The sequence below is a fragment of the Coptis chinensis genome, chromosome 7, assembly GCF_015680905.1.
Source record: "Coptis chinensis isolate HL-2020 chromosome 7, ASM1568090v1, whole genome shotgun sequence".
Lineage (NCBI taxonomy): Eukaryota > Viridiplantae > Streptophyta > Magnoliopsida > Ranunculales > Ranunculaceae > Coptis > Coptis chinensis.
In genome coordinates this window covers 76,878,855-76,940,944 of record NC_141462.1, presented here as the reverse complement: position 1 = coordinate 76,940,944, position 62,090 = coordinate 76,878,855, and the positions used below count along the sequence as shown (strand labels likewise).

Genomic DNA, 62,090 nt, shown 5'->3' with positions numbered 1-62,090 from the left:
TTAGAAAGGCCCGCGAGAAAATTTGGTTGAATTATAACATCCCTCCCTAATAAAAAGACCATCAGCGACGCCATTGTCGTAGCAACGAAGGTAAAGAGATAAAAACTTTATTTATTATTTTACCAAAATAATTAATCAGGCCTATTGGTCACACAAAAAGGCATGACAATAAATAAGTTTAACTAAGGCTGATGCAGACAGAACACAAAACTATTAGGGATGCCTACATGCGTCACAATAGATATCTTTTACCAACAAATTTTGAGCGCTGCAAAAGAGTGCGCTGCAACTGAACCTTTCTATTGTAGTGAATGTTGAATTTTTGTAATTGTTTTTTGCCAATATTAGAGATTTTCAAATGAATTGAAATTTTGTAGAGATGATCTTAATATTGAGTATATCATATCCACACAAAAATAGGTTTAAATTCATTTTGTAGGTAAAATTTTACTTATGTACTTATTTTAAAGTTAACTTAAATAGCTACTTTTAAGAAAAATACTATATATATATATATATATATATATTTCAAATGAGGTTTTTTATTGTCTTTTTTCTTCATTTATATCGGATTTTATCCTACCCGAAATCCGAGCCCGATTAGTGCCTGAAATATAGAATTATAATAGAATTTGGTCATACTTCTCAACGAAATACCCGACTCAAATCTGACCAGTTGAGAACCGATTTAGATCTGGATAACCCAATACTAGTTCAAAACCCGAAAAATCCGATTCGGACTGGGTCGTGTACCCGTTTGGACATCCTAATTGACACCATTCATTTTCACCTCAAATATTTCCATTTCCTCAATGTGATTACATTATATTAGCCACTTCTACCACCATTTCTCTTGGTTGCAGTGCATGTCTTAAGTTCTTAACACTGTCAAAAGTTTCATTTTCTGTCAATTCTAAGACACGGCGGATGTGTTCCTGTGAAAACTCGTTGATTGCTAACTAAATAGAGTTTTAATGTGTCTCCGTTTCTCAAACACGCCTAACGTATCATCTGACAGTGTTATCGTTAGGCCTCCAGCTACCCTGATATCCTCATAGGAATGAGGGTCCGCAGACCGTTGGATGTGTGATCATGAGAGAGAGATGAGAGGATGTTGCATTTTCAGACCGTTGGATGTACGTTGTGGACCTTATCCTTACGAGGACAACCTCGTTATTGTTAGATAGGAATGGACCACCTTATTTAATGGGAATGTTTACCACCCATTTGCAAATGGCCTGAATTGGACAGCTATATGGATTTGGGATTTAAAGAGACTTTGTACTCTAGATGTGTTATTTGTTCGTCATTTCTTATAAATATTAACAACAATATTATCATGCATATTGCTATTTTTAACCAGAATTTTGTATATACTCCCAGAGGGAAGCTCGACAATGAAAAACTGGTGTGCACCCAACCCTGTCGTCAATGAGGCAACACTCTACAACCCCTATAGGCCTGTGGATCACTCTTTATTATTACTTCACCCCAGGTCCCAGCACTCTAGCAGCATTCTATAAACACCAGATGATCTGGTTGCCATGCGCTGATCAAGTTGGCAAGTTGGCTTCCAAGGGAATTTTTGTCTGCCTGCCTACAGACCCTACATAGTAATGCAGTGGCAATCCTAGAAGAATGTTTGCGGGATTACGAACAAACCCAAAACATTACAGTGGTTGACAGGAGCTAAGTAAGAGGTCAATCATAAAGTAAAATCAAATCGAACATCTAGTAAATAACTTGACAGGGAACTACAAATATTAAACCTAAACAGGTTCTCGAGAGTTTAAAGATAGTAAATTCAGTACTAGTACTACATTGCTAGTTATGTCTGACGCACAGAACATCAGACATTACTAGTACTACATTGCTGATCAGCGGGGTGCTTCACCACACAGAACACTTGTTGGCGAAGAGCTTGAAGCAGATTGTTGAAAAGCCTCTGCAAGAGGGCCGCCCGTTGAACTCATTCGATGGTTTCCCCATCCAGCTCCTCCATTCAATCTGTTGTGTTCTCTGGCTATGTTTCCTCCCAGGGAACTTGGCCCATCCGTATATCCTGTCGACAGTTTCAGCGAGAAGTCTGATGGTGGATTCTCTTCCCCTGGAATGGAAATAGATAAGCATGTTGTGGAGCTTTCTGGATCAGCGTTAATGTTAATACCATTTGGCTCCTGTTCGTATCTTGGCCAGTCATTGAAGAAATGCTGGAGGGTCTGGGCACTTTCAGCTTCCTTTTCACTTGAAAGCTCGTTGCATTCGTTCTCCAAAAGTTCTTTTTCCTGTTTAACTTCTGAGTATGATCTACAGAAATAACAAGCACCAAAAGAGAAACACAACGTCAACAAAGGTTTGTCGTGTAACATAAAGCATTTTCATGGAACAAGTCAACAAACAGTAGCAAGAACAATTGCCTTAATAAATAAACTTCTGCTTACACATAAAAGAAGTTCATTTCAATTGCAAAGATTAGAGTGGCAACTGTGAGGTGGTGAAAAGACATTCTTTTAACAAATTTTGAAATAACATATGAAACACACATGTTCCGCTGTGTCGAATATTATTCCAAACGGGACCATATGAACTAACCGTACCTCTTCATTTCATTCTTTCAATTGCCGTAAGATCAACTAACTTGAGTTTCTTTGTATAAATAAATCAAAAGCAAATGCGAGACTAATTTTATGGATGGTGAGCACAACCGGAATATAAGTTCAAGAGCCAAGTCATGCTACAGAAGTATAGAGGTACTGTGAGCAGATCTAGGTTACATGGACACGCCATATTTTGAAAAAAATCTATGTCGGATACGTATTCACGTGTCCGTGTCTGTATCCGTGTCGGACACACACGGACACATATTGTATTTAATTTACCTCGAATTTCTGATTTACCATCTAATTTAATAAATTTATAATTATTAAAAAATTAATTAATTATTCCTATCCGTGTCCCCGTGTCGATCTTCAACTGCTCGCCGTATCCGACACCCCGTATCCGTGTCGGACACCGACACGCGTGCCCGTGTCAATGTAACCTAGGAGCAGATGCAAAAGAGACGGGTAGTATATACAACTTTGTTCATTTCCAGACTTATCAAAGAGTGGGTGTAGTGTGCTATTGTCACTGTATCTTTAACTGGTACAAAATACTTTTTATTACCTATTGTCTCACATTAGACAATTCCCTTCCGAGGGCAAAGAATACTTGAAACAGCTGCAATATTGCAATAACCTCTAATACATTTGCCCACCAGATTCTATTGGAATCCAGGTGGAGTAACTTCATCATTTAGGTCACAATATTTGGCAACTAAGTGCATTCTTCATAGAAGGAGATTGAAAGGCTACTATTCCACAAAGAAACCAGCCACTCCTTTTGTTTAGATTCAAGAAAATAACCCATTGTTGAAAAAGCGAAGTGGTGCATTGAACAAGTCATCCGGAAAGCCCTTAATATTTTTTCTTTACACAAGTTAGACAATATTACAACCAATAAAATGTTTTCTCCCAAACCACTTGTATACCACTAAACAAGTAACATTGTCAGTTTGTTGAGAACTTGAAGGATTTCTTTCAATGGTTCAAATCCCAGTTAATCAGGTATTTAAAACATGATAAAGTGATAAACCACTGAAACACAAAAAAAAATAAATAAATAAATAAAAAAAGCTACTAGGAGTAAGTAAGAGTACCTTATGTTAAGTGGAGAGGGTGTTGGCACAGAAGTTGCAATTCTTAGGGCACCATTGGCTATAGGCTGAGTGGAGGTTTCCACAGGCTTTCTTGAACGGTTGCGACCTCTATGCATGTGACGGTCGCAGTACTTTTGACAGGGCACCACATCCTTTGAACACCTCCATTTCTTACCATCCGTTCTTCGGCATCTACCTGGCTCTGGATCAATTGGATTTGTACCCCAGTACCCGCTTCGCAACACTACAGAATTTTGTTGAAATCAACATTTATAAGATGTCTAGATTATGAAACTCCATGACAATAAGGAATCTGTGGTAGACTGTGGAGAGGATAACTACTACATATTCATGATAATCACATTTCAGCAACATTTTAGTCATTGAGCAGACCACCTTAAAGAGTAGATAACAGAGAGAAAAGATTTAATTTAAAAAGTTAAAACAAGACATCTAAAGAAAGCAGAATCATAAGGAACCAGTAAAAGATCAAAGCATATCCCAAAGATAACATATTAATAAAAATGGAATATATCCTAAAGATTATGTATTAATCGAGTGAGCGGAGCGAACGATCTTGGTAGGGGGGGGGGACAAAAACCAAGTTGGTTGGTTTCTGTCTGTCTGTCTTCAACTTGTCTCTCATTTTTTTCTTCGCCCCCAATACCCTTTCTCCTTCACCCATCTCTCTCTCCCCCGCATCACCCAACTCTCTCACCCCACCCCCACCCCCCCCCCCCCCCCCCCCAGCTCCGCTCACTCCCCCACTGCCCCGCAGTATGCTAGTAGAAATACGGAATACCTCAAGTCTATATATGAAACAAAGGCATATATATCTCAAATTAATATATGAAATATCTCTTTTTACTGGTAGAAAAGTATGTATGCCTTCTGATATCTGGTCAAGGAAGTAAAACATGTCCCAAAAGCAAGATACAGAGAAATAAAGGAACAAGGAACAAGAAACAAGAAACACTTAGCAGTATACATATTGAGAAATTTGAAATTAGAGCTCTGTTAAACATCAACTAACTACAGCCCAATGATACAAGTAAGAATCCAAGAAACAAACAACACCCAAGAAGATCAAAGGATATATCACTTGAAATTGCTCTTATCAGACAGCTAAAATATATAAAAGGTAAAACTGTTGAAGAACCAAAAAATAAAGAAAGCATACCCCCCCTAGTTAATGATCATTTTCTTTTAATAAGAGCAAATGAAATGTGAAAAATCAAGGGAGGAACCGAAACTTACTAGTTGGTTGAAAATGCTGATGAAGAGGGTGATGGAGATAGCATGCAGGCTTGTTATAAGGAAGGCTTCTTTTAACTGATTCAATAAGTTGAGCAGGAACAGATGCCCCCGCCAACATATACTTAAAAATCAAAGCCTGAAGTTCAAGCTCATGCCACTGAGCTAAGCTGAAAAATACTCTCGACTCTAAATGGAAACAAAAAAACAGTGTTAAAGGATAAAGTGAAAACTGGAAAAAAAAGCAAAAAGATAAACTTGGGAAAACTAAAAAGGAAAAGTAAAGAAATCTTACTAAGATTACTTGTTGGAGTTGTAGTTGAATCTGAAAATGCTGACAAGCTGTTCACCCTGGCGTTGTTGTCAGGTAGAAACAAGGGAAGAGCAGATGGCTGTTGATGGGGAACTTCATAGACAAGTCTTGGTAAATTTGAAGGCCACAGATATTGCTCTGACTGATACTGGTCATGCTTCAGATTGTATTGGTAAGCCATAGCAAACACTGTTAGAGACAGAGTTACCAAAAAAAACAGTGTTAGCGAGAGAGAGAGAGTTTAACTTGGATTAAGAGAAGTTCTGACCTTCTGATGCAGTAAGTAAGAAAAGAGGGGTTTGTCAGAAGCTATAGTTTTATGACATCTATGTAGTATGCAGTAGTGCGACATCTATATAGTATGCAGTAGTCAGTAGTGCACTGGGTTTTGTCTGACATGGAAACCTGCAAAGTTTGTGGTATTTGGCCACTTACGTAAAAAACACTCTGACACTCTGACAAGACAGTTGTGACAGAAAAACTAATAAAAGAAGAGAGAAATGCAGTTTTCCTTTCTCTGGTCTTTTGCTGTGCTTTGGGAAATGAAACAAAGGCAACTCTACTATCAACCTACAAAGTTATTATCTTTCTTGTATTAGAGCATTCCCATCTCAACGGATTCGACTATAATTCACATCACGGCTCCACTGGGACAGTATTTTTTTTCTATTTTTCACCATTTTTATGAAAAACAAAGTGAGGCTATAAAATGCAAAGGTAAATATTAATTTCGGACGGAATGTTGGATTTTGTCTACACATAAAAATCAAAAAAACGTTCCGAACGGAATGAAATATTCTATCTGAAATTATAAAAAAACTAAAAAAAAAAACGCGAGGTCTAAAAAAAAAACCTATTTTTTTTTTAAAAAAACACACACATGAGACGAAATCCAACATTTCGTCCGAAATTTACAACTCAACCACTATCTCAGTTGAAGATTTCACTTTTGTTTTGACTTGGAAAAATAGTCACCACCATATTCACCTTTGCATTGGGCAAAAGTTTTAAACAAAAAAGAGATAAATAAAGTTACAAACCCACCGTATCCACCTGTATTGGGAATGCTCTTATAGAACAATAAGGTAGATTAACAGTATTTTGGTGTACGTTCCATAAATACTTTGATAATTTTACTATTTAATTTTTTTTTAAAAAAATTGTGTGGGTAAAATCGTTATTTTTCATTTTAAAAATATATTTTTATCAACATTATAGACTATATTTACTGTTCATTTTTCATAGTTTTTTTTAATAGGCCCTACAAGAAACTAATTAACCAATAAAAAATATAAGTTGGATCCAAGTCCCAATAACCAACCTTACTAACTCATCACTTATCAACTGATATATATATATATATATATCACTCACTGTAGTCATATTCTAGCCACATTGTAAACGAATCCAAGCAAAATCGTAGACTTATTAAAAGTTAAATTTTTGTAGATATAATCTCCCCATCCACCATAGAGAACATACTCACAATATATATATAGTCGATAAATTTATTCTATATATTACTTAATTAAAATTATAGAGTTTAATGCATCTCTTACAAGAATAAGAGCATCTTCAATGATGCTTTATAATATTAGGTGTTGAGTAGGAAACTCAAATGTTCCACACCAACCCATGCTTTCTATCAAATGGGCAACTCACCACATTTTATTTTGGGGGTCAAATATAATTTTTGATTTGTCTTATGAAGTGTTACTTTATACTAGTTGCCCATCCAGCCCATGTTTGGCACATGTACAAATAACAAATTTAATTACCTTTTTAAATAATTTTTAAAATTTAATGATGGTGTTTATTTGATAAATTTTAATATTAAACAATATTATAGAGTGTGATGCATTGGTGTAGATATACTTCAAATAACATCATCTTTTAAGTGAATGATGTCATTTTGTACTCTAAATGAACTTATTGCATTGAAGATGCTATAATAGATGATGATAATAGATGATGGAACATACTTTATATCTTTAATACGCAATGCCCAATTAGCTAGCTCATGAGCCTCATCATTTTGATTTCGAGGAACCCAGCTTAAAAATATAGGAAATACTACTATTTATGGTTTGCAAGGTGACTGCAATCACATTTTTCATCTTCCAGTTGGCTTCTCCTGGATTTATGAGTGTTGTGATAATTCCACGGTTGTCCCCTATCAGCTGCACAGCTATCCTCCTCTCCCTAGCTGCTAGTAGATCTCCAAGTTAAGTTCTGCTGCTATGTACTTTGCATCTTAAGGTGCTTGTGTTATGATCTCCTTATAAGCTGTTGCTACTATTCTTCCCTCTACATCCCTTAGCACTGCTTTAGCTGCTTCTTCATGAGAATTCATGTCTAAAGAGGCACCAAAGAACACTTTAGTCCATCTAAAGTTTTTTTGAGCATCTCTTAAGGTAATAGGGAAGCTCACAAGGCGTAAGTCAACATTAGGGAAATTGGAGAACAAATCAGAGAAGGGCCTGGTATTCGTGTGTGGGTACTGATGTGTGTTACTAGTGATCCTAGCAAATGAACTTGAGTTGGGGTTTAGATTACTCCCTGTTTCAAAAGATCTATCCCAGGTTGCCCATATTGGTGTTATCTTGTTTAGAAGTTTTGTTCTTGATGGCTATGCTACTTCAAAATTACATTCATTTCTCAACATCCAAATGCCATGTAATAGTATGCAAGCATATCTGCCCATCCTAATTGAGTGTTCATCTATGTTTTCACACCACATCATTATTTCATCCACCCACCTTCTAGTACTCCAATTGTATTGATCAACCCTGATGGCTATCATGGAGCTGAACCAGATTGTCCTTATCCACTCACACTCAGAGAACATATGTCTACTAGTTTATGCCCTAGCTGCACAAGAGGTGCATGTGAAATTACCCTCAATATGTCTACTGAAAAGGACATCCCCAGTTGGTAGCATTCCCATATATAGTTTCCGTATGAAGTTATGACAATACCCAACTAGCTTTGATTTCCATATTTATTAGTTTATTTATTTTTTGTAATATTTAGAGGGTTAATTAGTTAAAGCAAACCCACACCGGTTACATTGAAGGACCCTAGTCCGAAGGCTCATCAATCCCGAAAGGACACTAGCCCAAATGATCATCAACCCTGAAGGGAACCTAGCCCAAAGGCTCTTGTTGATGCGTCATTTTGAGTAGACCCAACCGCCTCCACCTTGTCTATGAAGACTTGTTTTCACTCTTTGGTCCACATATCGTAGTAGCATCATATCACTAGTTCAAAGGCTCACCTGGCCCAAAGGCCCATCACATAATTACACAAGAAAGAAATCTCAATTAACCAACATTTGGTGGGATTCGAACTTGCAACATCTCCCATAAAGAGAGGGGTACACAACCAATTGAGCTAGAAACTCTTATATTTGATTTCCATACTTTGTTCATTGTAACCTGTTAATAATCTAAACTTTGTGTTTGCCATTAAGAGTTAGGATCAATCATTTTAGAATCATTTCCAAGAAGCTGAAATTTCAAAATTTCACCAACTTTGTGATATATTGGATTTTCAAGCTTCCTGACGAATTCAAAGAATATTTTGCCCAATAGATTGAGTTGGTGACTCATCTATTAATTTTGTGACAGGAAAATCAAGTCATGCTTGATTTTTTGAGAATATGTACCTTGATTGTATACGACTGATCCCTCTTTTTTTGGGCGTGAAGTTTGTACATGTTGGTGGGCAAGCTAATTGGCTGCAGATGCTCTGTCTAAGTGAGCTCTCATATTTTGTGTAAATGAGGAAATCCACCGACTTGATGCTGAGTTAAATCAGATTTTGACCGCTGCTGACATAATGGGGAGGGCTTTCCCCATATCTGTACAACGCACTAGTGTTTTTCTTAATAGAAATTAGTGTTAAAAAAAACATTGTGTAATAAGTTGAATCCATTAAGAAAAATAATCCAAATGGGCCTTGTGAGGGAGTGATATTCTCATTCAGGAATATCAGACACGTGTCCAACATAACAGAAATACCATACCGACCTCATGCCCTCGTCCTCCGAACTGGCTTCAGAGCGACTCACACCATCAGCTTAAGCACACGATCTATGAGATCTCTCCAAAGTAGCTCAACTCACACATCCTCATGCAGAATGTTCCATCTGATGACATCATCCATCTTCTAGATGCAATCATTACCAAAGTCATACTTGCACAATCCATTACCGCAAAATACGAACCACTGTAACCACTCCCCATCATTACATTACATAATTCCTACCAACACCATTCATACACTCCTTTTTAATCTCAACCCTACATCTCTGTTTGTCAGCACACGTGTTGCATAGATCTTCATGATCAGCAACTATAAATACCCTCTACATGAACTACGCCAGACTTGATTCTACTCTCCCCCCAGAAGTGAGAGATAGATACGTAGGCAGTTCGCTCAAAACGAACTCGGTCTTTCCCATCAAATATCCCCATCTCCTCCACTTTATCACAAGTTGTAAAGCCTATACTAAATAACACATTTACATTAGCGCCGTTTGTAGTCTCGATTTCTTGAGAAACCACTTTACATAAACACAAACCCTCAAGCCCACAAAGCATGGCAAGCCTTGAAGCTTAAATCCAGAGCTTAATTAGCAAGTCAATTAGGTACAATGAACGAGCACATCACCCTACTTAGGCAGGAAAATGTTGCATTACGAGCACAAGTGGACACACAAAATCCACCTGGTGCCATAGCAGAGGACGGTATCAACAAAGTTAATCAGCAGATTAACGAACTGTCGCAGAGAATCAATCAGAGTGCAATCAAGAAAGATGTCACTCAGATCGTTCAGAAGATGCTAAAGATGTACCAGGTGTCCCCTTTCACTGCTGAGGTACTTGGTAAACCCTCTCCTTCAAATTTCATCCAGCCACATTTTGCAATGTATGGTGGCAGCACATTCCCCGATCAACACGTGGCTCACTACATTCAGAGCCTCGTACTTTATAATGCCCAGGAGTTCGACCATCTCCACTGCCGTTTGTTTCCTGCTAGCCTGAAAGATGGCGCTCTCGATTGGTTCTTTTAACTCGAGCCAGACTCGATAAAGAACTTTGAGAATTTTACTGATCTATTCGCTAGCTAGTACGTCCACAACATGCGTAAAAAAGCAGATCTAGATTCACTTTTCCAGCTCTCACTAGGCGAAGATGAAACCATCCGCGCCTTCTTAGGTCGGTTCAAAACCGAACTGCTATGCATGGAAAGTGGCCTCAAAGAGTCATTTATCACATTGGCATTCACCAACGCCTGCCATGTGCGCAACACAGCGCTCTCCAGATCGCTCTTGAAAGAACGTCCAGAAACTTTGTCTGAGTTGTATGCTCGAGTAGACAAATATATCAAGTTACAAGAAGGCCTGAAACATCAAGGCCTCACCGAAGACCAAGAAGTGGCAGCGATCTCTGATGATGCCCACCTACAAAAAAATGACCTAGACAACAAGGACAGAAGTATGGAAACAGAACACCCAACAGCCGCGAGTTCGTTGTACTCACCCGATCTCCCAGTTACATACTAGAGAAGATCAGGAAAGCTGCATATTACCGACCTGAGGTGCCGCAGCGAGAGGATCGACCAGGCAAGCCTTACTGTGCCTTCCATAGAGCAAAGTGTCATGACACCAACGAGTGCTGGGGGCTCAAGCACTACCTCCAAGACCTCGTCGAATCAGGACATATCATGCATTATACTAATATCGCTGATGGTGACCTGCGCCACAAACTCATGACTCGCAGAGAGCGTAGTAGATCTCCAGCTCGTCATAATGTTCAAACTTGCTCTCATAGCAGAGGACATCCCAGCAACCGCTCCCATCATGACCGCATTCAGCACTCATCAGACAGAGATAACGGCAGGACGATTAACATGATCACGTTCCAGGATGATTCTGTTACATCCAATAGAGAAAAAATGAGATGTGAAGGCGCTCTCCAAGAAGTCTACCAGTTCTCCTCTTAGGCAACACCTGTCCCACACAGTTCAGGTCGCAGTTCAGGCAACATAACTTTCATGGGGGCCGACCTCAACAAGGTTTGCCTCCCTCATAATGATGCCCTAGTTGTCCACATCAAAATTAGCGACTGGACAATTAAACGTGTCCTGGTAGACCTAAGTAGTTCATGTGACATTTTGTTCTATCAGACCATCAAAGAGATGAACCTGCCCAGATCGGTCTTCATAGATCCAATCGCCCCTCTCTATGGATTCAATGGGTCTCGAGCTGATCCAATGGGAGACATCATACTTCCTGTCTTCGTTGGATCCAAAGAAGACAAATTCAGCATCAATACGCGTTTCAGCATTTTCTGGATGTCAGCTCGTCCTATAATGTCATCCTAGGACATCGCTGGATCCATCAAGTGCAAGCAATACCATTAACACTCCATCAAGTACTTCGCTTTCCTGGCCCCAGAGGTATGATGGAGCTTCGCAGCAACCAGCTCAAGGCTTACCACTGCAATCAGATCCTCTCAGCGAACAAACCCGCTGGGGCTTCCATCCGAACCAAAAGCGCCCTCACCAACACCACGATGGCCAAGGACTTAATTGATGAGGTCAAACCTAAAGCGCCAACAGAGAGCACTGGGGGTTGTGTCAAAACAGTCACTCCACCAGTCTGGACCCCAGAGGTCACCCCAGCCCCTGTTACTCCATCAGTCAGGACCCCAGAGGTCGCATCAGCCCCTGTTGTCGTGACCACAGAGGTCGCATCAGCCCCTGTTGTCATAACCACAGAGGTTGCACCAACTCCAGTTGCCAAGACCTCCATTCCGGAGATCGACAAAGCATCACCCGCGACCAACTCCATAGAGGTCGCTTCAGATTCTAAAGCAGCAGTCCAAACAGAAGAAAAGGAGTGAGTGAACCTAGGGACAGAAGATGATCCCAAGTTTGTCTATGTGGGGGCTAACCTTGACCTCTCAAGGCACAGCTTGTAAACTTTTTATCATTGAATAAAAACGTTTTTGCTTGATCGTACATTGATGTACATGGTATAGATCCTAGTATCGCACGTCATAATTTAAATGTCAACCCCAATGCTAGGCCAGTCCGTCAACGACCTAGGAAGTTATCCCTGAGATTTCAAAAAGCAATTAATGATGAGGTCGATAAACTCAAAAAAGTAGGCTTCATCAGAAAGGTAGACTACCCAAAGTGGATCGCTAACATAGTAGCAGTCCCTAAAAAGAATGGTACAGTTCGCCTTTGCATAGACTTCACCAATCTCAACCAAGAAACACCTAAGGATAGTTTTCCCTTGCCAAGAATCGACCGACTCGTGGACTAGACCTATGGCCACGAACTCCTGTCATTTATGGATGCATACAATGACTACAACCAGATCCCACTTGCAGAAGAAGACCAAGAGAAAACCTCATTCATCACAGAACAAGGGATCTACTGCTACAACGTCCTCCCGTTCGGCCTCAAGAACACTGGACGAACTCCTGTCATTTATGGATGCATACAATGACTACAACTAGATCCCACTTGCAGAAAAAGACCAAGAGAAAACCTCATTCATCACAGAACAAGGGATCTACTGCTACAACGTCCTCCCGTTCGGCCTCAAGAACGGAGCGACCTACCAACAGCTCGTTATTAACATATTCTAGGACATGTTAGGGGACACCATAGAAGTCTATATAGACGACATGGTGGTCAAGAGCAAGAAAGCAGTTGATCACCTCACTCACCTCAAGCAAGCATTTTCCAGATTACACCGAACTCAGATGAAGCTGAATCCCGAAAAATGCCTTTTTGGAGCATCCTCAAGGAAATTTCTTGGGTATCAAGTATCACAACGAGGAATTGAGGCCAATCCAGACCAGATTCGAGCGTTCTTGGAAATGCCCGATCCAAAGACAAAGAAGTAAATACATAAACTATCAGGAATGGTGGCAGCTCTCAACCGATTCCGGTAGCTTCTCAAAAAAGGGGAACAATTCTCATGGAGCGACCAATGCCAGCAAGCGTTCTCTACTCTAAAAGAGTACCTGACAACACCACATATCCTGGCAAAACCAACAGATGGTGAAACATTGGGGATCTACCTCGCGGTCTCCGACTTTGCTATCAATTCAGTTCTCTTCAAAGAAGACCAAGGATCAGAAAAGCCGATCTACTTCACAAGCAAGACGCTAACTCCAGCTGAAAAGAACTACTCTTACATTGAAAAGCAGTACTCGCATTGCTGTACTCTGCAAGAAAGTTCAGGTCTTATTTTCAAGCACATCCACTCAAAGTACTCACCGACCTCCCACTGAAGAAGATCCTTCTTAAAGACAACAAGACAACTCGTATGGCTGTATGGGCAGAAGAACTCGATGAACATCACATCGAGTTCGTCCCGCGCACTTCTCAGAAAGGACAGGTCGTTGCTGACTTTCTAGCAGACTTTCCTGTCGACGACCTGAATTGGGAGCCAGAAACAAATATCACATCCACCAAACAGCCAGACAAGTCAGCCTAGTCACTTTTTGTGGATGGTTCTAGCAATCCTGGAGGAAGCGGAATCGGAGCCGTCCTAGTGTCACCAGATGGCACTATGGTTGAGAAATCAGTTCACATCAATTTTGTGACCTCTAGCAATGATACGGAGTACGAAACTCTAATTATGGGACTTAGAACGGTACTACAGCTCGGTGTCCAAGTGCTAAAAGTCTTTAGTAACTCACAATTGATTGTTCACCAGATTGCTAAAGAGTATACTACCCATGAAGGTAACCTTTCTAAATACCTTCAAGTTATTTATCAATTACTTCCTTCTTTTAATACAGTCTCCATACACCACTTCTTGCTTGACGAGAATCGCCACGCAAACAGTTTAGCCTATTTGGCTACTCAGACATCGAACTGCACCCCTAGACAATTACTCATTAAAGTAATTGACCGACCTGCTTATCAAGCTGATCACATCCTGGAAATCAGTGACCTGTGCCCACTCCCTGACATTCAGATGAGTCAAACATGGATGCAACCCATCATAGAGTACATCTAACATGGTACAACCCTAGAAGACCGTACCAAAGCCAGACAAGTTCAATATCAGGCACGTCGCTACTGCCTAGTCAACAACAAACTATTTAGAAAGTCTATTGGTGGACCTCACTTGAGGCGCATAAGCCCAGAACAAGGTTAGTTGATTTTTGTAGAAATCTATGAGGGCAAATGCGGGAACCATGCTGGAGGTCGCTCCTTGGCTCACAAAGTGATCTCCCAAGGGTACTTCGATCTAGCCACGAATGCAAGTCGATGCCAAAAAGTACGTACTTAAATGCATCAAATGCCAGAATTTTGGCCACAACATCATCTAGCCAGCTCGCGAGTTAATCAACATCGGCATCCTTTGGCCATTTAACATGTGGGGCTTGGATATCATGGGACCATTCATCCCGCAAAAAAGCACTGGCTTTAGGTTCGTTTTGGCCGCAACTGATTACTTCACTAAGTGGGTCGAAGCGATCCCTTTAGCTCATGTCAAAGAATCACACAACAAAAACTTCATCTGGACACACATCATTACTAGATTTGGTTTACCTCACACACTGGTGATCGACAATGGCTCCCAGTTCAAGGGAAAAACAGTCAAGGAGTTTTTGGCAAAGTGGAAGATCGTTCATGCATTTTCCATTCCCCAGTACGCCCAAAGCAATGGCCAAGTAGAGGCCAGCAACAAAGTAATTCTGAAAAATTTGAAGAAGAAGATTGAAAATAACAAAAGCCAATGGCCGAATCATTTGGAGAACATCTTATGGGCTCACCGAACTACAGCTCGCTCTAGCACAGGCGAGTCACCATTTTCACCATGCTATGGCACGGAGGCCGTTATTCCTACTGAACTGACAGTCACAACGACTCGGTCCGAGATCGTCGAATCAGGACAGAACGACTCCATTCTTGCTAGAGAGGTCGACTTACTTAAAGAACACCGCGACCTCACAGCCATCAGAGTAGCAGCTTATCATCATACTCTAAATAAGTCATACAATAAGTGAGTTAATCCTTGATCTTTTCAACCTGGTGACCTAGTTCTGAAAAAGACTCAAGAGGACTCCAAACTGGCACCAACATGGGAAGGCCTTTACATAGTGGAACGAGTCGTCAGCAATAGAGCATACTAGATCAAGACCCAAGAGGGGAAAGCATTACCACGTCCTTGGAATACTTATTTGTTAAAGAAATTTTATCAATAAAAGTGTAATGTGTTGGAACCCATACTCTTATGTACTGCAAATCTATGTATACTTTACTTATGGATATTATTACAACATGCTTCGTTCAAGGTCACCAACAGACGCGGAGCTCACTATGAATGAGCCACCAGCGTATGCAAACCAAAAACATTCTCATGAGTTCAAACGTTCCCAAACACGCTTTCTTAAGCTAACACGCTCACTTGAGCCAACAGGCTCCATAGCCTCTCCAGTTCTTACTAGTTGATGACCTACAACTCTAGGATCAACTCAGCAAGAACGCTCTCTACGAGCAACACGCTTTCGTAAGCTAACACACTCACTTGAGCTAACAGGCTCCAAAGCCTCTCCAGTTCTTACTAGTTGATGACCTACAACTCTAGGATCAACTCAGCGAGAATGCTCTCTACGAGCAACACACTTTCTTAAGCTACCACGCTCACTTGAGTTTATAGGCTTCTTAGCCTCTATAGTTCTTACTAGTTGATGACCTATAACTCTAGGATCAACTCAGCGAGAACGCTTTCTACGAGCAACACACTTTCTTAAGCTACCACGCTCACTCGAGCTCATAGGCTCCTTAGCTTCTATAGTTCTTACTAGTTGATGACCTACAACTCTAGGCTCAACTCAGAGAGAACGCTCTCCGCAAGCAACATGCTTTCGTAAGCTAACACACTCACTTGACCTCCCAGGCTTCTTATCCCCTACATTTCGTATCTATTGTAGACCTACAACTTTAGGCTGCAACGACGAAATGACAAAATATACATACATGCACTTGGACATAAGCAAAATAGATGCATTCCATAACATCCACAATTCGAATTGCCTGAACAAATTCAGGAAACCAGTTCATAAATCCACCGATCTGCTGGGTCTACCCAGAAATTTAGATCGGTCTGATTACAAAATTTTGAAACTATCGAACTGCCACTCACATGGAAACCAGTTAGTTCTGTATCTTTGTAACAATAAAGAAAGGCGGACTGCCCAGGCAAGCCTAGGACACCAGTTCTATTGTTATGCAATCTCTTACAAAACAAAAAACAGACAGAGCAGTCAAAATACTTCATAACTTACACCTAAGACGAAGATATACAGTAGCCATAGTCAAGCATCAGCAATAATGTGTTTATCATCAACAGGAGCGGCATTGGTTGAAGGAGCGTTACTCGCATCTCTTGGTACGATAGGTGCAACTGTACCCAGCCCCACAATCCCGCTCCTCTTTTAGCTGAAAGTACGTCTCCTCCAGCATGACATATTCTCCACAAACTCAGTCATATACGCCCTGCGCCTTTCGAGCAATGACCTGACAATGCTTAGCGTATTCAGTCACGACAGCCAGCTTCTCTCGCAAGTCAATTATCGAGCTGACTAGCACCGACCTCTCATCTAAAGCGTCCTAATGTTTTTTCATCATAGCCTTCAGTTTCTTCTTATCATTCCCCCATGTAGCACGCATGCTCACCAGCTCCTCCTTGGCCTTGCTCATATCACTTTTGCCATTGTGGCATACTTCAACTTATCATACCTAGCAAGAAACTACAAATAGAACATCAAAGTTATATTCGCCAACAAAACAACAAGAAACCAGATCAGATGAAAAGCAACAATGGTACAAGCACTAACCTGAGAAACCCTAGCTTGCGTTTTTGCTGGAGGAGAAACAAAAAATGACTTTTCGGATTTCCAGATTTGGTTTTATACAGCCGACCCGTCAGTTCCCGATGCATATCATGATTACACCCTATACCCTATACGACACGCCCCTACAGAGCTATCTTTTCAAAATCCCAGAAAATGAGGCAGTGATTTCACTATTCGCAATTGCTCAGATTTTCCCACGTGCCAACTGCCATCTCATATCAGTTCGTCATACAACACGAACTAACCTCAGTAGCATGGTTGATATTTCCGTTCACATCGGTTCGCTTCCTCACTCATGCTCAACACGAGCCACCGTTTTCTCTCAGCAGATCGCTCCGATGTATAACACGACCTACTAAGAGGGGGCTATGTGAAGGAGTGGTATTCTCATTCAGGAATATCAGGCATGTGTCCAGCATAACAAAAATACCATACCGACCTCATGCCCTCATCCTCCGAACTGGCTTCAGAGCAACTCACACCATCAGCTCAAGCACACAATCTACGAGATCGCTCCAAAGTAGCTCAACTCGCACATCCTCACGCAGAACGTTCCATATGATGACATTATCCTTCTTCTAGATGCAATCATTACCAAAGTCATACTTACACAATCCATTACCGCAAAATACGAACCAATGTAACCACTCTCCATCATTACATAATTCCTACCAACACCATTCATTCACTCCTTCTCAATCTCAACCCTACATCTGTGTTTGTCAGCACACGTGTTGCATGGATCCTCATAATCAGGAACTATAAATACCTCCTACATGAACTACGCCAGACCTGATTCTACTTTCCCCCCAGAAGTGAGAGATAGATACGTAGGCAGTTCACTAAAAACGAACTCAGTCTTTCCCATCAAATATCCCCATCTCCTCCACTTAATCACAAGTTGTAAAACCTATACTACATAACACCTTTACAGGCCTTAGAGCATGTTAAATGAACCCATGCTAGCCTAATGTTCGTTATTTACACTTTTACCTGCATTTCTATCATCACCATTGTTAAGAGACAACCAACAACCTAGCAAGCTCTTCCTTTGGTAAATAAATATCAGAGTTAGATCTAGATAATTCACAATATTCAGATTTCTCCATATCTACAATGACTTGGAGGGTTGGAAAAAGAGGAGCGGCCAGCTTATGCTATACCCTCTATTTATTGCTAATTTTTTTCCAGATACCACTTAGTCTTATTGTCATTATTATAAGTAGCTAGATTGTAGGCCCGTGCATACGCACCGGCTGTTTTGAAAACATTTAGATTTTTTTTAGAAAATTAGGACTACCGTTTTAGTCGCTAACCCATTTTAATTTTCTAACAAATTGTTTTAGATAAAGTTTTAATTAAATTTTAAAAATCCGTTTTTCAATTGGGAGAGAGATCATGTTTTAATAGGAAAATAATTTCCGTTTTAATTAGATATGCTAAATTTTCTCTTTTCAATACGGAAGGAATTCTCATTTTAATAGGAGAATGAGTCCGGCTTTAATTAGAAGTGTTAGAATTTGTTTTAATAGGAGATGAATTCCTGTTGTAAAAAAAAAAAATTCTCGTTTTTCAAATAAGAGAGAAATTCTCGTTTTAATAAAAGATGATGTGGAATTTTAATAGAGCTCGAAAAATACCCCTAGTAGGAGCTTTAATATTAAGACTAGAAAGTAGACCCGTGCATACGCACCGGCTCTTTTAAAAATTTGCTCAACAATCATAACAAATCGTGATTTCTATTTTCATCGCTAACCTGTTTTAATTTCCTAATAAATTGTTTTAATCAAATCTTAAAAATCCATTTTAATTTCTTAACAAATTGTTTTAATTAAGTTTTAAAAACCCGTGTTTTTTAATTGGGGGAGGAATCCCATTTTAATTTGGAAATAAATAGTTTTTATGCTACTATTTGAGTTTTGGTTTTAAAAGAAAAGGAGATTCCCGTTTGAAGTTGGATTCTAAAAATAAAAGAGTTTCCCATTTTAAGTTAACTATTAAGTTGATGATGTGGAATTTTAATAGAGTTCGAAAAATATCCTTTGTGGAGCTTTAATATTAAGATACTAGCATGTAGGCCCGTGCATACGCACCAGCTCTTTTGAAAATATTTAGATTTTTTTTAGAAAATTGGGACTACCATTTTAGTCACTAACCCGTTTTAATTTTCTAACAAATTCTTTTTAATGAAGTTTTAAAAACTCGTTTTTTCAATTGGGAGAGACATTATGTTTTAATATGAGAAAGATTCCCGCTTTAATTAAAAGTGCTAGAATTTGTTTTAATAGGAGAATAATTTCCGTTATAATAGGAGAGGAATTCCCATTGTAAAAAAGAATTTCCGTTTTCAAATAGAAGAGAAATTTATGTTTTAATAGGAGATGACGTGGAATTTTAATAGAACTCGAAAAATACCCCTTGTGGGAGCTTTAATATTAAGACTAGCTTGTAGGCCCGTGCATACGCACTGGCTCTTTTGAAAACATTTAGATTTTTTTTAGAAAATTGGGACTACCGTTTTAGTCACTAACCAGTTTTAATTTTCTAATAAATTCTTTTAAATGGAGTTTTAATTAAATTTTGAAAACCCATTTTCAATTGGGAGAGAGATTCTGTTTGAATAGGAGAATAATTCCCGTTTTAATTAGATATGCTAGATTTTCTCTTTTCAATAGGGGAGGAATTCCCATTTTAATAGGAGAATAATTCCCGCTTTAATTAGAAGTGTTATAATTTGTTTTAATAAGATAGGAATTTATGTTATAATATGAGATGAATTCCCGTTTTAATAAAAGATGACGTGGAATTTTAATAGAGCTCGAAAAATACCCATTGTGGAAGCTTTAATATTAAGACTAGAAAGTAGACCCGTGCATACGCACCGGCTCTTTTAAAAATTTGCTCAACAATCATAACAAATCGTGATTCCTGTTTTTGTCGCTAATCTATTTTAATTTCCTAACAAATTGTTTTAATCAAGTCTTAAAAACCTGTTTTAATTTCTTAACAAATTGTTTTAATTATGTTTTAAAAACCCGTGTTTTTTAATTGGGGGAGGGATACCATTTTAATTTGGAAATAAAGAGTTTTTATACTACTATTTGAGTTTTGGTTTTAAAAGGAAAGGAGATTCCTGTTTAAAGTTGGATTCTAAAAGGAAAAAAAGTTTTCCATTTTAAGTTAACTATTAAGTTGATGATGTGGAATTTTAATAGAGCTCGAAAAATATCTCTTGTCGGAGCTTTAATATTAAGACTAGCTTGTAGACCTGTGCATACACACCGGCTCTTTTGAAAACATTTATATTTTTTTTTTCTAACCCGTTGACTATCGTTTTAGTTGCTAACCCGTTTTAAGTTTTTAACAAATTGTTTTAAATTAAGTTTTAATTAAGTTTTAAAACCCATTTTTTCAATTGGAAAAGAGATTTTGTTTTAATAGGAGAAGGACTCCCGCTTTAATTAGAAGTGTTTGAATTTGTTTTAATAGGGTAAGAATTCTCGTTATAATAGAAGAAAAATTCCCGTTTTAATAGGAGATGACGTGAAATTTTGTGGGAGCTCAAAAAATATCCCTTGTAAGAGCTTTAATATTAAGATATAGATATAGATATGACCAACTCGAACAATAGAATATTATGATGGTCTTTGATCTCACTCTTTTCTCGTGAGGTCAATAAATTCTTAGTTATTAAGCTGTGTATAACCGGAAATTATTCTTCTTAGAAGTTTTTCACTTACAAGACTAGGACCATGCCAATGACCAAATACAACTCATAAATCCATAAATTAATTAGCTTTTTTTTTTTTTTTTCGATAATCCATAAATTAATTAGCTAGTTTACGAATGAGATCTCTCCCTTATATACAAAAATACAATCATGAGAGGCAAAAAATATATCTTGCACCCATACAAATATCTAAGGTTTCTAGATCACTTCACAGCTTTCTCAGAATTTTGAATATACTTTTACATCCTTCTAGCCTACTCAACTAATCAAGGATGTTCCATCGCCTGATGGCAGGCTATTGAGCCAGTCCTCTATCAGTTGTTAACTTGTTACTACTTGACATTCCTAACAGAAAAGATGAGTGCATTAGTTCTGAAGTTTCATTGCAATTTAGTTTTGATTAGAGATTCTGTAAGCTGTAGCCACATACCGAACAAAATGATCTAATTGCAATTTAGTTTCAAATGATCCAACCACTTTGTATTTGTGGAAATTCAATTCAACCTCAAAATTATAATTGTGAAGAAAAAAATATGGAAAGGGTTGCTAGCACAGTTCCAATATTTTGAATGGAAGCTTCCACTAAATGTTGGCTTCCTAGCGGTTTGAGGTTGCAAAGCGTATTGACTTATTGTACTTGGATTCGAACTAAAGACTGTGCTGTAAGTTGTTTTGTGTGAAGCACACAACCTGATCCTTATCTAGAAACCCTTCGTTCTGGCTTCATACGCCGCTGATACCATCAGTTTCATTCTGGGCTTCCAGTTCTGGCTCTTTCTGAATTGTTTTGGATCTTTTTGTCTCTCTTCTTCTCTGGTCCTGTGGAAACTGTTAGCATCCGTCTTTTTCTGCATGTATTCTTGTACTTTTTGCCCGGATGCGTTCTTTGCCTTCTTGTGGTAGTTTCAAGTCCAGTACAATGAGTTCATTGTGGGTCAAAAGGAAGTTGGGAAGTCTAGTTTGTTATGCAGCGAGAGCTCTTTCACCATTTTTACCTATTGGATTCTTCGGTTTATAGAATGCGTGTTTTTCCATGTTCACGAACATTGGAACAAAATCTAGGGGCAACACTAAAGGTATTCTAATAGAGTTTCTCTGACAAATGGCACAAACAAACAACAATGCAAGAACAATTACCTCTAGCAAAACGTAGCACTGGAACAATTCTTGCATCAAATCAGTACTATATATAATTATATCCGGTATACGAACTAGTCTAATCCTGTTTCTTCCCTGATATAATTCACGTTTCTTATGCTGCCTAACAGAAACATTCGTTGTCAGACAGCCATATTAGAATGGTAAAATTTGGAATTTTTTTTATTATATTTATAAAGGGTGATTTTGGACATATCCATAAAAATACTCCCGTACCCCATAACTAACTTAGTTTTTGCTATATCCCAATAACCGTTTCAATCCAATAATATCTTCCAAATTAATTTGAGATATTTCCAATAGGGATAAAGAAAAAAACAAAAAACAAAAGAGACTCATTCCAAAAAAAGAAACAATAAAAAAAAAAAATGAAAATAATATTATGGACCTTGAAGAATCTTTGTGTTACTACTTCTGACACACTACACAATAAGAGAACTTCTAATAAAAGGTAAAAAGAATGCCCAAAAACAAATTGTTTTTTTCCTCTTCAGAAGTTCTTCAAATTTGATTTTTTTTTTTTTTTTCTATTGCAATTACTTCTTCTTCATCATTGTAGAAGGGTTAAAGGAGTTTAGTAGAAATATATCAAATTGAAAATTTCTCAAGCGGAAAATGAGAAAGACAGCAAGGAGCTGCAATGAGGATAAAATACATTAATGGCTGATGAGTGAGAGAAGGAGGAAGACTAAATTCTACAATTTTATCTCTTTCTAATTCTTTCGTAAAGGAAAAAAAAAATGACAGAAAAAAAGGAAAATAAGTGCGAAGGAAGGGTTTGTGTTTGCTGAAATGATAAACACTTGTTTTGTTTTGTATATACTTAATAAAAGAAATGATAATTTAGGAACCTAAATGTGTCTTAAACAATTTTATTTATTTATTTCAAAATTGGGTACGGGAGTGTTTTTATGGATATGTCCAAGATCACCCTTTATAAAATTTTAGTATATTTTGAACATAGCCATATTAGTTTGCGGCTTACAACTTTGTAGGAACCAAGCATTGCCTCTCATGTACTCTTTCCCCCACCTGCCAGTCCAGTTTCGACTGGGACCCCATCACATTCTTACGAAAATGGAATTGATTTGGTCAGTTCGTTGACACGGGGAGAAGCTGGTCTCGATAATTCCCGACGTGTGAATCTGTTCCTGGAGTTGTGTGTGTGTGTGCCAACCAAGCAAGTGCCTGTATAGGCAATGTCAATCATGAAAAGAAAACCATAGTTCAAAGTTCAAACTCGTTACAATATCGGAAGAAATCAGGGCACCATATCCAGAGTTAAGATATATAACACTAGCTTAATGCCTTAATGAGCACTACATTAACCTTTACTATTGCTATTGGTTTTTCCCTTTTTCTCTCTTAAGTACTTGTAAGAGGAGCATCTACAATAGCCTGAATACCCTTCTTACTCTTCACCACACACTTTTTCTTGGTATCAAAATCAAGCTTATCTATGTCCTCTGCAATCGCCACGTACCCATACAGAACATGCTCCATCTTTTTGTCTGGCAACCCTTCTGCTACGTCGCTAAGTCTGTCGCAGTCATTAGAACCGAGCTTCTGAAATTCCTCTCGTCCACGCTTTTTCTCAAGATAATATTTATGAAGCTTCTCTGCTTCCTGCAACCCAGGAAAGGTGGGCAGGAACTTCACCACCAAAATGCTCTGATTTGCAGACCTCCCAAGGCTCCCATGGCGCACCTTAGTCTTTCCCCCACTAAAGCCCATACCTGCAATGAAGAAAAACAAAAACACAGAACTTGCACGATCAGAAGGTAATACTCACCAGCATACTTCCGCCTTCCATGCAAATTGCATATAACTTAAACAAATACATCAAACCAGCCATCACTAACACGATAACTCCTATAATAAATGAACTTAAGGACATCATTATCCAATCTGTAGTCACACCTCTGAGAATAGACTCCATATCTTCAATGGTTATAACCTCACGTCCTTCTGAATTGTTGTCTAGAATGGCGCTATTATGAATTATCACAAGTGGAGGCCACAGAATGAGGTCCTCCTTCAAAGTCAAAGCTTCAGTTTCAGGTAACACGTCGTATACACATGCACCAGTAAGGGTGACCACACTCTTCCATCCCATCAGAACACAAATTGCTCTATGAAGAGCCAAGTGATGTGCTCTTTTGCCAACCTTGCGAGACATGAAGGTATGGGTCACTAAGCAGCGCGTATCCATAAATTCTTTTGAGAGTCTGAAACAATGAGATAAGGTGATAAATATAATAAGCCAGGTTTCACAAGGGTCAAAAGCAGAAAAACGTCCCCCCCCCCAACACACACACACAGGAAAAAAAAACTGGTTTTAAAAAAAGTTTAATCACATTAGACAATTATCCTAAAGAGTAAACAAACTAATTGCTACTTGAATAATTAATGGGGGTAGGCAATGGTGTGAGGTCGGATGCCTATTGCTACTAGCCATTAGGATATGCTTGGCAAATAGACTATCAGATGGCATTTGCACTACACAGAAATTTAATTGCTGCACTACCCACAATGCATGCCAAACTATCCCTGCAGTGTTCGAGTTTGGACAAGTACACACTAAGATACTATCATTGACCATCAAATTTACATATGAAGAGCAGGAAAAAGAATCATGTGTTTATTTACATACACGTACTAACCATTTTATACATGACAAATGGTATTACGTAGTTGTACCACAAGCCTAATACATTAGCAGGCAGTAACAAATTGAACAAAATCCACCAGAAAAGTACGTAACATGATAATTTTGTCAAGTGGAAAATTTTATTAAAATACCATTACTCCAAACCTATGTGGGAAACTTCATTAAAATACCAGTACTCCTAACCTATGTGAAAAATCTAATATCAACCTCAGGTCAGTCCTAGGCAATTATATCTCAGTTATAAAATTGGGTCATGATTCCAAAAAGGAAACTTCATTATGACCTCAAGTTAAATGATATATGGCAACCAGCATTCAAGTAATGGAAGTTCTGGATACCCACAAAACCCGCTGAGCATAAACTTAAGGAAACCCGTTCATTGCAAATGTATTTCCAAAAAAGACACAAAAAAGCACATCCCCTGTTCCGTCTAAACTTCAACAAATACATTGCCAAATTAGATGATCCAATCCAAGTAAAATAAATTCCACAAGAAGACCAACTAGCGAGGGAATACCAGAGGTAAACGGAAAAAATAGAAAACTGAGTATAATCAACACCTACAGAACATGCCTTCGAAGAGTTAATGCAATAACACGTGTCCAGTACGTTTATCTAATTATTTATGGGTCCTCAATCTCAGATAGATATTTCCAAGTACTGAACTCGTAATTCAGATGGTTGCAAGCTCTAGAGTGGTGTGATACTATTCTTATTATAGATCCAATAAGCAACCCATACAATCAGCAGCTGAGAGTCGTCACTCTCTGCATCCTAAACAGAAATTACTCTTCCATTGACATCAGGATATACTCGTCCAAGTTGAACTTGAAAGCTAGTTGTCACAAATGGAACACAATCATTCCCAGTAGTTCTCCTCTGCCTTCTCACTGTTCTCCAAGAACGGTATGGGCGAGAAGAAAAATTATCATAATATTGGTATGCAAAATCGTTAATCCAAGAAACTTCATTGAGTTGCATCCAAAAGGAATGATAGTTGACATGAATTTTCAAAAGCCTTCATTTGTCCCAACCCATTCCAAATTTTTGCCTTTCATAATCAACCACAGTCAACTACGAACAGTACGACTGGTAAACGAAAAGTGGTTAGGATTTATAATGATAATTCAACTCAACTTGCCGAAAAGCTGCTGTTATCTAGCTTAAAAGGCACCATCCATAAGATGTGACAAGTCACAGAAAAACTTCCAAACAACCCTCTACACTGAATGGAACTTATGTAACAAGGGTAATCCATTGTCTTAAACCTTGATGTCTGGACACTGGGTTCTGTCCCATGTGTCGAGGCATAAGCTAAGATCTTCTTATAGGGCTCGTGATTGTGCTTTAAGGGGATCAACATGTCTGACCCTTTGAATCCACCTAAGACAATCATGTCCATGCCTTTGGTAAATAGTATGTAATACCATTTGTTAGCCCCTTATGACTGAAGAGATCCTATATAACAAGGGCAATCCATTGTCTTATAATTTGTAGTGTGCACACTGGGTTCTGATGCACGTGTCAAAGCACATGCTGAAATACTTTCATAGCACTTATAATTTTCGTATATTGGTCTACAAATAACTCAATACTTAAATCCTTGGTGATTAAAGATCATAGAAACAGAGTTTCATGATTACTTACTTGATTGGAAGTAACAAGAGCAAATTAACTAAGTTTATAATCAGTATAGTGCTCCTTAATCAGAAACCTTTAGAATAGAAGACAGACCTGCCACAGACGATGCAGAGCAGAATACCAGCATTTCCTTGCTCCGTGTATCTTCTTCGCGTGGATGGCTTCGTATTCACCCATTTACAATATTGAAGGAATAAACTATCTACAAGCTTCTTAAACTCATCCGAATCTTCAGGCAGGTCAGGCTTTACAGGGGTATCCCAATCTTCTAAAGGGTTACCATCATCTGAGGGCTCAACATCATATTTGCCATCTCGATCTCTTTTCCAACTTCTATCCGATCTGTAGAAATCATGTCTTTTCTCCATAGGATACAGATCACGATGATTTGAGGTACAGGGTCTCAGACGGCCTTTGATGTCCATATTTCTATCACCAGTAGGAAAATTATCGATTGAACGTCTGTGCAAACGTCCTGGTAGATCATGAGATGGAATAAAATCATTAGAGGCAGAAACTCGACTGGAAATTCTTTCCTCATATGGTCTTCCAGATTTTCGATGATGGAGGTGGTCAAACCTCAGTCTTTTAGAAGATGATAAACCGCGTAGATGTTCATCTGTACAGTGGTCATCACTATAACTCAACTCCTGCACCTGCCTAGAGATAACCCTATCACTTATTGGCATTATTCTATCATTATGCCTACTGATTTCCTCATCAATGGGATACCTTCTTTTGTGCAGTCTTTCAGTTGGTTCATAAATGATTACCTCCTCTGCCTTTACTTTCCGTAGAGGGCTTACATCATTTCTATGCCTATTGGGATCACTTTCAGGCACTTTTGGCATCTTGCTTCTTTCTTTATAGGGCAAAGGACCGGCTTCTCGTCCGAAACCATAATCTCCTCCAGCATGAGTCCTTCCAAAGGTGCTGATTGGTTTCATTCCGAATATATTACTTCCAGAACCAATATACTCTCTATCACCGTCTGTTGCTCTTGTATTACTCTTTATATCCCCGTAATTTGATGGGGGTTCTCCTTGTAGGGAATAGTAACCTCGTGAACTGCTTTCTCTCAGATTTCTACGTGAATTTTCAATATATTGAACCTCATCAACAACAGAGCGTGACAAACTTGGCCTGAACATATCCCTTTTAGCATAAGCTCCTTGTTCAATAGGACGTTCTTTTTGGTATATCTCAGACCAATATCGTGGATTGCCCTCCTCCCTTCTCCCATGTTCATGGTAATCAAACTCCTGATGCTCACCCTTAGCATAACTGCGGGGATCTCGATTGTAGAATGCAAGTTCATTGGAAAATACTCTAGGATCTCTTTCAAACTCAAAGGAGGGTGCATGACTGTACCCATCTGAGCCTATTGCTTCTCTCTTTCCATATCCATGTAATTGCAAACTGTCTTGACTATTTGAAACACCTGATGTTAAGCTGTCAAAATCCTTAGGATGAGATGAAACCAACATAGGATCGTAAACATTTCTCGAATGCAACAATATTTGGTCTTCTTCTCTCACGATTATTTTATTTGAGCGAAGATTGTTTCTAAACTGAAGCTCTTCATCGTCACGTAGTCTATTACTCAAATTTCCTGTTGAAGATGATGGAAAATTCCCTCCACTAGGACCAGCATTGAAAGTCGGGCCAATAACTTGATGTGGCAAATAAGCGCATCCGCGCAAATCCTTATCATGAATAAATCGAGAACCACTGGGTCCAGAACCGCCAAAATGCATCAATCTAGGGCTCCCCTCCCCGTTCAAGGTCCTGTATTCTGGCATTAAAAGCCTACTATTGTTCTGGCCATCGATAAGTACATCTCTGGGCAGATGTCTTTCTCTAAACAAAATTTCTTCTTCATCCATATGTGACCATTTCAACGACTTGACAAAAGTGGGCGACCTCGAATCATCTCTCCCATCAATAAAAATCCCTCTTTCCATAGATGTCCCGCGCCGATGCCCATGATCTAAGAAAAGCCCTCTTTCTATGGACCCACCACGCCGATGCCCATTAATAATCCTTCCTGACATCTCTGGTTCCACAGGAGGGCTTAAACTACTACGACGAATTGGCCGCTTCTCCTGAGCGTAATTTCCAGCAGGTAAAAAAGGTTCATGATGCATCTCGGTGGTTCTACGTATCCTTATTTCATCCACCCGGGGTGATCGAATTCTAGAATGATCCACAATTCTAGTATCTTTCATTTTCCTTTTTCCTTTTTCTTTTTCCAATTTTTCGTACAATTTAAACTGAATTCGTTTCTCAATTCAGTGAAAAGTAAAACCCGGAATGAACAAAACAAGTAAAAGTTTAAAACTTTCTAGTGTCAATTAGGAAATTTAAGAGAAACCCTAATTTCAATAGATTTAGAGTCGTAAATAAAACACAAGTATTATAAATAATAAAAAACCTGACTTGAAAGAAAGATTGACTTTAATGAGTAACCTTTTTTCTGTGGTGGTAAAATTGAGAATCCATTGGATTGATTTTGGTTATTAGTCTCTCTATGTGTTTTCTGTTCAAAGATTTTGTGTGTTTTCAAGTTTTGAGGTTTCAACTGGAATTGGCTTATGTTTGATGAACAAGTTTTACGGAACTACTTCTGTTTTATATATATCGAAAATATCAACAAAGTTCAATATGTCGGCTCCGATATTTACCTACTTCATTTTCCGATTATACCCCTATATAGTTTTAATTATTACAATTACAGTTAAAAAGAGTATTCTATCTAATAAAAAGCAATAGTGTGGAGCCCACAGAGACTCCATCCAATGGTTGCCATTGTCTTTTCTAAGTTGTGACATGGCAGATCCAAGTGTTTGGAGAGTTTGTGTAATTTTGTTAAGTGTAATCAATACTTATGGGATCTATCCAAAAATCAACCAAAAGTCAACAATTGCATTTGGACTTATAAATTGTTGGGCAATTTTATAAACCTGTTAAGCCTTTCCAATTGATTTGGGCTTATAGATAATGGGTAATTGGGATGGCCTTGCGGTACATGTATTTATAAATTGAGTTGTTTTACTTGGTCTTGTCTTAGAATATTTTACGCTAAGATGTGTATATGCGCTTTATGCGGCAAAGGCGCGATGAGTTGTTGGGGTAATGTCGTAGGCGCGTCGAGGTCTCGCGTGCCGTAGGCACGGGCATACCCTAGTATGTAATAACATAGTTGATGGAGCGATAAAACCGTCCATTTGTATGGTGAAATTCAGAGCCAGTTAACTAGTATATATAAAAAAACATATCCAAATTGTACGGTGTACTGATTTTCGGATCGATACATATTGGCAATATTTTCGGTCTTGCCATACGACCCCTGAGTTTTCACAATACCAGTGCTTAAATTCGACTAATACTCCCAGCTAACTCCAACTCCATTGCTTCTCAAATTCTACATTAGCTCCTTACAATCTCTAAGGATTAAAACATTTGCCAGCTTGAGTTTACTCATAAATATGGGTGCAAGTGGATATTTGAAATTTGTTGTCGCGAGTACAACTAAATGCTAGCTGCTAGATTAGGCTTCAAATTTAGTTGGATTTATCACACCAACCAAATTTAGACCTCATCTAGCAGCCCTATTGGAAACAAGTCTATGTGTTTGGTGTGTTATACGATTTTTAATTTAGAATCCCATCTATATCTTAATATTAAAGCTCCCACAGGGGTATTTTTTGAGCTATATTAAAATTTCACGTCATATCCTATTAAAATAGGAATTCCTCTCCTATTATAACGGGAATTTCTTTCCTATTAAAACAAATTCTAGCACTTCTAATTAAAGCGGAAATTATTATCCTATTAAAATGGAAATTTCTCTTTTATTGAAAAGGAAAAATCCAACATATGTAATTAAAACGAAAATTATTTTTCTATTAAAATATTATATCTCTCATAATTGAAAAAAATGGGTTTTTAAAACTTAATTAAAATAATTTATTAGAGAATTAAAACGGGTTAGCGACTAAAACGGTGGTCCCAATTTTCTAAAAAAAATCAAAATATTTTTAAAAGAGCCGGTGCGTATGTACGGGCCTACAAGTTAGCCTTAATATTAAAGCTCCCACAAGGGGTATTTTTCGAACTCTATTAAAATTCCACATCATCTTCTATTAAAACGGGAATTCCTCTCCTATTATAACGGAAATTCATTTCTTATTAAAACAAATTCTAGCACTTCTAATTAAAGCTGGAATCATTTTCCTATTAAAGTGGGAATTCCTCCCCTTTTAAAAAGGAAAAATCTAGCATATCTAATTAAAACGGAAATTATTCTCCTATTAAAACATTGCCTCTATCCCAATTGAAAAAAACGGGTTTTTATAACTTAATTAAAATTTTATTTAAAACAATTTGTTAGAAAATTAAAACGGGTTAGCGACTACAACGGTAGTCCCAATTTTCTAAAAAAATTTAAATATTTTCAAAAGAACCGGTGCGTATGCACAGGCCTACAAGCTAGTATAACTATATAGCACTCTCATTGGACTTGCTCTAATTCTTTGGAGTCACCTGATGGATTTTGGATTTAGACCCATTGTTTACTTCAAGCAAGAACGGGGGCCTGGAAAAGCTTACTAAATGGACTGGGCCCTGATACATCCACAATTCCACACTAGTCTTATGGTACTGATATATCAAGATGGTAGCAGTTTTTTTTTTTTTTTTTTTGGTCGAACTTCTTTCCGCAGTTGATTGCGAGTTTGCGACTCCATCTAAATTAAGCACCAAACTGGATGCAAATACATATACTAACCACTTTTTACTCATTCACTGAGCTGCCTGCCCATCGGCAACAGTTAGATGCATTGGAAATTTGGATTTCAGCTAAAATATACGCACGTTCCATTATTGACAGTTCACCCTAATACACTGTAAAAGGGCAAACTGGCATGTTCATCACTTCATCCATAGAACATGTAACAAACAAGTGAACAACGAATCTAGACATGCACTGGTATATACACACCACCATCTCCAGTTCTCGACTCAAGATAAATTTTATTTATTTACAATAAACATTTTTTAAGGGATGTCCAACAAGGAGAGGTGTACCTTGGACCCTATTACACTAAGAGTTCTGGGTAGCCCAGAATAAATTATAATATGTAGATTACAATGGCCTTAAAAGTACTGACTAAAGTCCCCTGCAGTTTACTCTTCTCCGCAAGGTATGTAGTCACATATGCATTGCAATGAAGCGAGCAACTTTGTTCACCTTGTAAAAGGAGTGCGTATGATCACCTAGCCATAGCAGAGAATCAAAGCAATTCACATGCAGCATCATATCTCTTATGTTTAGTGCACTTCACAGGCCTCGGGATTGGATTCCACAAGCTTTCTAGTGTGGGGGGGGGGATGGGGATGGGGATATTTGAAGATAGTTGGATGAAAACCGGGTCATTTTACATTCTGGGCCACACGGAAAGAGGTGAGCGAGGATCGTTCGCTCCGCTCACTCAAGTAAACTACTTTCTGTTTACCAGGGTGTTCATTTCAATGGCATTTCTTATTAATTTTCGACAAGACTATCAAGTTCTTCGTTCATGGACTAATTAAGAGTACTTCAATCACGGCTTAACTCACTCTGAATGAAAAGTCCTTTGAGAAATCTTTGTTACATGTTTGCTATTTAATTTGTTACAAAGTTACAATTCAGTTGTGGATTCAAGATTTAAAATGCTCTAAAGGACTGTATATAGAATTTTCAATAAATGGAATTCAAATTTGTGTCAAGTACTCCTCTGAAACGAATCAACGAACGAGGATGGAGTGATTGACAACACAGCACCAGGGGATGTGTAATTACGAACCAACCACCCTGTTTTTGCCATTTCGACTTTGGGACCTCTGGGGGTAGTTGCAGCCTTTAGGGGTAGTTGCAAATGTAAGCTGCAGAGTGGTGAGCCCTCACAGTTGGCATTCCAGCTACATTTTGATGTTTCAAAGCGACCCAACACACATTTGAATGTGCTGAAGTTTGTTCAGAGCAGCAATCATGATGACAAAACATTGTGCACTCATAATGCCCCACACTAAGATATTATGATCTTGGGTTTCAAATCACAAAATAAAGATCGAGTGGGCCTAAAAGCATTAGGAAAAAGTGTCATCCTCATTATCTCATTAGGAATAATTCAGAGAGGAAAACCACAGGTGCTCAACCTGTGCTGCATGCGCGATGACGTAAAATGCGTAGGGACCAACATACAGTATTTTTCTGTCGAGCATAATATATAGCACTAAGCTGCATATGGAATTATCCCTCACATGTCACATGAGAATGAGGAAGAGGAGAGAAATCAGTTCTGTTCGCGTGAAGAACTCTGAACGCGCGTGCATTCAGATTGGTCTAAGCCCAAGTCGCGCCCGTCCTTGTTAATGGAAAAGAAAATAATTTTTTTCAGCATCTCACGAAACAGGCACTTGAGGGCGCGCGCGTTTGAAATTGGCCTTGCCAAGAGCGCGCCCGCTCCTATGCCTATATTTCCAATTTCTATTTTGCTACAGTAACCACAAAATTTATTTTTGGTATAAAAATAGAAGTAAGATTTTGGAAAACCTAAGTCACGAAATTGAAACCCAATTTTGAGAGCAATCAAGATTAAGAGAAAACATTTGCAGAGAAAAAAACCTGTAAAGAGATATGAGTGATTGTAATCTTCTTTCTCACGTTATAAAATGATTAGCTTTTATGGAAGTAGGCATCATTGACCGAATCACGGTACATCTTTGTGTTGTGGTATGCTTTATATTTTTTTTGCATTATTATTTGTTGTTAATAGTTGTTTAGAGAGTTGGACATGCTAGATTGATTGTAGTAGATATTTAGAATTTGTTTAGAGTAGAAATATATTCATATTACAAATTATATGTATAGTGGGGATCGATTGGAATCGTTATTCCCCAACAACATATAAATCTGATCAGATGATCTCAACCATCCATTTAAATATAATGTTCCAAATTTTAAACATCTCAAGACAATTCAAGTGCTTAAAGGACCCACCCTACATCCACAATTCCACATCATGCAATGAGCATAAAGAAAACCACTAACCAAGTCATTAAAATATAACAAGTGGATTATGAAAAAAAATTATTATATAACAAGTGAGTAAACGGGAGGATAGAGCAAGATTCGTTCTTCAAATTTCAAGTTGGAAAGGTAAAGATGTCAAAGGGTCCTACTGCCTTTTTTTCATACAATGTCTTGGCTCTCACGGCATTGAAATTCTGTGTAGGTAAGCCGTTAATATCTACTCTCAACAAACGTCTCAACAAACGTATGCTCTAAACAATAACTCGGGAACATAAAATATCTCAGTGGTCACATATGATCGACCAGATAATGTCTTACATACAAGTTACAAGTTGCACCCATTATCCTTCAAAATATTGTAATATCCAAGTATTATACATTTATCATTGTCTGATCAACCCGAATACTATATATGCATCACTGATTCACTTATTATTTTGCAAACCAATATTTCAAAATGTCAAAATGTCGCCAAAAGCTTTACAAGAACCTAGTATCTGGACAACCTTTGATATTTCAATCCTTGGTCCTCACTAAGTCACTCATGATAAGAAGTACTGAAACGCAGTAAGGAGCTTGAAATTCTGGCACCAAGGATATCTTTATAGTCTTCCAAAGTCGTGGGAATCTAATCTAATAAAAAGGGACAGTGTGGGGCCGTAGGGCTCCATCCAACGGCTCATGTAGTGTTTCACAAATTGTGATACGGTGAATCCAAATGATTTATGAGTTTGTGCAATTTAGTTAAAATAAATCAGTATCCGTGGAATCTATTCAAAAATCACTTAAAACTTCAAAAGTCGACGAGTGAGGCTGAACTTATAATAAGCACTGGGTTAGCCTACGAACTATTCAAACTATTGGGCTTATAAACCCTGTTGGGTTTTCAAATTTGGCTTGTATTGCATATAGGGCTTGCTGGCTTATTGGGCTAGCCCAATCGATATTATTGAACTTATGGATAATGGACTGGCCATAATTGGGTTTTTGCGACAAGTTGTTCAGTGCGGGCAAACCCTAGTTTTATATGAAGAGTCACATTCCATAATCAGTGTACTTGTTTTACATAGCACACTGGACCTTTTAGGAATTTAAATTCAAAATTGGCTGTTAGTGGTTTGTTGAACTTACATACCAGCAACGTAAAAAAGGAGAAGCACTTAGGTCATTGAATAGAATACTGGGGCAGTTTATAAAATGCTACTTTACACTTGATTGTGGAAGCTGCAAGGGTGTTTATCAAGTGGGTGTGTGGTCAATAGTGGAAAGAAGCATTGGAATTTTTTTAAGACCAATTCTACATTCAGCAAAGTAGGAACTTGCTCCAATCTTTATGTTTTAATAAAGCTGATAAGCATTTTAGTCATTTCACCTTTACTTTTGTATTTCTAGTCATAAAGAAAGCTAGTTGGCTTGAAAAATTCAAAGCCAGCCTTGCTTGTATTGAACCTGCAACAGAAAAAAGCAGGAGGGAGATAAAGAGAGATCTAAAGAAGGCAAGAAGAAAGTTTGTTCAGGCAGATATGCAAACACAGAAGATGTTGGAGCAGCAACAGTCACAGATAGAGGGAGTGAACACAGGCGGAAATAACAGCAGCAGAGAGAGCCAAATGTCTGAAGACAAGGATGAGGAAATGACAAAATCAGCTCTCACTACCTTCAGGGCAAAAGAAGAAGAGATCGAAAAGAAGAAGTTGGAAGTGAGGGAGAAGGTTCGTGCACAACTGGGTCGGGTGGAAGAAGAAACCAAACGCTTGGCAGTGATTCGAGAAGTAAGTCATACCCAAGTTTGTTTGTAAAAGATATTTTCATTTATTAGAGGGAACCACACCAAAACAGTCTGAGTTGCTGAAATTATTGTAATTATTTTCACTTCATTTTTCCTTTTTAATAGGAGCTTGAAGCACTTACAGATCCAATGAGGAAGGATGTTTCAGTAGTAAGAAAGAAGATTGACGCTATTAACCGTGAGCTAAAGCCACTTGGACAGAGCTGTCAGAAGAAGGTGAATTTTTAGTACTGTATTTACTTCAGAAGAAAAGATTTTGTTAACAGCAAATATACAAAAGATCACCAGCAAATTTGTTAACACTATTAGAGTGAGTTTTTATCACAGGAGAAGGAATACAAAGAAGTTCTTGAAGCTTTCAACGAAAAGAACAAAGAGAAAGCTCAATTAATAACCAGGCTAATGGAGGTAAATTTCCATCTTATCTAGAGACTGAAAGCACCAAAATTCTTCCACTTTATTAATTTTCTTGTGTAATTCATTTGAGCAGCTGGTAGGTGAAAGTGAAAGAATGAGGATGAAGAAGCTAGAGGAGCTGAGCAAAAATATTGATTCCCTACACTAGATTCAAGGACCAGGGTTGTGTGTTGTATTTAAGATGACTTTGTTTTATCAGTTTATGGATTGGGTGTAATTCTATGTTTTTTTTTTTTTTTTTTTGTATCTCATTTTCTTCTGCTAGAGGGTATTGTGGATTTAGGAAGAAAAATCCCTCCAAACACTAGATTAACTGTTCACATGTTTTGACTTTTGATTTTCCCCTTATTGTTGTACTGAAATTTGGGATCAGCTCCTACTGAATATTATATTTTTTTATTTTTTAGAAACTGTGTTGAATATTATGCCATACATATAGATGAATAGTACCACGGTTTCTTAATGGCCACCAATCTGATTCTTACAAATATCCAAGTAGCTTTCCGTGTGAATCAGTTGACTTCATTTAGAGTCAATGGTGCAATACTGCTATGAGAATAAGTTCAGTCAGTTTTATCCCTTGAAATTTCCTTGTTGTCTCTAAACCAAAGGGTGCTTTTTACACTGCGTAACACGATAACTGGTTAGGTTATCTCATTCCAGAGCGTCAGGTAGTAACAAATTTGCAATTATTGGGCTAAAAGTTGATTATATCTCCTGAAGGATATAGCTGCGATTGCCAGTCTCAGGATCTTTTGAAATATTAGCTCATTATTAGTATTTCTTTAAATCATTTTGGGCAAATATCTATAAATAGATCCTGTCTATAAAGATATTTCCATTTTTTATCAAGCCATTAGAATGAAAAGCACACAAGTGATCACATGAATTTCAATATAGGACACTAGTTATCCAATAAAACCGAATAACTAAAATGCCAGAACCGTGGACAGTTTCTAGTTAACCTCTTTATGTTACAGACATGCAGTTCATTCCTCAATTTGATATAAGCTGCTTGTACTCGGTTAGCAGACACGGAACATCGGCCATACACAACTGAAAAACACAAACAACAAGGTGAGGGGGTAATGATAAACGGAAAACTGATTTTTGGGAACTGAAGTGTTCCCGAAAATAGGATTAACAATTAGAAAATAGATCAAACAAGAGAAAGGAGCTGCGATTTGTAAATTCATTGGGACATAGGCACACCCTTTGGTTGTTAGGTCTTCAGAGTTCTTAAGGAGCGTTTAAGTTATTGGCATGATGAAGTCTACACCTTGTGACCCTCGTTATGAATGATGATATACATAATCGGATTGGCAAGAAAACAAGGATAGCCTTGCATCCCTATGCATGTTCAGAAATAAAGACATTAAATAATCACAACTTTTGCAGGTTTACTAGATATGGAAGAACATAACTGAGCTACAACTAGAACGTCAGTCTCCAAATTTCCTTTCCCTTTTACCAAATACATACCTGAGAAGCAGTTCTCATATGATAAAACCGATAAGTCTGCTGTCCAGCAGGCCCAGAAACACCATTTCCGCCTCTGCAAAGTTATATTCACAGACACAACCAGTGAGAAGACTTGAAGAAAGATCAAAGAACCAAGTAATAGATGATGGGAATGATGTGTAAGTCAGTAGGAAATTTTATGAAAAACAACAACCATTCTGTGATCATGAGAACCAAGGTAATATGAAATGAAGATTTAAAATGAAGTAATTGGCTGCTATCTTTCAATGGATTGGGGGAAATTTTAGATGATTCGCACATAACTTCATTTCAGTTGGTAGTTCTTGAGTTATGCTGCCTGTATTGGATTTATTGGAGTCACTTGATAATGTTACCTAGGCAATCAAGACCCGCTAATCTTGATCAGACCCATTTATGTTGTTCTATGTATCCCCAAAAGTTAATAGTCTTGAACAGTCCAAGTCTTTGGATTTCTGACAATTTTCCAGTGCATGCGCTAGCTAATGGCAGAGTCTGCCACCACTTGCTTTTTTCAAAGATGGATCGACCAAGACAACGCCCCACATCAGTGCAGTCAATTTATTTAAACATTTTTCGTGTATTAACAATATTCAAGATATGATAGAGATAGCAAGTATTCCTGTAAACAATATGCTGATTCCTGCACACTTGTTTTCTACTGGTTTTCAGACAACAACAATTTCTTATCCAAAGGGCCGTTTCGTAAACCATACTAATGTTTCAGAGCATCCAACTATACTTGGGGTGCTTCTGATTTAATTCATAGAAACTTAGGGGCAGACTTGTCATTTCCTTGTGACTTAAAATTCACTCTCTACAAACTCTCCTGCATTAAAATTCTCTCTTTTTTTTCCTCACACTTAGGATACCCCAAAATATTCTACACGTTTCCCACCCATAAGATAGGAAGACAAAATATCTACTTTCAAGTGAGCTCGTGCTTTCTAGAAGTTCAAAACTTCACCTCCCTCCCTCATCCTCCTGCCAAAAAAACGCCTAAAAAGTCCGGCTTTCAGGGATACCAGTATATATGCAAGAAATCAAACACACCTTAATAAACGAGATCAAGCTAACGAGAAATAATCACAAATTGTCTCTGCATTTACTTAAAGTTCAACACTTTCAATTGTGCCTCTTCATTTATGAACTGTAATTTACTAAACACTTGCTGACATAACAATCAACCTCCGCTACTCAATGCACAAAAAGAAAATGCATGAACAAAAGAAACATTGAATTTAGTGCTTACAACTCGTTATGGATAATCAGACGTTTGTAGTCTCGAAACAAAGGACCAAGCTCTCTAAGTGGTAAGGACACGGGTGTAGACTTCATCCAGTGATCACGAACTACCTGCACCACATCCCTTGCTCCATAATGGGAACTGGTAGAGTATAAACCCTGAAGAATACTAGCTAGAATACGCAAATCAATTACCTGAATGCCTGTATCCTGTTCAATATGGTTTACTCTTTCATTTGTCAACCTTGATGACAACTCCAACAATTCTTTATCAACCAATTCATCGTCAACATGAATATCTGATGTAGGCGAAACAGAAACGTCTAATCTTTTCTGTAATTCAGAAATTGGAGATTCTTCCTTATGTGTTTCCTGCGGACACCATTAAAGTTATTAGATAGGTTTTGGACAGTTTTCAAATATTGGCATGGGCGCATTCTTAAAACGACTCCGGAGCAGTGGAGGAGGGGTGCATTTATACAGCATAGATACCCCTAGCCTACTGGAGTCACACTACGAGATCCCAGTGACAATCATTAACCTATCAGCTCACACTGTAACAATGTCATTTACAAAATTCTTCCCAAATGCCATTTTTATGGTCTTCATATAGAGTGCAAAACTTCACAGTCAGATTTCAAAGTTAATTGCAAGAAGTAATAGCTGTAGATGGATCTCTGAATCACTTTTCACAACCAAATACACAGGCATCAGATGGATGTCTCATTCAATGTATTTACCATGATTTAAAATTTTGCTTCTTAGTTAAGTATTGCTCTTATTTGAGTTCATACACACTGATATGAATTATAGATCGATAACTGTAAGTAGCAATGATATGATTAAAACAATATGATATGTGTTCTCACCCCTACTTCAGATTGGAGCAAATCAGTTGGCCCTGTTACAATGTTCCTTTCTGATAGATTGTTCGAAGCAGGTGCAGATGAACGCTTTGCAATAGGATCATCTACAAACCAAACAAGAAAGCGACGAATAATTAAGAGACAACAGTTAGTATAAGCTGATGATACAACTTTTCACAAACAGAGAGAGATACCTGCAGAGACCAACCACCACAGCTCGCCGAAAGTGGATTTCCCATCAAAGCCACCAAATAAAAGATATCTGGAACCAATACAAGTCATTGAATGGTATGCTCGAGCAGAAGGGGAATCATTACTGGTAGGTAAACGCTTCCACTGAACAGAGACTGAATTCAAAGTTGAAAGGAGAAAAAGGGGGAAACAGTTATAAGAAAGAGTGTCGTGAGATATAGAAGATCTAACAATTGCAGAAAGGAAATAACACTATTAGATACATATATTTAGACCAAAATGACTGGTCTCTCCAGACTTTGAGTTGCTTTAAATTGCACACCTGAGATTGTCTAACTTCGTCTACATTTGTCTTTATAATTTTTGCACAGACCAAGGAACCTTAAGGTGAACATTTCAAGTAACTGTTGCAGTCATTAATCAGTTCGTATATGCAATTATTAGCTCACGAACAACTGAGTTGAAATGAACAAACAATAAAAAGGACTCCATCCGACTGATCCTTTTTTTCCCCCTTTTGTGTCTGTTAATTATAATAATGCACCATCTGACTGATCCACAGCTCAAAAGTCAAATTTGAATATGTTTAGCAATTTCACAATGGACGAATATTAATTGTTGACCACTAAGACACTAAAGCAGCACTATACCAATACATCATTGAATAACCAATGTTGGTATAAGTCCATACTCCAGGGTGAATAGTCATTCCAACTGAATTTCATTATCTTCTAAATTTTTGAATAGGAAATATACTATCTTTCAATTGTAAGCAACAAGAGAAACTGCACATCACCAATCATCTAACACTTGCACACTGAAGCGTAGTATACACTACATAAATACGACTCCCAGAACAGTTGTTGCATCAAAAAATTGTATTTCCACCCATCCAAGTGCTAACAATTTTAATTACTAGACTATACCTCAAGCACATCTTATATGTGTTGCACTGTTATTAGAATTCATAAAATCTATCTCAAATGTAGTATCTTCTGTTTCACTACTAGTGCAGGAGACATCGCGTTTAAAGTAAAGCACTAAATACACGGAAGATTCACTGGCATCCATAATGAACACATGAAGCCTGAAGAAAATATTTTCTCCTTTTTGACACTGACAATAGTGTTCATAATCTTAACAAAATTACCTCTATCCAAAACGATGCAGTCATTGTGATAGACATCATATCGACTCAGCCAACCACCAGTTCCATGCCCTCCAAATAATAAGAGCTGTACACACATCAAGTAAAAAATTCTGCCTAGTCAAAATCATATTCAAACATGAATATTACATAAAAATACAGCAAGAGAATGATTTTATGGTTTTGAATATCAACTACAAAAGAGTTCCAGCACAATCAAAACTCATTTATCTTTGGAATTTCTTTCATGATTGAATCCATTATGTAGCTAATGAGCTCCAAACCAATACGCAGGAAAAAATGTTGCCAATAAAGGAGTACTTGTCACCATCCCGTATAGAAATATTCTCTCAAAACAATAAGATAGGCAACTAGGTAGCTTCTTGGTACGAAGGCCTAGAAAATTGTATTTGGCGTGTAAACTTAGATTAATATGTTGCAATGGGAATTAAATTTTATAATTAAATTTTATCGACAAAAATTAAAATAAAATAAATATTCTCATGGTCATCATCTTCAATAGGGGCTTCTCTATCATCTTCAAACTCCCCCACTTCAATTATGTGTTCATCAACCAACATAGGGAGTGTAGCTTGATAGTCTTCCATTACATACCATTGACATGAAGACAAAAGGCATGCACCAAACAAATAAGGCAAGTATGGTGTGTCCTGGAGAACCTTAGTCTTTCCGTAAGAAATAAGTAGAGGACGATAATTTTCTATTGCATAGCTATAATTTGTGCCATGGTGAACCGGGAAAATCATCATCATGTTTAGAGTGGCAGTCTAGCCTAGGAGGTGAATGTCAGGACCTCTATCTCAGAGAAGGTGAATTGTCACTGTCCAAGTCAACCTAGCTAGGAGCAGGCTACCAGGACCTGTGTTCTGCAAGCGATGAACGTTCATGGTCATCTCAGACTGAGACTTGGTCCTTGACCAGCTTCATCGACCAAGGCGGACCTCCCAGAGCGGGAGAATGGTTCCAGCTCTCAGTCTTGACCATGACACTTGAATGACAAATCCTGAGGTTCAGCTCCGGACAGATTATATGTGTGCTCCAGATTCAAGACTGAGTCCTTGATCTGATACTCCACATTGTGACTAATCTCAGAATTCATGAGACTGCCAGACAAGGGTGTGGCTAGATTAAGAAACATGCCAAATTACGCACCCATAGCCATCTTGAATAGTATGTCCCAACACAGACCCTATCCATCTTCAGGCACTCATCGTTTGAGCCCCTAATTTCGAGGAATGCTAAAAACTTCAATTTGAAAAGCAACATGAAGTACATATCTTCCACTTGATACCAATTATATTTCACTATGAAAAAGATATAAAAAAGGTAACTCCTGGAAATCACATAGTTGACAAAGTTTTCACGGTTTCGTTACATAATGTCCTCCAGAAGTTATTGAATGGCCACAACGGGGAGAAGGCTGCTGACCAGGAAGCTTCAGTTGGGTCCACCCAGGTGTTTCATTCTCTTCCTTCCACAAAAAAGACAAAGTGTAACTTCAAGTAAAATTTTAAAACAACGAAATTTTATCTAATATATTAAAAGCATTTCTATACTCAGGCTAGATTAAACTAATAGAAAATACAAGTGTCTGTAATTATTTTTAGGGTCCGGTTCTAGGGACAGATTTTTTTAACTCAATTTGCTAGCCCTACGATCTTTTTAATCTAACGGATCCAATTAAAGCTGTCCACCAGTTGATGACATGCTCAATAACTGCTGATAGAAGCATGCTTGTTAGATAACCCCCCAAGGCAGTTGATGACATGCTCAAACCAACTCCCAAGCTTTTTAATGCATCTGGTATTTGTGCAGCAAAGAATTATAATTGTGCAACATACATAGTGCTTCTGATACTCCAAAAATTATATATTGAGGAACTTGCCAAAAGATACTGAGGGAACTAAGTTCTTCGCCACCTTCAATAGCATATTTCTGCCTTTGTTGCCCTACTACAGCTGCTGCTATCATAGCCACAATTGCAAACACAAGTCCAAGCCCCATTCTCTGCAGCTTATTATCCGAATTTACTACAGTACTACACTTCAAATTCCACTCCTCCAAAACAAATCTACATGATAGTTTTGCGATTCCATGCATATACTTCTATATTTCCACCAAAAATAAGTTCTTAATTTGCAGCTTCATATATTAATGGTTTCTATATGAAGTTTGGGGTGATGGAGAAGAGACAGAATGAGTGCTAAGAGAAGAGACCCCGAAAATTAAATAAGGGGAAAAAACACGGAAGTAAATTACTGTTGGTCCTACATGGCGTCATTAAAAAGAGTAAGTAGATAGACAGCTTTAATTAGATCTGTTAGATTAAAAAGATCGTAGGGCTAGCAAATTGAATTAAAAAAATCTGAACCACTAGAACCGGACCCTTATTTTTAATGTTAGTGAAGCACTATAATATTAAATAAAAAAATAGGAAGTCGGCAGATAGATGGAACTATATGAGAACAACATCACCAGTGATTAAACTAGTTGTGAAGAACAAAAGAAATTGAATGAGTGTGTATCAATTTATGTAGATTTAAAAGGTGGGCAGGATATTGATTGATGAGTAATGACAGGACTTTGTCAACAGAGCTACTTTGATGGGTGGGAAAAAAAGAGAAATTACTCATTTTAGTTGCTTAATCAAGTAACAAAAACATTGATTTCTCATTTCTTTTCAATATTGTTTTACAACCTACACCGGAGCGCCTCTGATATGATTATCGTTTTGTGGTCAGCGTTTTGTCTTCTTCCTTAAACAAAAATGAGTTTGAATATAGCTGTCTAGCTGAAGATATAGTTGATAATCATATGAACCAGAAATGTGGTTGTGTGCTTCAATAATGATGGAAAACAGTAACAACATACCAGAATATACATGGAAACAAAGTTTATAAGAGTATCATAGTTTAATATAAGTTGTAAAGTCTAACTCGTTAATTATAGTAAACACGTTCAGAAAAAAAAAAAAAAAAAAAGTCAAAATTTGGTTCTTCCTTTCTTTTCTTCTTATCCTTCCAATTTACCTAGGATCATATTTCGTAGAAAATTTAATCATGTGATCTTGTCCTCTTCTTTCTTTCTTACTCGTTCTTCACTATGCATTGTCCCATGTGTTACTATTCACTGCGCTATCTGTATGATCTATCTTCAGGGGGAAATATCATAGTTCGGTATCATGATTAGTAGAAAATTAGAAATTTAATGTTAAGAGTAACATAGTTTGAATGTTTGATGTCAATCTTAGTAGAAAATTTGTCTCGCTAAGGTAGCTAACTTAGACTGTTTCTCCCCTACAACGCTAACAATATTCAATCAAATTAGGGTACAGAACTTATAGAGGTAAAAATTACCTTCTTCAATAAGACCTTTCAACGCCCATAAATCACCCATAATCGGTCCTCCACCGCCTATCAAAGTTAACCCAATTATGTGAAAACGAGAAAATGTGAAAAACCGATGAATCATATTATATTTCTGGGAAAAAAAAATAGAGATGGACATGGGAGCGAGTGTTAATTATCTTCATGATAACATAAATGTTCAATATATTAATCAAATCGGAAGCGTAAGACAGTTAATGATCTATATCTATAGGGTGTGTCGTATGTACGCATATGACTTCTTTGCACTAAATCTGCCATTCAAGTGCAACTAAATTATGGAGTACATGTATCTATGGCTACATTTAAACAATAGATCCCAGTCCAGGAGAGATTAATCTTTTTTCTTGTTGTCTACAGTCCTCCTGGTTACCCTAATGAATTTCTGAGCAGTGATCATTTCAACTATCTCACGATTCAAATTCAAACTTTCTTAAAAAGTAAAATTTCAAATCAATAAGCACTGCTTTCCTACCAAATAATTTCATTTTGAGAACTTTTTGCTTCTACGATCATGAAAGTCAAGATTTCTTATTTTTTATTCTCAAAACTATGAATTATAGAATTATTTCTTTCCAGTTGAAGATTAGGTACCACACCGTAGGTTTAATTTCGCAAATGACTAAGTTTCTCTTATTGGGGAAAAAAAGATAATTCTCGGTGTGTCTTCAACTTGCAACATATTTTCAATCAGATCATTTGAGCCTTCTCGAATTGGGAAAGTAGCAACCCACAGGATCAACATTATAGAGAATAAGAAAGATCTCATATTTTACGATGTTTTGGGCTTAATGTGGTAATGTAATAGCTGAGACCGAAGAACATATACACTGTTTAAAAATAATGAAACCTTTTTAAAACCATATCACTGGTATCCTGTTTGTCAATTATAAGCCTCGGTGGGGATTCTGACATGATAACTCTCTAACTATATATCAAACCAAACTTAATAAGACTATAAAACAAAACAGCAGGTGTTTAAGAAGCTTACGACATGCTTTATGTGCTTGATGCACAAGGCCTGACGACATTCTCTGGACATGCTTACCTATTTTAATTCTTTAGACTTCAATTTAGTTGTTTCTTCTAAGTTTAGTTCCTAACTCTTAATTTTTAGTGGATTCTAATTAGGACAGAATTAGGGTGCTCTTAGATTTTATTGATGGTCCACATATACCATTTTAAATAAGAGTATTTAGTTTGGGTGTTTAATTTTGAATAAATAGAGAAACTTGTTTTTCCTTTTGTGTGCTATTGAACCCCTAGAATTGTGTGTCTACATTAATTTTATTACTGGTATCTATTCTTCTTGCTTCCGCTACCAAGATATATCATGACGTCTCGTGCATGATGGTGCTCAAGATCATGTGTTTTTAGTACATCAACTTCATGTGTCATAGTAACAATTTCTATATATAATATATAAACCATAAAAAGTTATTCCTATAATAAAACCTACTTAACTGTAATAAAGCAACATACACATGCAAGCACATGGAAGCTACCTCTACCACCAAAGACAAGCAAACGTTTCTCGACCATAGTTGCTGTATGACCACACCTAGGCGGTGGCAGAGATCCAAAAACTGACAACTCTGTCCACTCGAGTGACACTGTTAAAGAAACACATCAGAAAAAGAATTAATTGAACACAGTTCCTATAGTTTTAAGACAGTAGAAAATCCAGAAATATAGCAAAGGAAGTTACTTGTGTCCAGGACGTACACATCTGACAACCACTTTTTACCATCCCAACCACCATACCTGCACTCATTTAGTTCCATAAGCTATTATTTCAAAGATAATTTGAACATTATCAAGTAAGTGATGCAAAATATCCAGTGAACAATACCCACATGACAATTTTACGGTTCCCAATGGCTGAGGCAGCAGCAAAATCTCGTGATGATGGTAAATCGCCAAAACTCGTTAATTCCGACCATTGCCAAATATCTGAAAAAAAAAAATACAACTATGACTGCACAATCCCCTCTGTATCTGTGCAGAGGAAAAAGTTATGGTACTCATAACAGATACCAATACCACACTAGCACGCAAAGCGGAGGACTCTTCATTTGTGTATATATAAGATACGGTTAGGACAGATGCATCTTTTGCATCATATCGGTACCATGCTTTAAATATTTTGATTTTAAGCTAAATTCCTTCGTCTTGAACATCCTCTTGATTCTACGCAAGTTAAAGTCAATATAACCTCTTTATCACTAAATTTTCTTGGCCTCTCTTTACTAATCTAGTATACTGCAATGCAGCAGGCTCGAAAACATAAACAGCTCTTACCAGTATCAAGCATCCAAAAATCTCCCAACCTGTAAACAAAATTTGATCAAGTTGATGTCCTATTAAACATAGAAAAAACGTAAAATGAATCTTTATACAAACCTCTTGCCAGCAGAACGGCCACCAAAGATAAACATATGACAGTCAATTGAAACGGCGACATGAAAGGCTCGTGGGCTGGGACCCACAACCTCATCAGTACATTCTGGATGGTACCATACATTGTTTTCTATACAATAAAAAAATAAAATAAAAAATTAGTCCTAGTCATTTAAACTGTGAAATAAATTTTTACACTTACCGGAATCAAAGACGGTAATATCATTGAGAAATCTTTTATCAACAAGACCACCGAAAATGACGAGTTTGGAATTCCCAACATTGACTGCTGTGTGACCGCTGTCAAAATTATAAAGAAAAGGATTGATTAGTTTCGAGGATATTTTGGGAAATTCAGATCTTCATTTATTTTACCTTCGAGGTTGTGGAAGAGTTCCAGTGAAGTCACTGGAATCGGCCCGAATCCAATGATGCATTTTTTTTCTTCTCTTTCTTGCTTTCGTATCTTGTTTAACAAGTGTTGTTTCCAGGCACCAGTATGGGATTTCGAAATTTCGACCCTATATTCATTTTTTCAAAAACTGTAATATTCCGATATTCCGTTCGATATCATGAACATCCACATGTTTTTTTTTTTTGGCTAATCACCCATCACATTAAAATTTAAACTTGAGTGAGATCACAATCTAAAGTTGCAATACACTTTGGAAGAGACTCCATGTCATGTCTTGATTCCTAATAGCCCACCTAGCAAGTTCACGGGCCTTCCCGCTAAATAACCTACTAATTCAATGCATATATGAACTATACTACGAGACATAACCTTATTAAGGGAAAACTTTGAAGATGTTACAATGGACTCTAATTGCCACTCTAGGTTCTCAAAAGTAGTAAAAGGTGCCGGATTTGCTAGAGTTTGAATCACTCTTTGATTGTCTCCTTCAATGAGAAAACAACTTGCAGATAGCAGTTTTAGTTGCCACAAACTCCGCTTCTTCAGTGCTTCAAACTTTGAAAGTTCTGAAGACTGCAGCAACTGGCTTTCCTTCCATATTCCAAGCTATCACTCCTGCTGCACCTGCTCCTCTCCCCCCTTCCCTGTCAAAAGAGGCATCAAACCATATATTAATGCAATATTCATTAACGAAGTGATTCAACCATATTCAAAGGATTAGAGTTAAGGTTAGAGATATGAAGGGAATCCTCTTCTTCTTTGTCTGTTTTATATGCTTCCAAGCATTTATGCCATATAGCCACTGCTCCTCTTATGACGCCCTCTTTGTTGAAGTTTGTATGTTCGAACTTATACAAGTTCCTTGCTTCCCAAATGTGATGCATGACTATACAAACTAGAAGCCCTTGGGCTGCGATATCCTCATTCTTGTTGTGACACCAATTGACAACCTCGTCAAGCCATTGTCTTATGCTCTAATCTGAATACACTTCAACTCTCAAGTTGATAAGGTTAGTGAACTACAAACTCTTTGTCCAATCACAAGTCAAAAAGATATGTACTGGTGTCTCAATACAAGATTCATAGAAGGGGCAACTCATATCTCCTTCTATCTTTCTTTCTAGCAGTCGATCTCCTGTAGGTAGTGCTTGCATATACATCTTCCAAATAAAGTGTTGCCATTTACCAGCCAATTTCAACTTCCAAATCTTAGCTACAGTTTTCTTCTTATAAGAAGATGAATGCAAACTCCAATCTTCGCCGGAGGAAAAGCTGAATTCAAATCTCACATAAAAAAGGCCGTTTTAAGAATAATTCCATACGAGCTTATCCCTCTCTACATCAGGCCTAATTGTCAAGGTTTGAATGAAGTGAGTTATTTGGGGTGGGAAAAGTATCATTCAGCTTTCCATCCAACATCAACTCAGCAACCCTAATGTTTTCCAAACCATTTGGCATAACCATGTGGTCTTTGAGAACAATGGTTTTACCATTTATCTGTAGCAAGGGGTCTTTGAAGACCGAGATCTCAGTACCATGTCCAATCCTCCAAATCAAACCTTTCTTGAACTCATCGTAATGTTTGTGTACTCCTTTCCAAAAGTATGAAGCATTAGAGACAGGTTCAGGGTTTTGCCCTAGCCACTTATTACTCTCTAAAAGTTCTCGCCCAAAGAGATGTAGTGTCAGTTGTAGCTTTCCAGCAGTATTTAGCAATCAAAGTTTTATTCATATCACTAGCTTTTCTAAAGCCAAGACCCCCCCAAGATTTGAGTTTGTCCCACCCGATGGTATGGACCCCCTTAGTATCATCAGTATCGTGCCTATAAGAACTTCTACATGCCTTATCAATTTTGTCACAACTATTAACAGACAACGCGTAAGTAGAAAGTAGAGTTGAGAAAGTTATCTGGTCCGCCACAATAATCGCCGGTGCAGCAGCAAAGACGACTGAAACCAATGAGAAAAAAGGTGGTGGCAGACTACTGATGATACAAAGAGAGCCTCACTTGTTGTTTCAAACTGAATGTGGATTCAAGATCCGATAGTGCGTCAAGCACTAGTACTTAAGCTATTTTTGAAAATGTACTTAATTCTTCACTTTTAGTGGTGAGACTTCAATCTCAGATTCACACATATGATTTACCCAGTAACCAAATTCAAACCTTTCTGTCACAACCTAATACAAGAACTTGGTGGGAAATGCTAAGAGAATTTCAGCTCCTTGAGAGTCGTTCAACAAAAAATTAAGACTAAGGAGAACTAAGATTCACTTCTGCAAAATTAAGGAGAACTAAGATACACTTCCGCAAAATTAATCTCAGATTCAGCACTATGATGTGCTCAAAAAACCAAATCACAAACTCCTATCACACCCACTCATGGCAGTAAAATGAGGCGAAGGAGTGGTATTCTAGACACTTGCCAAAATCAACAATTTTTAACGTGGTAATGTTTGGTGGATGAGGTTTGAAACAAAGCTTCCCTTAGAGGTGGTGAGAGGAAGTGTTGGTAAGGAGAGGGGAAAAGATTTTGATTTTGATTTTTTTGGGGATAAAGATAAAAGAGATTTTGGACAAAATTAGTTGAGGATTGACCTAAAAAAGGACTAGCCTTAGGTGGAGATGCTTCTCTTGATAATAATTTCCAAGGTGGAATTGAGCTCCGACGACGCGGTGGTGGTCAAAGCTCAAAGAGTCGTTGAGGTCTCAAAGAGAGAGAGAAAGAGTCGTTGTTGTGGTAGCTCCTTTTAAAAAAAAAGATATAGATCCACATGTTGATAAGGAAGGAAGGTTCCGCTCAAAGTTCTGCTCGTACACGAACGACTAGAGTTGTACCAATTTTTCAAACACGTAGAATTCATATAGTGTACAATGTACAACTTAACAAAAAGCAAATTATATACGGCTAATTCCTGGATGGGACATTGAAAACAAGATTGTGCCCAACCAGTCCGTTGAAAGTGGCAGAGATGTTTTAATCCCATTTTAGACGTGGTCCATGCATAATAAGTAATTTTGATAAAAACACAGTTATGTTTATACCCTTCTTCCTCTCTCCTGATTTTCTCTCACGAACCTCTCTCTCTCTCTCTCTATCATAGTTTAACACTTTTCCAAAGGCTTGTGTTTTCTTCTAACCCACTAAGAAGGTTCTACATATGTTGTTATACCATAAAAAAACACATATGTTATCATAGGAAAACGTTGATATCCTCTTCCAAAAATAGACTACTTATTTTCATCGCTAAGGTGATGGTAGTGACCACCATACAATAGTTTAAACTAATAAGAGATTGTAGCCTGCAAGGTAGATTTTAAGATATCACTTTATCTTTTTCTTAGCTATTTCATGCATGATGTATTATGCCAATTAAAAAATCGTAACTATAGGGGATCTATATTAAACGACATCTACCATTACCTTAATTTCCACCCCATTTTGCCTTGATTTTTTTCAAAAATAATAATAACATCAGTAAAGTGTCGTAATATCATTATACATTATCTTAATATGAAATTATGGTGACTTTAGCCTCAAACATTTTGCTGCAGCCAGGGGTTTGGTGGCTATATCTTACTTGTTGCCACAACAAACCAAATATGTGGCAAGAAGTACCTTTTTGCCTCGTGTTTATCCTTTCGTAGCAAAAGGTGTTTCAATGTCTTCATGGCTTTAAGTCACACCTTTCGTAGCAAACAAGTTTTACGCGTGGTTTTAAGTAAGTGTTTGGCGTCGATGGCGGTAAAAAGGCTATATAAAACATTAAATAATTATTTTCGTTAAAAAAAAGGTAGAAAATAGATGTTAGCGTTCCTACGGGCTGTTTCCCTCGTTTATTTTGGTGAAAATTGAATCTCAAATAACAAAAAGAAAAAGAATAAACAAAAAACCAAAATATTTTTCACCGGCTGCCGTACCCGTTGTTGCCTTCTTCTTCACCGGTTGTCACCGCCTTCTTCACTACTTCTGCCTCTTTCTCCACTGCTTGCTTTCCCTCAGGTAATCCATCATCTTCATCCCCGACATTTTATGTTAGAGATTTGTTTATGAAATCATATATTTATTTGTGATTTGAAGCCGTTCATTATTTTATTTAATCTAAATATCGTAAGGATATTTGATCAATTGATTTGACTTTTCTAGTGTTAGAATATTGTGTGTGTGTATATATATATATATATATATATATATATGAGGTTCTAATCCAATTTACGTTATTTTTGGATAAAAAGTTTGACTTTTTAAGTTTAAATATTTAGCTTTCCTCGTATTGAGTTCTAGTTATGTTTTCATGGCTATTACTTTCTTCCATGTGAGACCAGTATTTGGTGGTAAATCCCACATTTGGACAGTTAATATGGCCTTGTCACTTAGTCTTTTTTTTTTATTGGTTCTCCTATGTTATGTTAGGATATGTTAGTTAATATTTTAATTTTTGAACTTGATGTAGGATATGATATTCTTGCTGAACAAGATTGTTTTTTTTTTTTTTTTTTTTTTTTTTTAAATGTAGTTGTACAGTTTTTAAATGGATAAAAGTTGGATGGATCCGACTCTAGGAAGATGCAGTCGTAAGTATATACTTGGTTGTGAGAAATTTAAAGAGTTTGCTTGGAATAATCGAATTAAGGAACTTAGTGGTGAGATTTACTGCCCATGTGTAGGATGCCTTAAACTAATGCTATTGTCTAAACATATAGTGGAACATCATATAAAGAATCGTGGTATACTATGGAGTTATGTCCGTTGGACAAATTAAGCATGGGGAGAGTGTGGAGGTGAATATCGAGTTTAATTAGGGTGATGATATGCATACAATGTTGCAAGATGCATTAGGATTTCAGAATATGGTTGGTATAGGCAATGACATACCACCTAGTTCGAATACAAATAAGTCTAGTTCTAGTGACACTCGAATGGATGAGCCAAATGAAGAAACACATAAGTTTTACAAGTTGTTGAAGGAAGCAGATACACCCTTGTACCCTGGCTGTACTAAGAGTTCAAAATTGTCTTTTCTAGTACGATTGCTTCATGCATGTAAAGTGTCTTAACGGCTGGAGTAATCATTCGTTCAACATGTTGCTTGAGGTATTAAATGATTCACTTCCAAATGACATCAATATGCCCAAGAATCATTATGAATAAAAAAAACAACTTCGGGATCTTGGGATGGAGTGGATTAAGATAGACGCATGCCCAAATGATTGTATGTTGTATTGGAAGGATAATAAACCAGTCATGGACAATGATAACTGTGATGTATGTGGTGAGTTGATAAGAGCCCAAAACTGTAGTTTTAACCCCTTAACAATCGTACTTTTAGACCAATTATGTGATTAATAAGTAAGAGTTAATACTGATTACGTGTTTTTATGCATTTCAGGCTTCAAAGTCCATTATGTGCAGAAATGTGCCACTTTAGCGAGATAAAGGAGCAAACGTCGGTTGCTAAGGAGTTCTGTGATTAAAGGCCAATTTTCAAGAAGACAAAGCCTCTGTAAAGCCCGGTCAAAAGATGAAAAGTCAAAGTCCACGCGGGCAGAAACAGTGCACAAAGTCAGCAGAACTTCCGAAGAACATATCTTTGGACTCAGACCTCGGAATTGGGCCTACCTTATGTCAAAACGACCAGCTCGGAAAGAGCTTTCCAATGGTTTAAGCCTTGACCCAATCAGAGGAGTAGAAGTGGACGAAAAGTTTGTCAAAGCTAACTCTAGCTGAAGAGCCCTTTTCGGACTAAAAGAATTGGGTTTTGGGCCCGATTTTCCGGCCCAAAACATGGCTCCAAGCCCATGCACGATTTTTGGATCTGAAGCATATAAAAACAAAAGCTTAGCTCTTTGTTAATGGTAGCTAATTAGACCTAAACTATAGATAATTCTAGATCTAGTTTTAATTGTTTTTAATTAAGTTTAGTTTCAATTTAATTCTTGTTTTAGATTAAATTCTTAAATCATTGTTCTTCATCGATTAGATAAATAAAATAGTAGATTTTTGTTCATTTCGATGTTGTCATTTACAATTGTTTAGATCTAAATTCCTTTATTACTTGTTATTCATTTCCCAGTTATTACCTAAGATTTCAATTATTGTTTAGACAAATTGCATAAAGATAGAATTTTTATATGATGTCTAGTTTTAATTCAATGGGAAATGATAGTTGTATGAATCAAGGCTAAACCTCCATTAGAGGGGTTGAAGAAGCCTTGATGAAGCTTGATCTTTGTTAAACTTAGAAATCGTCGTGATAGTTATTCCACTCTAGAAACGATTAATTCACCATGAGAATGGGTTTAATCGCTCACATGCTAGTTATGAATTGGTAGAAATGCCATGTATAATTAGGGATTAGAATTACTATTTTGATATGCGAAGCATTCAATTTGGATCATGACGAGTCTTTGTTAGTAGGATTAAGTCGAGTTAAGGTGGATTTAATTCCCTTTAATTCTTTATTAAGATTCAAACCCTTAGCATTCTATCATTTCGTTATTCGTAACTTGTTAATTGAATTCACCTCATAGTATAGAATTCCCCTCATAAATCTCTCACTAGACTTATGATTGATTAGTTGACACGAAACCATCGCATGCTAAAAAACTAGGAGTGGAACGAACTTCCTACTCCACTATATCTTAATTTGATTGAGAGTAGAAAACTTTGATAAATTAAGCACGTAATTTCGTTTAGTTTTACTTACGTTTTGAGTTTTATCGTTCATTTCGTAGGTAAAATTATCATTTTTACGTTTATCAAATGGCGCCGCTGCCATCTTAGTTCCCTTTAGCATTGGTTTCATAGTATAATTAGTCATTTTTATGTCCCATTAAACCCACCCACCCTTGTTTGATTCATACTGTGGTTGTCCATTTCAGTATTGAAAAGTTCCTCGAAAAATTACACGGAGCGCACTTGCGCCCAAACGGAGCGCACCTGTGCCCAAACACCTGGAACCCTGAGCGCGACCTGCGCCCAAACCGAGCGCGACCCGCGCTCAAACATTGTAACTTGAAGTTACACGGAGCGCACCTGCGCCCTCTACTGAAATTGCCCAATTTCCTCAGGTTTGTTTCAAACTTTCCATTTCTTCAAGTTTTAAGTGTTCTAACTTGTTATACACACTGATCACGCGTAAACAAGACACTATTTGTAAGCGAAGCAAGGAGGCATTCAAGTACTCTTTTCTTCCACACCTCGCATCTCCAGTTAGAGGTTTATACTAGTATATCAAGATTGTTTGGAGTGTTGTCGTGTTTAGACTTAGACTTGCATGAGATTAAGGTCTGGCCGAGAAAAACACCGAACGTAATTAACCGTCAACGTCAACAAACACGTCTATCTAGTAAACCAATCACTACACCTCTAGCTACTATTCCACACACCACACCTAACATAATGGTTGAAGAAAGAGAGACTCCTTTCTCCGACTTTTACAAAGCCTTAAGCGATAGCCCTAAATCTTGCATCGTGCTAGCAGACCCAGTGGGGGATTTTCGAATCCCCCCAAACATATTTAATTTGTTACCCGTTTTTCATGGTTAAACCTTATCAGCACATGCATAGGATTGAACAAGTCCTTACAACATTTCACCATCCTACGGTTGGTGCGGAACAAATTAAACTGAGGGTATTTCCCTTCACCTTAGCCGATAAGGCAGCGTCTTGGTTAACTGCCCAAACGCCTAATTCTGTGAACTCATGGGCTAAACTTGTTTAGCTGTTTATGGAACATTTTTACCCACCCCTAAAGACGGATGAGATGCTTTCCAAGATTCATTTCTTTCGACAAAATCCTCATGAATCATTTTCAGAGGCTTGGAATCGTTTCACCGATCTCCTTATAGAGTGTCCACATCATAACCTAGCGAAAGACACGTTAGTTCGTGCCTTTTTCAAAGGACTTCTACACCACCATAAAGAAGTCCTTGACATAATGAATGGGGGTAGTTTCCTAAGTAAAGGAGCCTCGGAGGCTTACAAATTTTTAGAAGATCAAACTAAGCGCAATAATAATTTTGGGGGGGGGGGGGGCAGTGATGATATCCCCCACTCTGCTAATTCTTCTTCAACATTTAAGGCCGCCGGTATGTTTGAGATGAAACCCGATCCAGAACTTAAAAATTTAATCGAATCTCTAACTAAAAAGGTAGAGGCTATTTCTGTTCAACAAAAGCCTATCCCCATCATGAATGTCAACTCCAACCCATGTAATTTCTGTTTGAGTCCTAAGCACCCTGACTCCTATTGTCCTCTCGCCTATGAACAACAACAATCAGAGCAAGATAATGTTTGCTCCATTAATAGCTATCCTATTCCTAATGCCCCATGGAGACAAAATCCCAACTTCAGTTGGTGAAACAATCAACAAGTTACACCTCCAGGGTTTAATAACCAAAATGTTAGGCAAGCAAACAATTATAACCAAGCTCCACCTAGACAAGGACAAAGTCAGGGGAATTATAATAAATATAACAACCAAGCGCAACCACGACAAGGTCAAGCACAAGGTCAGGGTAATTATAATAGTTATTATACCAATAGAGGTATCGTTCCGGTTAACAATAATAACTATCACAACCCGCCCATAAATAATCAACGTGAGATAGTTCCAGTCGCACCACCTGTGACTACTACACCTACACAACCGGATCGTATCGATGCCTTTATACAGGTTACCAAACAAATTTTCCAATCAATGACTCAATCGAACCAACAGCTCTTACAATCCATAAATTAGGGCATACAACAGTTAGCCCAAGAGAAAGCCCAACCAAAAGGCGTGTTTCCAGGCCAAGCGATATCAAACCCTAAAACAGCAAACACAGCCTTTGAGGTAAACGGTAATACTAGTACCGAAACTACAACCGTAGGTGAGCTAAATGTCATCACCACTCTCCGTTTTGGTAAAGTGGTTGATAACAAAGTAACTATGCCTATAGTTACCCCACCAGTAGTCCCTACATCGGATATCGAACTAGATACCGAAATAGAAACTGAAGAGCCTACCACTATATAGGTACCAGTTAAACCACAACCTAAGAAACAGATACCCAAGGTTGGACATCCAGTTAAGCCATACGCTAAATATAGAGAGAAACCACCGTTTCCCCAGAAATTAGCCATGCTAACCAGGGATACAAACTTTGAGGAGATTAGGAATATTTTCAAAAATTTAACGATAAACCTTCCTTTTCTCGGAGCTATTAAAAAGCTACCTAACCACGCTAAGTTTCTTAAGGAGTTGTGCACTACTAGGCGTAAGACCAACATACCTAAAGACGCCTTTCTAACTGAATAGTTCCCAACTTTATCAGAAAATAATGGAATTGTTAAGTACAAGGACCCTGGTCGTCCTACTGTAAAATGCACCTTAGGAGAATCCCACACGACGACCGCTTTATTAGACCTGGGGGCAAGTGTTAACTTACTCCCGTTTTATTTGTATAAACAAATAGGTCTATAAGAAATGCAACCTATAAAAATGACGTTGCAGTTAGCGGACAGGTCTATAAAGTATCCTAAGGGTGTAGTGGAAAACGTGATTGTTAAGGTTCAGGATTTCTACTATCCTGCAGATTTTGTTATCCTCGATACAGAAGTCGCTAACGACTCTGTACCAATCATCTTAGGGCGTCCCTTCTTGGCAATTGCCAATGCGCTTATAAATTGCCGCGATGGTAAGATGTCCTTATCTTTTGGCCATCTTTCTGTTGAGGTAAATGTTTTTAAAATGATGAAACAGTTACCAGAATTGTCTATAGATGGGGAGGTTAGCATGATCGAGAGCTTAGCTCAAGATTATTTTAACAACACGTTTCCCGAAAACTATATGCATAAATTCCTTTCTTTTGGAACTTCAGATTTTGTAAATGACTCCTACTTAGAAGAAGTCAACACCATCCTTGAGTCCACACCGATTGTAGACCCTTCGGCTGCTCCTTATATTGAGTATGAAGACTTGCTACCTAAGCAAGTATTCATTACGCAAGATGAGGACCCTGACGAAACATCTATTGACTTTCCTTCCACCCCGGTGCTTAAACCTCTTCCCCCGAAGTTAAAATATATTCAACTTGATCCGGATGGTAGTCATCCGGTAATTATATCTTCTCTATTATCTAAGGATGAAGAGACACGTTTAATCAGGGTGATTAGGGAACATCGGTCTGCGATTGGTTGGTCCCTAGCAGACATTAAGGGAATTGACCCTAATATTTGCACTCATCGTATCCATTTGGAGGATACCGCGAAGACTTCTCGCCCTCGAACTCGGCCGCTTGAACCCCGCCATGAAAAAGAGGTGGTTAGGGAAGAAGTCTTACGATTACTCGATGCGGGTATCATATACCCAATCTCCGATAGCGAATGGGTAAGTCCCATTCATGTAGTTCCTAAGAAATCGGGGGTTACTATGGTACGTAATGCTAAGGGTGACTATGTTTTCACACAAGGTCCTATAAAATGAGAATCTGTATTGATTACCAACATTTTAAATGCTATGACACGAAAGGATCACTTTCTTTTACCTTTTATAGATCAGATGCTCGAACGTCTAGCTGGTCATACTTTTTATTGTTTTCTGGATGACTACTCTGGCTATTTTCAGATTATTATTGATATTGATGACCAAGAAAAACTACATTCACGTGTCCCTTTGGAACGTATGCCTATAAACGAATGCCTTTTGGCCTTTGTAATGCTCCTAGTACCTTCCAGCGGTGTATGCTTCATATATTTAGTGACATGGTAGAGCGCTTTATGGAAGTTTTAATGGATGATTTTTCTATCTATGGAGACTCCTTCACAGATTGCTTGTCTAACCTATCTAAGGTTTTGACACAGTGTGAAGAAAAGACCCTCGTTTTAAATTGGGAAAAATGTCATTTCATGGTGAAAAAGGGCATAGTACTAGGTCACATTGTATCTAGTGATGGCATCGAAGTAGATAAGGCCAAACTAGATAAGATAGCGACTTTACCTATACCACGGACTGTCCGTGATATTAGAGCCTTTCTAGGCCATGCAGGTTTTTATAGGCGCTTTATTAAAGATTTCTCAAAAATAGCTAGGCCTTTAACTAATATGCTTTTAAAGGATGTCATCTTTGATTTTAATTTTAACTGTAAGTAGGCTTTTGAAACTTTAAAAGCTGCCTTAACCTTTGCACCAATTATACAGCCTCCCGATTGGTCTAAACCTTTCGAACTCATGTGTGATGCTAATGATTATGCAGTTGGTGTTGTCTTGGGACAGAAACTAGATAATAAGTCCACTGTTATTTATTATGCTAGTAAAACCTTAAACGATGCTCAACGGAATTATACAACTACTGAAAAAGAATTCTTAGCTGTTATTTATGCTTTAGATAAGTTTCGTCCTTATTTTGGTTGGTTCTAAAACTTTAGTTTACACGGACCATGCAGCCATTTTTAGGTACCTTCTTGCAAAGAAGGATGCTAAGCGTAGATTAATCCGATGGATTCTTCTCCGCAAAAGTTCACATTAGAAATAAATGACAAAAGAGGGTCGAAAACGTGGTTGCCGACCACTTATCTAGACTTACAAACGGCGATGATAGTGATTCTGAGTCCATACCGGACTCTTTTCCTGATGAGCATCTATATGCTATTTTTTCAGCACCTTGGTATGCTGACATTGTAAATTATTTAGCGGCTGATGTTATTCCTTATAATTGGTCAAGAAATGAACGTAAGAAGTTCTTGGCGAGTTAAGTTATACTACTTGGGATGAGCCCTACCTTTTTAAGTATTGTCTTTGATCGATTATTCATCGTTGTATTCCCCAGTGGGAATATAATGAAGTTCTATCGTTCTGCCATGACAAAGAGTGTGGTGGCCATTTTAGTGGAATGAAAACAGCCACTAAAGTTCTTCAATGTGGATTTTATTGGCCTACCCTTTTTAAGGATGCCCAAGTGCATTGCAAGACGTGTATTCATTGCCAACAACTTGGGCTTAATCACTGGCGTAATATGATGCCATTAAACCCAATCATGATAGTAGAAATTTTTGACATTTGGGGCATTGATTTCATGGGTCCCTTCCCTGTTTCCCACTATTTCATTTATATTCTAGTTGCCGTGGACTACGTGTCTAAATGGATAGAGGCCATGGCTTCTTCTTTGTCGTAATGATGACCATAAGGCAGTTGTATTTTTTATTAAGAGAGTATTTTTACGTCGTTTTGGTATTCCTAAAGCCATCATTAGTGATGGTGGAACACATTTTTGCAACAGAGTTGTTGCATCTCTAGTGAAAAAAGTATGGAGTTACACACAAGGTAGCAACTCCTTATCATCCACAAACTAGCGGACAAGTAGAAGTTTTTAATAGGAAATCAAAAGATTTTAGAAACAACTCAGAAAATCGATAGGAAAGATCGGGTCGAGCGTCTATCGGATGCCTTATGGGCGATAGGGCGGCTTTCAAAACTCCTATAGGTATGTCTCCTTTAGACTTGTATTTGGGAAACCTTGTCATTTGCCCGTTGAATTAGAGCACCGTGGCTCGTGGGCTATAAAAGCCTTAACTTCAATATTGATGAAGCGGGTGTCAAACGCAAGTTGCAATTGAATGAGCTTGAGGAAATCCGTAGCGATTCTTACGATCTTGCGAAGGATTATAAAGCTAACATAAAACGTGTTCATGATAAGCAAATCTTGCACAAAGAGTTTGTGGTCAATCAAAAGGTCTTGCTTTACAACTCCCATCTACATATTTTTCTAGGGAAACTAAAAACCCGTTGGTCTGGTCCTTTTCTGGTTACTGAAGTCACCCCTTACGGGGCAATCACCTTGGTAAATCCCAAGGACAACAGTACCTTTCAAGTTAATGGTCAAAGGTTAAAACATTTTCATGAACTTCTGTTCCCTATGGAGTGTGTGACTGACATTCATATAATTCACGTTTTCCACTTTTGCATGTTTTCTCGGTTTTTGAGTCATGTTCCTCTATAATTATGTATTTATTGTTTTTCATTTTTCTTATAATAAACTAATAAAAAAATTAAAAAAAAAAAATTCTAAAATCATAGAAATAGCAATCCAACAAGTCTTGGGAATCTGACTTTAAACGACCCACGTTTAAAACAAATTTTGTGTTTAAAAATTTGTTTGGGGGTGGGCAGTCTGTTTTTCCATCCAGATTGCTCGAACTTTCCATTTGTGTTGCTTAGGCCCGCTAGTTGCAGTTCATTCGGGTTGACGTTATCTATAACTTAGATTTCCTTCGTTCACATAACTTACATCACACACGCACTTCGAGGCATTTTTCCACCTTCTTATATGTCACCCATGGTTGGAATTAAGTGTTTTATGGATCATTGGATTGGAAATTCTCTACTGATCATTTCCATAACTCATTCGCCAAAATCGGACCAGTAACGAAGCGGCAAATTGAATTTGAAATTGTGCGAAATATCGAAAAAGTTCGGAATTCGAATTGGGCTTGGGCCCAAACCGCACGCACGTGCGTGGCACATACGTCTCCTTCCTTCCCAAAACGCAAACAGTCGGTTTCCTTTTCCATCCCGCCAGTTAACAAGGTTTAAAGGAAAACCTAACAACCAAAAATAAAAAAAAGAAAAGAAAAACAAACACCTATTTACACCACGCCCATTGTTAACCACCAGTCCGAGTTCTCTCAAAAAAAATTCCCACACCACCGAAAACAGCCGCCAATTCAAGCTTCCAACCTGCCACCGCACCCACCATCGCCACCACCATTGTTTTTAGTTGTTTTTCATCACACTCGCCTACTCCACCGTCTACAAAACCATTGTTTGTTTCAAAAACTTCAATGGCGCTACGACGAAGAATTTTGCCGGAGCACGCGTTTGCTGCCGACCGCTTCGCGCCATTGTACGACGCGGAGATGATTAGGAGAAATTGGAATAAACTGTGGTACTCAACTGAGGAGTTCTATCACTATGATTTGGTAGAACAGTTTTATAAGAAGTGAGAATTGGAGGGGGATAGGATTTTCATTAAAGTAGCAGGAACGAGGAGGGAAGTAACGAGACAGTTGTTGGCTGAGCTGTTAGGCGTTGCGCCTGGAAGCAACCTAGAAGTCACCATTCAGGAATCGCAGTATACTGGAGTTCCTGCTTTGATGAAAGATACTGTCGTGGAGGGTGAATACAATACGAGTTCTCATTCGTCCATGATCAAGTCGAGAACCAACCAACCGATCAGAGCTCGGTGGATTGGTAGGAACGCCATCGGGAAAGAAAAAAGTCGGCCGATATCGGTTACCGCAATGTCCGCACGTTCTCCGGATTTTGCAAACGAATAAGTATAATTTCTGCATCCTCGATTTAATTTTTAATGTGATTAGAGGAGTGGGAAAAGAGCATTAGCCTCTTCCCCGTATTGATCACTAAGATCATGCTCTCATTTAGAGCTGTCGCAAAATCTGCTCCTATTAAGATCAAATTGCATTCTAATGCAAGTATTTATACGGATTGCATCCAAGAGACTTGGCCGTTGTCTGAAGGAAATATAGTTGAGTTGGCGGATGAAATGGAAGATATGACATGTCTGGATGAAGATGCATTAGATAGTTGTAGTTCTAATTTAGAACGCATGCAAGTGTTGCAAACTGGCTTGCGTTGCATTTATGATATTTGTGAAGATATCCGAGATAGACAGATTGTAGTTCGAAATAAACAAACGAACCTTCAGACGAGAGTTGAAATGCTCGAAAGGGGTCAAGAAATATCTTGTCTAACATGGAGACTATCCACCAGCATCACCAAGCCCAGTATGCAGTACTCAGGACTGAAATGGAAGCACAGTGCTTGTTCCTAATAGAGATGCTACGACGCATGCCACCCTTGGAGGATTCTGTTTCAGACGAGTCTGAGAGGCATGAGCGTCATCGCCGAAGGACAGATGGCTCAAGCCATTCTTCATCCCAGAACCAATCTCCATCTCAGGGTCCATCTTCATCACATGGCTAGGTGGTCACCATCAGTTTGTGTTCGCTGTTATTTCATTGTTTTTATTGTTTTATTAGTTGGATTTTAATTCAGTAGTTAAATTTAAATATTAATTTGTTTATTTTATGTTGTTTGGATTTAATTTTTTTTAATATAATTGGTCATTTTCGAATTGTGCGTGTTTTTATCATTAATCCCACCTTCTCGAATTGTTTAGGGGTGGTAATATTTATACCGAGCATAATTCGTTATATGATCATCTTCTGTAAAGTTATCTTGGAGTAAAGGTTGAGAATTTGGCCGATATCG

General features: G+C 37.9%; 4 protein-coding genes across 5 annotated transcripts; 1 reads left to right on the top strand and 3 right to left on the bottom strand.

The window, feature by feature from the left end:
* Window positions 1–1,703: 1,703 nt before the first annotated feature.
* On the bottom strand, window positions 1,704–5,825 carry LOC147489005 (growth-regulating factor 3-like). Its single transcript, XM_086574925.1, has 5 exons — window positions 5,533–5,825; window positions 5,247–5,453; window positions 4,955–5,140; window positions 3,698–3,941; window positions 1,704–2,307 (listed from the first exon to the last, which is right to left on the bottom strand). The coding sequence occupies exons 2-5, from the start codon at window positions 5,443–5,445 to the stop codon at window positions 1,878–1,880; spliced, it is 1,059 nt and encodes a 352-aa protein (XP_086431051.1). The 5' UTR covers window positions 5,446–5,453; window positions 5,533–5,825; the 3' UTR covers window positions 1,704–1,877.
* A 17,450-nt stretch (window positions 5,826–23,275) lies between these two features.
* LOC147489004 (uncharacterized) lies at window positions 23,276–28,967 on the bottom strand. Its single transcript, XM_086571786.1, has 3 exons — window positions 26,458–28,967; window positions 23,973–24,280; window positions 23,276–23,788 (listed from the first exon to the last, which is right to left on the bottom strand). Exons 1-3 carry the CDS (start codon window positions 28,590–28,592, stop codon window positions 23,418–23,420), a joined length of 2,814 nt encoding a protein of 937 aa, XP_086427912.1. The 5' UTR covers window positions 28,593–28,967; the 3' UTR covers window positions 23,276–23,417.
* Window positions 28,968–34,562: 5,595 nt separating this feature from the next.
* LOC147489003 (uncharacterized) lies at window positions 34,563–36,055 on the top strand. Of its 2 annotated transcripts, XM_086575153.1 has the most exons (5): window positions 34,563–34,750; window positions 34,832–35,211; window positions 35,334–35,444; window positions 35,556–35,636; window positions 35,719–36,055. In XM_086575153.1, exons 2-5 carry the CDS (start codon window positions 34,963–34,965, stop codon window positions 35,791–35,793), a joined length of 516 nt encoding a protein of 171 aa, XP_086431279.1. In that variant the 5' UTR covers window positions 34,563–34,750; window positions 34,832–34,962; the 3' UTR covers window positions 35,794–36,055. The 2 variants fall into 2 exon arrangements, with proteins under 2 accessions (XP_086431279.1, XP_086431278.1); XM_086575152.1 differs by having other exon boundaries at window positions 34,598–35,211.
* A 467-nt stretch (window positions 36,056–36,522) lies between these two features.
* Window positions 36,523–47,021, bottom strand: LOC147489002 (Galactose oxidase/kelch repeat superfamily protein). The gene is made up of 16 exons (XM_086575151.1): window positions 46,778–47,021; window positions 46,605–46,702; window positions 46,406–46,532; window positions 46,304–46,332; window positions 45,859–45,955; window positions 45,711–45,766; window positions 45,508–45,615; window positions 43,973–44,029; window positions 41,992–42,083; window positions 40,599–40,683; window positions 39,451–39,603; window positions 39,260–39,360; window positions 38,586–38,762; window positions 38,398–38,501; window positions 37,128–37,200; window positions 36,523–36,701 (listed from the first exon to the last, which is right to left on the bottom strand). Exons 1-16 carry the CDS (start codon window positions 46,837–46,839, stop codon window positions 36,642–36,644), a joined length of 1,479 nt encoding a protein of 492 aa, XP_086431277.1. The 5' UTR covers window positions 46,840–47,021; the 3' UTR covers window positions 36,523–36,641.
* Window positions 47,022–62,090: the final 15,069 nt, after the last annotated feature.

Bases quoted from the DNA above. Each gene is read 5' to 3' on its own strand.
- LOC147489005 (XM_086574925.1), bottom strand. From the start codon at position 5,445: ATGGCTTACCAATACAATCTGAAGCATGACCAGTATCAGTCAGAGCAA. The intron at 5,141-5,246 runs GTAAGATTTCTT...GTTTCCATTTAG, and splicing joins AACTCCAACAAGTAATCTTA to AGTCGAGAGTATTTTTCAGC. The intron at 3,942-4,954 runs GTAAGTTTCGGT...AAAATTCTGTAG, and splicing joins TCAGCATTTTCAACCAACTA to TGTTGCGAAGCGGGTACTGG.
- LOC147489004 (XM_086571786.1), bottom strand. From the start codon at position 28,592: ATGAAAGATACTAGAATTGTGGATCATTCTAGAATTCGATCACCCCGG. The intron at 24,281-26,457 runs GTCTGTCTTCTA...TCATTGTTTCAG, and splicing joins CTCTGCATCGTCTGTGGCAG to ACTCTCAAAAGAATTTATGG. The intron at 23,789-23,972 runs GTGTGACTACAG...TCTTCATTGCAG, and splicing joins TATGGAGTCTATTCTCAGAG to GTATGGGCTTTAGTGGGGGA.
- LOC147489003 (XM_086575153.1), top strand. From the start codon at position 34,963: ATGCAAACACAGAAGATGTTGGAGCAGCAACAGTCACAGATAGAGGGA. The intron at 35,212-35,333 runs GTAAGTCATACC...CCTTTTTAATAG, and splicing joins GCTTGGCAGTGATTCGAGAA to GAGCTTGAAGCACTTACAGA. The intron at 35,637-35,718 runs GTAAATTTCCAT...TCATTTGAGCAG, and splicing joins TAATAACCAGGCTAATGGAG to CTGGTAGGTGAAAGTGAAAG.
- LOC147489002 (XM_086575151.1), bottom strand. From the start codon at position 46,839: ATGCATCATTGGATTCGGGCCGATTCCAGTGACTTCACTGGAACTCTT. The intron at 38,502-38,585 runs GTAATTGATTTG...GATGTGGTGCAG, and splicing joins AACAGGATACAGGCATTCAG to GTAGTTCGTGATCACTGGAT. The intron at 36,702-37,127 runs GTATGTATTTGG...TGTGTTTTTCAG, and splicing joins ATATGAGAACTGCTTCTCAG to TTGTGTATGGCCGATGTTCC.